Genomic DNA, 72089 nt, shown 5'->3' on the forward strand with positions numbered 1-72089 from the left:
TTCTGTGAGTCTTGGCTCTAAATTGTCTATGAAATGACGACCTTGTACTTACAAACTGTCCGTATGGAGTTGCATATTAAAAAATATTCCCAGGACCAGCTATACGCGAAATGATACGAGGGCCAACTTCTTATACATGTTTTCCCGGTGAATGACGTATGAATTTAGAACTGCGGCATTCAATAGTCCCCTAAATAACTTCTTAGACCACTTGTTATGGCCTTTTCTTTCCATCACTAACGAATTCAATGGTCAACAAACAGGATATGAGATCCACCCCACCCATGCATTTATTATAATCTAACACACAGACAGACTCTCGAGTCTTTTTTCCTGTCAACATTATTCCCCTTTCGTCATTGTGGAATACGGAGATCATGAATATTTTATATTATTTTATATTATATAGAAATGATTTTTTTCTTTCTATTTGGGAACAAAAACAGGCCCAGAATGTTTTCCACATATTTCGCCTCTCTGCAATTTCATCTCCTTCACGTATTTTGGGACATCCTTTCGGTTCAAACTCAACGTCTCAACACAGTCAGTCTTGTATTTGCTTTTCAGTAGTCATGCAAGAGCAGGAGAACTATAAAAATTGGCCATTCAAATACAGCATCCTTGATTGCGCAGTGTTTCAGCCGTGCTGCGTCAATTTCAGTGTGCTCGTTGATATAATTTTCTCCATTACTTGCCGAACTTATACTCTCGTCTGAATCACTTGCTCGTAATTCTTCAATATTTCGTCAATTGAAATTTGTAATCTTTTTACACTTGTTACAGCCATAGTACGGATACCTAAAAACAAAAATAACCACGCACCTGAAGTACACCCCGACGCGAATCACAACACACTGCCTGAAAGAACACCACACAGCATGGATGGAGCGAGTGGACTGAAACGCATGGTTTCTTAACTCTATCAAAAGAGTATCTCGAAGGGGCCCTTGTACACGCTGACTGTTTAGAAGGACTCCTATCTTCGTTGATTACTGTCCACGAAAGAAGAAATAAAGAAATGCAGAGCGAAGCACATGACCCCTTCGCTTAGTACGCTTAGGACTGATGAGGCGAACCAAACACACTTTGGGCTTGAGGTGATGACACATAAGGGAAAATTAGAGGGAGGACAGAGAGCCATAAGGATATCGTATCTCATGCTAAAGGAGCTGACCCTTCTTGACGTGTCACAAGCAGAGTAGGCAGTTTTATTGGAATGAAAAAATATCTTCAAAAATGGAGTAACTTCTTTTCATTTAAAATACAATATCTGAAGACAAATACAATATCTATTTTTTTAGATAAAGAAGATCAGGAAGCGTACTAGGTATGCATGACGGCGTTGAGGGGTTAATACTACCTCACTTGGCACCAGAAGTTACGCTCTTGTATTCAGAAATTGACTTTTCAGCAAAAATTCTTTTTTGTAGTTTGGTAATTTATCTAGAATTTATCATTGAATTGAATTTAAAATGTAATAGTTAAGAAAAACGTAATATTTACTTCATCTTAACAGGACATAGTTTTAGGAATAAAGCTATATAAAATACCAATTTAGAACATACATCTGTATATCGAGACTTTCGAGAGTCTCGTGGAAGTGGTGTCGTCTCGTCTCGTCCAGAAGTGGTCTCGTCTCGTTTTCGAGACGAGACGAGGAAGTCTCGAGTCTCGCGGCAACACTAAATATAAAACGGCAAAGAGCTAAAGAGCTGTCTTAACACAAAGGAATGAGTGTTTTAGGACAACATATTGAAATAAGTAGGGAGAGAAGAAAGATACTTGAATACAGAAGAGGGATAACAACGGCGACGTCCGTCTCAATAGAGAGAAGCTGGAGCAAGCGAAATCATCCACCTCCACCGAGAACACAATTATCTGCGATTCAGGAAGCACGACCGACATCAAACGCCGAAAATTCCTGGTAAGGCGGCACCAATTAAAAACATTGATCACTACCCTACTCGAGGAGAATGGAGACAAGGAAAAATTGCGAGTTAAATTTCGGGCTGACAATGGATCTCCACGGATTATAATCAAAGATCATTACAAAAATTGATCAGCATACAATGAAAGCTTCCTGGCACTTGGGGCTACAGTGGGAAGATGAAAAATAATAATGGACGGACTGAGTGGACAACGAAGATATATTCAGAAGAATAGGAGAATAAAGGGCACTATGAATCGTGGTCAGGGCCGGATTTACCCAAAGTTACGCTATAGGCACCTCCCCATTGAGCACCCCTCTTCACTTGAGCCCCCCTCCCCGATTTTTATGATATGGCATAGCCACTCGCATGAGGTAAGGTTCGGAAAAAAAGGAATAAACAGATATATGGCTGACAGCATAAGTTTATGCTTGAATTTTTACGCTGGGAAAACATTGACAATTCAATTTTAAAAAACAATTTAGAGTAAAACTATATGAAACGGTTTAAATTTTATGCAACTAAAACACTTCATGAATACCCTTTCCAAAAATAATGTTTAGCCTTAATTAATACGACAGAAAAGAAGATTAACTTCAAAATTAAACACATTACGTTCAGCTGTAACTGAATGAACTGCGGTAGCACGAAATTTAATTTAAATTAACTAATTTTAAAACGCATGATTAGCAGTGGTGCGAACGACATTTTCAATTGAGCAAAGACTATAAAATACAAATACGGTCAACTGCATATCTTCTAGAGAAATTAAAGTGCACATCAAAAACATGAATGAAGACGTAACGGGGCCTGCCTCAAGCACAGCGAGAACTACTTCAAAAGTTTCCTTCTTGTCTTCTTTTCGGCGAATTCATTAATTATGGCATCGCAGTTCAAGTTCTGCTATAATCCTAGCTTAGCACATTCAAAGCCCTAGCAAAGAGGGCATCTGCAGGCAGACGGAACCCACATAATAAGCCTACTGACATCGGTGCACTTCGAGTAGCCTCCAGTACAGATCATTGCCGGTTGCCTAACAGAAGGCGCCCCTTGGACTGCGACGCCCGTATGCCCGTGCCTGTTTTGTATTACAGTAAATCTGGCCCTGATCGTAGCGAGCATGAATAACCTAGCTTACACAGATGACAGCTCACCCAAATAAACTTATTGGCCATGTCATGAGGCACGGAAAGTACAATGGGAAGTGTGACGAAGGGAAAAATTGAAGGAACTCCTAAGGAAGGCCAAAATAAAAGTAGTCGAATAAGGTCAAAAAGAGTAAGGGGAATAAGAACCACTGATAAGTAAAAAGAACTATCATATGAAAATGAGAAAGAGAGGCTTGCAGTATTCCAATTCAAGGTAACATTGCATGTCTATACAGAGCATAATTTGCAGTCTGGCCAAAACCGCACGGCTAATTGTAAGATCACGACAATAGGGTAGTTTCCTTCATCAAAGAAAACGAAAGGCATTGATTGCGATTCATTACCACGATTAGTGTATTCATAATATACAAATTATTTGGTTTTAGAAATCCCAGTGTAGACGAATGTTAATGATGAATTTTAACCTCGTTTGAAAAAGGCCCGATTGGCGCCCTTGCGATGCCACTCCACGTGACGTCACAGGGACCTAGATTCTCTACGAATAGACAGGGGTTTGACATCGTCTGAGATTACCAATGCATGCATGAGGCACAGAGCTCAGGGAAACGTCTCTTAATAAGCACCTATTAAAATTGCCTATGGTCGGCAAGTTTCCTTCGTTTGATAGGGCATTAATAATTTTAAGCCAAGCGCTACCTGCTAGCAGGGTACTCTACGCTACCGCCATGCTCGGCAGCAAGCAGCCTGCATTGTAGCGGCGTTCATAGCCTCGCACCCAGGTGGCCTCACACAGTAGCAGCCAGACGTCACGCGGGCTTTTCCCAGCATTCATACTTAGCCGTCGCGTTTGCGCGCGCTTGAAAATTTTCACTTTTCATTTAATCCCGAAAAATAGATATCGTCATTAAAAAATCTAAAAGCGTGAAATTCGTACTCCAGGAGTAATAATCTCTCGATTTAGGCAATTAAAAAAAATAGGAAACCACCTTATTAACCATATGGCGCTTGATTCACATCTGGAGGAAATCATTTGACATACATCATATTATATGGTTGTCTAGCAATTTTCTTCAGGTTTTAGTACATTGTCGATGCTTGCAGAAAAGGAATTAAAATTTTTTCCTAGCATCTTCGAAATAGCATATACGCTGCTTAATATCCCTAAAATATTGACAAGAGATAAGATGCCGTAATAATCGATGATGAAATGTTGGAAATCAGCCATATTTTTTTCTGCCTCTTGCGTTAAATGAAGTTGTATACACTTTTACAAACACTCCCAGCTTCCAATGGTAAGCCATAAACTTTCCGTTTTTAATTTCGTTAGCTCTCACTTTGGGCAAACGACTCTCTGAGTTTTAATTTCAACACTAAAATGTTTCAATAGAATACGCAGGTGAAAAACAATTGCGAACGAGGCTAAAAGTGACTGAGGCAGGCGAGATGTACTGGAATGATATCCTTCTGAATTTGGGTGTTGAAAGAAGTCCTCAGGGTTGGATTTTCTCAAACTATCTCGTGTATCGCGAATCAAGAAGGGCAGTGCAATTGAGTTCTTCTTAACATTGATCAAATGCGTAGTATATTAATTATCACCAAATGCAATGCCATATAAGTTCATGCTGTCAAATAAATTCTATCTCCCAAAACTAAAAATGGAGCCTTATAACTTAAAATGGAGCGTTAATATTACTAAAGTAAGTGACCTACCCCTTTCTTTTGGGCTACGACTTTGTCGCGGTGGAAAGGCTTGCGCGTTCCTATGACCCCTAGAGCTGCACTGGCGGGATTAATTCTAAATTATTCCCGGTAGGGCCACCCATGCCAGATAGCTCGAAGGGTAGGAGCCTGAGAAAAGGTAGTCTACGTGATGGTGTCACGTGAAAAACACTGTTGGAATGGAAGTGGGAAACCCTACCAACTTTCTCTTCCCCGAAAACATGGAGTACAACCAAATGAGCCTCGGAATCTCATCGACCGGGACTCGTCCACAAAGGGCGGGTGTCGGCCACGGCAGCGAGGTCGGCAAGGTCCTGGGGGTCGTCAACATGCGAAATCCTTGCAGAGACTTATCATCATCACCAGCAGCAGCAGCAATGAAGAAGGAAGAAAAGAAGACCAAGAAGAGAAGAAGAAGTCGGCTATAAATGTAGGGACGTGGAATGTGAGGGCAATGATGAGAGGGGGGAAGTTAGAAAATATCAAAAGGGAAATGGATAAAGGGAGGGATATCTTAGGATTATGCGAGGTGAGGTGGAGGGACTATTGGAGTATTGGTTATAGGGTTATATATAGTGGGGGAGGGGGAAAGTCAGTGAGGGGTAGCTTTAACATTAAACGGAAAGATGGGTAAGCGTGTGGTAGGTATAGACCAGGCAAGCGATAGGAATCTTGTAGTAGAAATTTCAGCGGCGCGGCCAACCAACCTTGTGGTGGTTCAAGTTTACATGCCCATTAGCAACCATGGGGAGGAAGAAGTAGATGAGTGTATGAACAGCTCGAGGAAATAATTAGAGACACCCCTGGTAAGAAAAATCTGGTAGTGATGAGGGACTGGAACGCATCAGTCGGGGAAGGGAGGGATTGACACGAAATAGGAGAATTTGGACAAGGAATACGGAATGACAGGGGAGAGAAAGCAGCAGAATTTTGCAGGATAAACAAATTATTCATCAAAAACACGTGGTTCAATCATCATAAAGGGCGGAGGTACACATGGAAAAGTCCAGGGGATGTGAGGAGATATCAAATAGACTACATTATGGTAATGCAGAGGTTTAGGAATAGTGTGAAAAACTCGCGCAGCTTCCCTGCATCGGATGCGGATTCAGACCACAATCTAGTGTTCATGAATTGCAACGTAAGTTTCAAAAGACTCATGAAAGCTAGGAAGGCGAGGAAATTGAATTTAGAAGCGCTGAAGGGGAGTTTGAGGAGAGAATATCATGAACTAGGGGGCAATAGTATCCGGGAGATTGGAAGTACACTGACTGTAGAGGAAGGGTGGGAAAATATCAAAACGGGAATGATCGAAGCGGCGGAGAAGTCAATTGGCTACGTTGACAGCAGAAGGATAAAGAAGCCTTGGGTTACGGAGGCACCCCACTACAGTGGTAAAAGAAATGGAGGAGAGAAGGAAGTGAAAGAACGTGGTCACAGAGCACGGAAAAAGAAAGTATAGGGACCTTAATAATCGATTACGTCGTGAAACTAAGAGGGCAAGGGAGGCTTGGTGGAAAAGGATGTGTGAGGAAACGGAAAAGCTCCAGAAGGAAGGAGAGATAGGCACGTTGTACGCCAAAGTTAAGTCGCAATCGGGCGGCAAAAGAAGACAGGCAATGTCTAAAGTTAAGGCTAAAGATGGGAGGATGCTAAACGAGCGAGAAGAGATACAGAGTAGATGGAAGGAATACGTGGAGGATCTGTATGACGGAAGAAACAGGCCGGAGAGATTGACTTTAGAGGAGGGAAGTGCAGTGGAGGAGGATAATCTTGGGCCGGGGATATTAGATTCGGGAATAGAGAGAGCACTTCCTGATATGAAGGCTAGGAAAGCAGTAGGCGTGGACAATATCCCGTGTGAGCTACTTAAAATAATGAGGTCCCTCGTGGAGAGGAACCTAGAATATGACCAGGACGTATAAGCCTGTTTCGTGGATTTTGAAATTTAAGCGTTTGATAGGGTGAACTGGGCAAAGTCAATTGATATCCTCAAGAGAATAGGCGTACATTGAAGGGATAGGCGACTAATTCGTAATCTGTATATGGCCCAGACTGCGCAAGTGAGGGTGGCGGACGGAGAATCTGAGTGGGCAAGCATTGGCCGAGGTGTGAGGCAATAAGGCTGTCCTCTATCGCCGCTGCTTTTTAACGTATACTCTGAGGAGATGGTAAGAGAAGCGTGGGACGAGTTGGAAGGTGGAGTAAAAGTGGGAGGAATGATGTTGTAATCGGTAAGGTTCGCTGACGAACAGGCGCTGATTAGCCAGTCAACGAGGGGCTCTAGTGGAGGGGTTCCCAAACTTTTTTTGTACCACGCCCCCCCCCCCCCCCGCTACACATATCAGCTTTCCATTTTGCAATACCCTATTTCCACGGTGCCGTACATACCAACTCCTACTTGCACAAGTACTTGTACTCGTACAAGTATGTGCCTACTTGATACGGTGAGTAGGTAGATTTTTTGTTCACTGTTGAATGCGGTAACGCAGAATGGAAAGATTACAATTATGAAAACTTAGAAAGAATTTATTTCAAATATCTGAGGAAATTATTTTTGTAATTTGTTTATTTATTTCATTTGGGTGTCACGCCCCCCCTGGACTTTCTCCACGCCCCCCCAGGGGGGCGCGCCCCCCAGTTTGGGAACCCCTGCTCTAGTGGATGCGTTTGACGAGCGGTGCGAGGAGAATGGGATGAGGATTAATCACAAGAGGACTAAGGTAATGAGGTTTTGTAAAGCATCGCGAAAGAAGTATGTGAGACTTAAGATAAGAGTAGGTGGGGAAAAACTTGAGCAGGTTGAGCAATTCAACTATTTAGGCAGTACGTTAGAGGAAAACGGATACAGTAGTAAGGACATCAGGAAGCGAATTGCACTAGCGAAGGAGGCATTCATGAACAGGAAGGAGCTTGTGAGAGGATCGTTAAGTAATAGTTTAAAGAAAAGGTTAGTGAAGAGTTCGATTTGGAGTGTAGCTCTCTACGGTGCGGATACGTGCACACTGAGAAAAGAAGACGAGAGAAGATTGGAGGCATTCGAGATGTGGGTATGGAGAAGAATGGAGAGGGTGAAGTTGAGGGAAAGGAGGAGGAACGACGAAGTGATGGATATGGTTGGCGAGGAGAGGCAGCTTTTAGATGAGATACGGAGGAGACAGACGGTATGGATGGGAGGAGTGCTTAGCGGGGAGGGGATGTTGAAAATGACGTTAGAGGGTAGAATTTTAGGGAAACGATGAAGAAAAAATATGGCCTTCCACATAAATATTTAATGTACGACCTAGGTTTCGACGTGACTCGTCATCGTCTGGTAGAGTGTTTTTTGTGTGTCACGTCATCGAAGACAGAGAATAAATTTTATTATATGTCTTCTGTGTATCCATACCAGACGATGACGTGCCACGTCGAAACCGAGGTCGCACATTAAATATGTATGTGGAATTACAATTTTTTATTTACATTTCATTATGTCAAGTAGATTCCATAAAGTCACGCCTGAAACATCTAATTGATATGTCATGTTCGTGCAATATGATATTATCCTTGTGCCAATAAATAACTTAATTTATTAAAAAAAGGACTGCTGTCATAATCTGCAGAGGAATTCTGAATAGTACAGTGAGCTCTCCTCGAATCGAGGAACTTCCAACCCTTCACTCCGATACAGTCAGTACAGATATGTTAGTTGGTGTCGGGGTAGTGTCGTCGGCTCACATCCAGGGGTCAGGGTGCGGGACTTCGTCACGGCAGTATATTTTGTAGTCTTCATTTTGATCTTACGACGACAAGTATTTCATTGATATTAATTGTAGCAAGCATAGGCATTATTGACATTTTTTATCATGATAATGGCTTTTAGGTATTTAAGTTGTGTCATTTCGAACGCGGAGATGTGACGACTACTCTAGCAAGGGTTGGTGTGCGATAAAATGTTAATTTTTTGTATTGCTTATTCTGATCAACTACCAAATTGAAAAGGAAAACCACTTATTTCTAGAGCTCATTTCTTTTATTTGTGAGAGATCATTTAATTTAATTATTCATGTGCTCTCCGCTTCCCAAAATCTGCCGAAGCCGTTACAGCATAATAACAACAGGGCTACTTACAAATGTAATTTCTTCGAAAAAAAGCCACTGTTATTGCTCCCCGTTAATCTTTCGGAATGTTTTTGTGGAGGGTAGCAGGTCTAGTCTTCATATCTCCGCGTTAGAAAAGACACAGCTTAAATACCTAAAAGTCATCATCATGATTTAAAAAATTTCTCTAATGCTTGTGCTTGCTACAATTAATATTAATAAAATACTTGTCGCCGTAAGATCCAAATGAACACTACAAAATATATACCGTCGTGACGAGGTCCCGAACTCTGACTCTTGGATCAAAGCCGACGGCGCTACCATTACACCAACTAATATATCTGTATGCAATGAGCTATTTTGGAATTATATAAGCCTAGTAAAAAGTACTGCTTCAAAATTAATTAATTACAGCCAAACTAAGGCCCATTCAATGGAACCACTACCAGTTCAGAGATGTGTTTGTCATTCTTAATGGCACAAAAAATACGGCATCAAAAAAGGCGGAGTAAGGTACGTGGTCTCCCCATGTGAGATAGGCTTTGCGGCTATGCTTAGCGCCCATCCAACCTACTCCAAATGGTTTGATCCCACTCCAACCAATAGAGTGTTTGCATGGGTGAGGAATTAGCATGAAACCCTTTCCATTTAGTGCATACATGTTTGAAGTACTCATATATTTAATGAAAATTCCATGTGTTTTGTTATTAATTTATTATTTAAGTTTTAATAACCTTTGTTTTAGCATCGAAATTGTGGAGGGTAAAACGACCTGTAATTGGCTATTCGTTACGTGACGTCATCTCCCATATTATAGTTGCAAGCAGACGGGAGCATTGACGAATAACTTATATTTCACGTATTTTACGCGATATTTCTTCATTTTTCTGCAAGTAAATTTGCAAAATGGAACCTGGTTTCGTTAAGGCTTCTTCAAATAACCTCACAGATGTTGACTCCTTCGTGATCGGTGTATACCTAGGGCCTATCTTCGTTTTTGTAAGGTCTGTAACTTCATTTTCTCCCGAGTTGGGAGAAAATAGACTCGTGAAGCGTTTCATCCAACAATTAAGTCTCTAACTCGATTGCATATAGACGATGAAGTAAAGAGTGAAGTGAGTTGTGAATGTAACATCTTCGAGGAATTTATTTCTTCCATGCTGGTTCAACCAACCGTATGCATTTCGATCAAAGGTATCTGACTATTGCGAAGGGGATATGTTTCATATTTGGACTAGTTGTGCTTTAGGGATACATCGAACGCGTATTAATTTGCATTCGTTTGTTCGCTTCTAAGTTCTGTTTGATTTTATTACGTATTAAACCTATTGCCAATTCATTTTGAGATTTAATCAGTGTTTACATTTCACGCATATTCGTTGCGCTTTTGTTCGTTATTGTTTTGGTCATATTTTGGTTACGGTAGGAGTGATAGTGAAATTCTAAGTTTTTTGATGTTACAATAACTGGTTTAGTAGGTAATATGTTTCAGACTAATCATTTAATTGTCTTCGCAATGTTAACGTGAAACAACGTAAACTGATTCTAAGTTGTTAGTGATGTGTGGGAAGTGAGATGTGAAGAATCCTTACGAATTTCAAGGAGTGCAAATTCTTTTAGTGTGGTGTGCAGAGTGATTGGAAAACCGATAATTATGCTTTATTAGTGTTACATAATAGTGTTTTATATTTATTGTGAGCCAAGTTCTTCATTGAAACAGTTGATTCGGCATATACTGATTATAAGTATTAAAAAGACAGCTCGTGAAATGTGTGCGTGGTAGTGCTATGATGAGCAATAAATAAGTACAAGTAAGGGTAATTTTGCATAGTTTTTTATTCATTAACACCTCTAGTAAACTATTTTTCCCTATGTTTCCGCACTTTTATGCTGTCAATATTTGAAAATTTAAATGTAGGGAGGCAGGTTGTTGTGTTTCCTCAACTATAACATTTTAGGAGTAAACATATGTTACTAATTGCTCGCATGTAGGTATTTGCAATGCATCAAATTTGTACCATTTATACATTTACCGTAACGTTATTTTCTTTACGATTCTTTACTGCATTGTAAATTCTTTAAATTTTCCTTTTCCACTCCAACATTGTTTATATCTGCTTTTCGAGTATAAATGCTTAAAATACTGACGTTACCAATTATGTTTTTCCATAGTCATCAAGCATACATAATGAAAGTAAGCATCCGAAGTGAAAAAAAATATGCAATGTATATCATCAATGAATACACGGCCGTTTGTATACAAGAATAACTGCATCTCAAACATACATATGCTTCAGTATTACGCATTAGTCTCTCCTTTCTGAATGGAATAATAAACTCTTTTGTGTGTAATAATGGCATCGACTTAAGATCCCTCCGGGCTGCCAATAACCATTTCCGTCGTAGTTCAGGCTTATCGGGAACATCCACAAAAATCTTGTTCGGTGTAGAAACACGGGTGCTCCCACGTATCGGAACAAAACAATATTCATTCCGGAATTTTGTCCCACAAGCCATTAATCTATCTTCGCTCATGGCTACGAACTTAAAGAATTATTGTACGAAATATACCACTAATTTATAGTAGGACAGATGGTTTATTCCGTCAGATTCACCTCAGTGTTCGTAAACAACAATAAACAAGGTTTCCATCAATCGCAGATGATCGGAGGAACTGCAGTCAGTTGAGTATGGGGATTGACGTCACAAGCCGTCTGGCATGGCGGCGTAGTGTTTTAAGCGCAACATTGATTTTGGAATGTTTATTTGTTAATAACAAATTCGCCCATGGTCGTACGACTGTAGGAGTTGGAATTTTGCTTAATTAAACCAAACTGATATTTTTAACAGGCCTCACCAAAAACGTGCAAATACTCTATTGGGGCGGAACGGGAAATTCAATTGAATTACTTTCAGAACGCACCCTGTGCGTGATATAACTACTTGCGTAACGCAACCCTATTTATGCATGCGTAAGGTGAATTGATGTCTATCTGTCATTTACCCAACGTTGTCTTGTGGGAGACTGGACCATAAACGATGACTCTTTCTTGTGCAATGTTATAATGACTTTTGTAAGTGTTATGCCCATTTTCACATTGATATTGACTCACACAGTAAAGGAGATTAGAAAATAAAGCAGTTAAACAGTGGCCATCATAAGAAATGAAATTAGAACAATAGCCATTTTGCTATCTTGCATCTACGCATTCTCGCATGCTTTCTAGTAATTCAACGATTTGCACGATGTTATTTTGACTACGCCTTCGTATATTCGTCAGTTTGTGCAATTACTTGCGCCGTGTAAAATGGCAATTTAAGGGGGGAATGCTTTTTCATGTCCCTATATATTTTTCCAACTGCCGCCGCGTTAGATCAAAGCATTTAATCAGAATATTCCGCGAGTTAGCATAAACCCTAATGGAGAGTAAATTCGTTATTACTTCGGTTTCACTGTGTCTTATTTATCCGCCGAAATTATAAAATTAGCGATTTATAGCCCATGGCACATTTCCACGGTGAAATTATTCAGTTTATCTGATCGTTCCTGTAATAAATTGTCCACATCTTACTCTTTCTCGTCCCGATTATGCTTTCGAACCGCCGCCGACAGCGTAGTTAATTCCATATTTCCCCTAGTGGCAGCGTGACTGTGCCATCAGTTGTGTGCTTGTGGTTGTGTGGTTGTGTTTTATGAGGTTGAGGGGCAAAGATTACATACTCCAATATGTCGGGAGATTAGCAACCAGTACATCACAGTACATAAGGACCATGCATGTTAGATTTAAATGTCAACGTTTCCTTTTCTACTTCAGCTATTGACGTATTTTCTGCATGAGGTGATGAGACAGTTTTTAGTGCAATGTACGTACCAGCAGCATTAAAGGTAAAGTGTTCGGAATCCAGAAATGAGATTTTATATTATATAGTTCTGTTGTTCATGCAATAAAGTAGCATTGTCACTTGTGACTCTTTACAGCGACTTTGTTTGTGGTGACTGACAGCTTAATTCAGTTCTGCCGTTACTAGTTGACTAACAGTTGCTTTTGAATCTTAAGAAAGCAATAATTTCGAAATGGAAGAAAGGTATTACGATGTAGGACCCGTGCAAACAAGGGTTTTGTCATTTGGCGATGTGATGACGGAGGACGAGGTTGTTTTGGTCATTCCAGGTGAGAAGATAGTTATAATAATAATATTTTTTGTTCAACGATTTGTAGGTAGTGACTGCCCGATTTCTGAAGGGTAGTTCATTTTTCAGAATTATTTTATTGTCAGGCAATTGAAAGTTAAGTAATGATTCATGTACTGTTCTAAATACACACTGGTCTCCAGGGAACCCGGGGATTACCGATTTTTACGTGGACTTCATGGAGAAACTTCACTCGAAGTTGGGAATGCCTGTTTTGGTGGTATCTCATGCTGGACACGATATCATTCCTCGGCTGATGGATAAGCCACCCCAATTGAAGGGTCAGTTCTGAACCTTAGCCATTAATCTTGGATCTCCTTTTTGCCAGTGTTGATATTTTTGGATTTAATTAGTGCACTTGTCTCAAAATACATGCCAATAGCGAGAAATTGTATACCAGAAGAAGTTATTCATATGATTATTTAATGTACTTCTCAACTAACTATTTTATGGACGACTGAGAGGTTATTACCGTGTTTTATTACAGTATAAATGCCTAGTAATTTATTACCTTTTGATTTCGGTAAACGGTAATTGGCGTTCTGAACTGCTGAAAACCTCCCAGTCAACACAACAATTATGGCCACACTGTGGCCGAATTGTGATTTACCTGTGGCAACTATGGCTGTGGCTTGCCATATCATGGCCAGACTGTGGTTGCCATCCGGCAAGCCTTAGTTTGGCTTGCCAAACATGCGCAACTATGGCCAAACTGTGGATCATCTCAGGAAGGCCACAGATTGGCAAACCAAACATTTGTAAACATAAGTGTATTGCGGTTGCTATTGATACAGGTTTGTTGGTGAGTTATTAAAATGGAAGTTGGTTGATTCAATTGATTTAAAGAAAGTGCATTATCCACACTTAAGCCACATTATGGTGGGCCACACTATGGCTGGGGGTCAAAACCATTATGGGGTCATAATGGCAACCCACTACGGCCACAATTGTTGTGTTGACTGGGGCTGGCATTTTTGTTCTCATCCACCTTGAACCATCTTACATGTGTTGAAGAGAGTCCTATGCCAGAGTATTCCATAACATTTGGCATTGAAATTGAGAAGTCGTCCTTGTTATGGCCCATTGGATCCTACCTGACTTTGCCTTTGTGTGTGATGTTATAAGTATGTGGCTATCTTATTTTGATTTTAATGAGGCTTTTACCATTTTTCAACAGGAAACCATGAATTGTACGATGTTGCTGGTCAAGTGAAACACAAAAAAGATTTCATATGCAAGTATTTACACAATGAGGTGAAGATCAATTTAGTAGGGCACTCTATAGGGTGTAAAATGATTTTAGACCTTCTAAAGGATGAAGATATTAGCTACCGGCTAAGGAAAGGGATTCTGTTGTTTCCAACTATAGAACGAATGGCTGAATCACCAAATGGAAAATTGTTTACTGGGTTAGATAAGTATTTCAGCACTCTTTTACTCTGGCTAATGGTATTACTGAAATATGTGCCGCATTTCTTTAAAATGGCCTTAATTAAAGGGTACTCATGGCTGACAAAAATACCATTAAAATTTTCTGATACGATAGGTAGATTAGTACATCCAGTTGTTCTGGAAAAAGTTTATTATATGGCTCAGGATGAAATGAAAACTGTAAGAAGCTTAGACATAGATGGAATTATGGGGAACATCAGCAAGTTACATTTATACTATGGGACCACAGATCGATGGTGCCCTATGAGATATTTCCATGAAATTAGGTCTAAAATTCCTGAAATTAAAGCTCAGCTGTGTAAGCTGGGTTATAGACATGCATTTGTCCTCAATGACCCAACTGAAATGGCCTACATTGTAGGGGATTGGATAAAAAGTTAGTGGAATTTTGATTTTACATGGGAGTAGTCAGAGGGATCAATAATCATCAAGTCAAGAATCATTGTTTTCATAAATGTTTCGCTCTACTGTTTTATGAGCATAGGTTATGATTCCTGTCAAGTTCCAATGAGATAATAGACCAATAAGTATGATTTTTGTTATTATTTATTTGTTATTTTAATGGGAAATATTTTCCATTCTTGCTCTATGAGCTTTACTCATGTGTATTAGCAATTATCCTACATTTTACGGGGAACGATTTTGTGAAAGGCCTTCAAGGTTCATTCAGTGACACATTGCAGACTATCATGCCCTTTTTGACAAATAGTACTGTGATAAAGTTACATCTGTGATATATAATTTGTATTTCCTGTTTTAATAAATGCACTTCTTGACATTTGGTTGCATAATTATTAAATCTAGCATGAAAGTCAAGTATCAGGCTGACATAATCTCTCTTTCTTTCGTTTTGAATGTATGAAATTTTGGTGAATTTTTATAAAGAGTTTTCAGTTATGTTTATTTTAATGCTTTTGTTCCTTAGAGAAATAGACTTCGACCAACATAAATAAGATTAGGTGTCCGTCAATATGTTAATTTATGTGATTCTCACTGGTTTTTCTCACTGTGCTGGTGATAAATACCAAGGAAATTGTAACGCTTTTTACATGTTTCACTATTGGAACCAAGACTTTTGCAGTAACGGTTCTAGCTATCTCTATATGGGTTTTTAATTTCAAATTATTTGAATTGATCAGTATTGATGCTCTTCAAATATGTCACTGAATATTTGAATATCAATTTCAGTGCCATGAAGTTGAAAAAATTAATGAATGAGCCTTATCATGAATAGGATGCTTCAATTAAGAAAAATTATCAGTCGTACATGTTTTTTTTTGTCTGAGAAATAGAAACTGTATCATAAGAATATCAGTCAGTTGCACCAATAGGGCTCAGATGAAAAATGATCTTCAAGGTACCTTTTTCATAATTTGTCACCTTATTATCTAACCTCTTCTATGCCAGTACATATTGAGTACAACACTCCTTTGACAATTTATGGAGGCTGAAAACTTCTGACCACTTCCATTCAAATGATTCAATTGAACTTGTTTTTATTGCATTATCATTCAGTAATTAATAATATTTTTGTTCGTGCTATTGAATTTTCTCTGCTAACAGAAAGCTTTCTGTTCAATCCTATGCTTCCTTCTATTTTTTTCACATTTTTATAATAAAAATAATATTGTTTGTATGCAATGCTGGATACCCTTACTCAAAAGATGAAGATAAAGTTGTCTGTGTACAATCTGTAATGACGGTTTGTAATTAGAACAATTTATCAATTATCAATATCAATGAAATATTATCAATTGAAAAGTGGCAAATTTCAATTGAAAGGTTGTAAAGAAAACCACAACTTTCACCAGTTCCAACAAATGTTGAATAGTTATCAAAAAGCATAAGTTCTGCCGTGATTAGCGATAACCACAACGCCAACAAATATCTGACACGTCTTTATCTAAGATAGACTTCTTTAAATTACTGATGAATATAATTCTGGTTGGGCATTTGGCCAACATAAAATGTGTTTCATAACAGAAACATGCGATTCATGTTTATACAAGAACACGGGGATTTCAATTCACACAAACAAACCTGCATGATACACACTACTCTGACAATGCTTGTAGTTTCTTGTCACCAATGTAACACCCGTAAATAATTATGTTAAATAAATATGCTTACATTCTAAGTACAAATATTAGTATGCAATCGCTCGAAAACTAAAGACAAATGATGAATTACAAAATGAACACGCTAAAACACAACAATCACATCAAGGCTTTCACTATATCACTGAAGAGACACATGAATGGCCTTACTCAATGCTGTGGGGATTTAACATAGGTGAAATAACACTGATATTAATAAATGTTTTCTCCACTAGCTAAACCATACCACAATTAAGTCAACCACCTGCACATGACAGGATAACGGTATCAGCATTGTTGCCATCAGCTGTCTTCCCTCCGGCACTATGCCCTCTATCTTTTTATAGGGGAATGAAGGATATAGCTTACATAAAAGTCATGATATTTTTAATTTGTGTAATCACTTTTTTAGCCGTCATTGATGGTTTGTGATAATCATGATAATGAATTCAAGTGGAGACGTTGTGGGTTATTCAATTGAATATTGAGATTTTTAATTGAATAGTTGTGAATTTAATTTAATATTTTGGAATTCAATGGATTATTTGAAAATTCAATAGAATATTGGGATATTTAATTGAAATCAATTGAATCAGCTGATTTTTTCCTATAGGGTTATTATTGAGCTATTTTAAAAAAAATACAAATAGAGAGACTTACAGAACTTTTTGCACCTGCATTTGGTGGCTCAAATCATGTTTAAGTGAAAAAAATCTTCCATTTTCTGTAAATGCCATGCTAATTGCTTTCATCACCTTAAAGTTTCTGAAAAAGGAAAAATTTTATGTAGCCTTGTTTCAGCATTTACACATTTTGTAAAATGACTCTTACAAGTGTAAGAATAGATACATAATGTCTTCGTTTCGCTTTGGGTGGTTACACTAAAACTCATGATGGATCAGTAAGGGTGAAAGCACCAATGGAGTAAAAGGTATCCACTTTTTGAGTAGTCCACATCCCATATTACTTGAGAGAGGATAGCGGGGAAGAGAGCAGGAATATAATGCTGTTTAAGGCGAAAGGTGATTGCCCCGTTAAACGAGTTTTCTAATTGGAGTGATGAGTACAATACTGTCGATGTGAAACCTTTGCTAGTGTATAAAGGCCGTTTTACACGGTACACAGAATTACGCAGGTTAGAGCTGCATTAATTTCTAAAATGGTGTGGAATTGCGCAAATGCATGAACGAAATTAGAACGGGCTATTTTGCCGTCTCGCATCCACGCATGTGTTCTAGCAATTCACCGCTTTACACGACGCAATTTGGATTGCACCTTCACACGTACGTCAGACTGCGCTATTCCGTGTACCGTGTAAAACGGCCTTAACAGTCACTGCATTTTTTCGTGAAGAGTGTCACGAAGAATGGTGACGGTAAAGTGGACGGAGAGGAGGAGGAAGGACAAAGTGCTGGACATGGTGGGTGGGCAGAGGCAACTTTTAGGTGAGATATCGAGGAGACAGAAGGTATGAATGAAGGGAGTACTTAAAGGGGAGGGGATGTTGAAAACTGTGTTGGAGGGTAGAATGTTAGGTAAACGAGGGAGGGGAAGGAAGAGAGTGGGATTTTTAGATAGATTGAAAGGGAGTAGGCCTTACAGTGAATTGAAGAAGGCAGTGCTGTAAGGAAAGGGAGGATCCCAGATTATTTCTTTAGTACTCAATGGAAACCTACCTTAATCGGTAGGAAGCTATAATAAGTGGCCTAAACATGCTGCTTTGATGGTACTGGTTGTTAGATCGAGTGCCTGTCGCAGGAAACTTTGTTCATAACTTTTTTCAGCTCGTTTACTCGTTTTGTATTTCTTTGAAATTTTCAATATCTTCAAATCATTTTAAATTTGCTGCAACAGCATTGTACACTTTTTTTAAACACTGATGAAGTGTATATATGTTGGGAAAAAATCAAGGGTTGCTCTATCCTTTTGAAGAATGGCTAGTACATTTTGAAATTAGGGAAAATACCAACATTTTAGATACTGAAAGTAATTTAATAATAAGTCAAGCTATATACCTACACTATTTCATATTTCCTCTTCACCACTCCATCACAGATTATTATGTTATGCATGATGAATACTACATAAATAATGCTATATACTATTTTAATGTTCATACACAAAGGCTATACTGGATGTAGCCTGACTTTTACCCTTGTGGCAAGGCCAAAAAATGAAGCATACCTTAAAATTAAGGAAACTGCAACATTTTTATCCTTATGCTGCCATTGTTCTCTCTCAGCTTCATTTTTTCCAGTAACAATTTTCCCCAACTCCATTGGAAAGTTTTAGTCTTCTTGGAATTCCTACACCAGCATGGCTACAGCATGGGCTTACACTAGACATAGGCTCTCCCCCTCATTGAGAAAATTTCTCTAAAGGCTTCTTATCAAATGCCTCATTTAAACAGTTAAGACATCAATGAAGATGAAGTAACCGCCATGAAATATGCTCTGCCAATTCATGCATTAACAAATGAGCTGGGCAGCTTGCAATAGCCACCATTGCTTTCTGGAATTACTCAGCATTTCTCTATTGCTTCTGAAAAAAGTTATTCTGGGATCACAGGTAGCTTTTTCAGGACAGTGAAGTGAAAAACTTCACTGAAGCATTTGCGAAACTTTCATCCGAGACAATGAAGATCTGCAGAGTAGATCCCGAAAGCAATAGTGGTTCATCTAAATCATCCCACTGAAGGCTACCCAAGGAATATAAGGGGTGAATTGCAGAGGTGGTCCTTTTAAGTTTACAGATACAACTACTCACCCACCAAACAGTTAATTCGCCCTAATTAAGAATTGAATCACTTTTATTCACAAACAGCAAGCTCTAGATGAGATGGGGCTACATAGGGTAGGAAGCATCACCCTTATTTTCTTCAGGGTCCTGAAAATAGTTTAATGCAACTGATTTTCACCTTGAGTTTGAGATGAATTATCTCAAATTATTTTAAGTAATATAAGAAATAGTGGCGAGCATTATTATCTCACAATACCACATTATAATCTTACATATATCTGTTTTGTGTATGAATATGTATTTTCATGAAATAAAATTCATAACTCCCGAGTTATTTCATGGATAGAAGACTTCTAGTCAAGTACTTGATTCAAAGTTAGCTGTCTGTGAAGGTAAAATAACAGCCATGAGATATGCTCTCTCAATTCATGCACTAAAAATGAACTGTGCAGCTTAAAAGAGGCAAAGAATGTATTATGTGAATGGGAAAATCTTCTTGAGAATCACCCATTACTTGATCCAGCATGTCACATGATCCTTCATACTAACTATGAGAGAAGTGAAATTGGAGCTTCTCTAAGCTGCACACTATCTTTTATCTCCTGCTCATGAGGAAGTAATGTCATTTACTATTGCAGAAAAGAAAAAACAGATTGAAATGTGACTCTTGAAAGCTAACTTGGATTCATTACTGTTGGGTCCTAACATAGGGTGGTAGGACACCAATTACAGGTATTAAGTATCTCATTGTGCTTAGTGGTCATATTTCCCATGAATGTAGTTATCCTTTAGTTCAATAAAGGTTTGTGTGAAGCCGGCTATATTCCAGTTGAATTTTTATTGGAAGCCAAACAAATTGCAGAATGTACACACACGAAAATTTGGACCTGTAGCCTGCTGTTAACCCTTTTGCGCCGGACGTCAGGTGGAGCCGAAGGGCATTTTCATATGCAGAACATCAGACATTGGGTATAGCTGTCACGGATTGTTCAACTCAAATGACCGCACGTCGGCTCTGGCCGACGTGAGGGAAGGGAAGTGACCACTGAGGTAGCGATTGTCTGATGCATTCAGGCCCAGCCTTAGACCAAGCTTAGCGAGACCTTAGGGCCACTCCTCGGCAATTAAGCCCGACCCTCCCACTCATTTATGATCATCCTCACCACAGGAATCCCTTGTGAAGTGTCAATAGTTTTTTCAATGATATAATAATTTAGTATAATATAGTAATACTAAAATAAGAATGTATAAAACCATAGTACAACCTGTAGTTATATATGGATCAGAAACGTGGGCATTCACCAAAAAATCTCAGAGGAGCCTCAGTACTTTCGAAAATAAGATATTGAGAAGGATTTTTGGACAGATAAAAGAAGGAGATACATGGAGGATAAGGAAGAATAGAGAATTGAAAGAATTGTATAGGGAGCCAGATATTGTGGGCGTAGTAATAAGTAGGAGGTTGAGGTGGCTGGGCCACATTCAACACAGAAATGAGAGAGAAATGGTAAGACAAGTGTTAAGAGGCAAGCCAGAGGGTAGGAGACTGCTAGGAAGACCAAGGATGCGATGGATTGACGAGGTGACGAAGGACTTGAGAAGAATGGGAGCAGACATAGAGCTGACAGAAGTGTATGGAGGCGCATGGTTGGTGAGGCCAAAGACCACTTAGGTTTACAATGGCCACAGAAGTAAGAATAAGTAAGTATAATAATTTAGTATACTACAGTTTTTTCATACTTTGAAATGAATTCTTCGTTTTGTTCTGTGCATGAGAAATTTTTAAATGAAATTTTTGCATTTAAATAACGGACTTGTAGCCTTAGTACCTTATGTTCACTAACTTTGGCGTTATTAATGCTAGAAACCCTCATAGCACAAAATATCTTCTAGATATCTAGAGAATATCTTCAATGTCTTGGATATCTTAAATATCTACTAGATGTCTATAAATGTTTTCAATGTCTTGGATATTTTAAAAATATACCAATGTCTTGAATATGTCTATTCTATGGCTACTGCTTAGTAGAGTGGGCCGAAAAAAAGTCATTTTCGTCCGATCAAAGACATGTATGTCTTAAAAGTTTTGTACTAGCAGTAGAATAAATGGCATAAAATATTAGGTCCAATGGATAATATCTTTAGGCTGTGCAAACGCCCTTAAATTTCATATTTCTAGGAAAAAAATTGAAATTTTCAGTACTTTTAAAAATTAATTTAATAATGTCAACCAAAAACATGTATATCTTAATCGTTTCTTGTTAGCTCCAGGATCAATAATAAAAATATTAGGCCTCTGGCACAACAAATTCAGACAACGCAATTGTAAAAATAGCTTTTTTCGTTGAAATTACAAAAGTTTAAAAATTATTTCTATGGACCTATAGTTTTTGGAGATTGTTTAAAACGTTCAACAAAGCTTGAATGTTATAGTATGTTATAAATTAAAAGAATAGTATATAATAAATGCGTGTAATATGTGTATACATTCAATAAAATAGTACTTCAGGAAGATGCAAAGTCATAGAAGCTGCTGTAGCTCTGAACATCTGTGTCTACTGATAATTATGAAAAGTATGCAACTCTTCACTAGTTCCTGTACATTCATGTAGTATGCCTGTATAGAACTACCCAGGACTCACCATGTGGTTGCATTCTGAGTCCCACCCATGCCCTCCCAACCATGAGATCACTAAATGTCCGTGTCTGTACCTCAGTTCCTATAAACACGTTATGCCTTAAAATCTTTTTTAGATTCAAATTTTGGTCTGATTGTTCTGTCTAGTGGTTGGCTTCTTATTATTTCATCTCTTTTCTTTGATGACGTACCTGCTGTGATGACTTTGTTATTTCTTTGATGGCCTGTTCCACTGCTTGTGTGTGAATGGGTCAATTGAAAGCAATTCCTCCTGAGTGAAGGTGAACATCATTAATAAACTCCAACATTCTGTGAAGATCAGCCTCAGATAAGTGCACAGTAATTGGCGGTTCTGTTATAGTTACATCCCACCACACAATTAAATCGATGTAGTCTTTTGCTAAAAAGTTTATTTTCGGTATATCAAATGTCCTAACACAAGCTGTTTCACCATTGCTTGCCTGATTTCAAGCATTCATAATTCGCCTGATAGTGAGTTGGCGAATGTGCTTCCTGCTATCTGTTAACATTCCAACTAGGATATTTTCTGGGTGTGCAAAATAGCCATTATTTTGCAAGCATCTATAAATAACTTGTTTGTGCTCATCATACATGTAGCTTGTGAACTGTATAATTTTCCACAAGTTTTGCCTCCCGCTTGTAGCTTTGGGTTGCATTTTATTGTGAACCAACTTGGTGCATACACACCTTTACAATGTATTTAGCCCATTCCTCTTATGCCTTTTGAGGTGAATTTGAAGAAATGTAATGTCGTAAAATATGGTTAGCAGTTGTAACCCATCTAGCATGACTTAGTGTCTCCAAATCCAGGAGGGCACTTACCCGTTGAAACCACTCTACAAATATCAAACAAGTACTTTTGATCAGTACTAAGGTCTTTTCTTAAATCAGGAAATAGTACCGTACATGTCTGAATATAGTCCCCCTTTTTTCCAAAAATGCCTGTGGTAAAAGTAAAGGGGGGGACTATATTCAAACCATTTTTTTAACTTTTCCCGAAACTGAAGCCTCAAAATTAGGGGGGGGGGGGACTATATTCGGAGAAATACAGTACTTGATCTTGATCGGTTCAAACTTAATGGGAGGCAGTTCATGACAGTCAGATAGGGCTTTCCCAACTGGACCACTCTATCTTTTAGGACCTGTTATTTTGCTATCTAAAAATTCTAAAAGATGTCTTAAAGGAAGCTCATTTGTCTGTATAAGGCATATTACCCACTGAAGTGGCTTTCCAACTCTCTCTTCCAGGATTCGTATAACACCTTTGTGCCTGCCTGCATTTGTGGGGCTACCATCACAACATACACAAATAAGTTCACATACCCTGATGCTTTTTTCCGGCATATAATCTACGATGGCGTTTGCTATGTCCACTGCTTTTCCTGACAAGGGAATGACATGGCCTATTTATTTAGAGCCAGGTTCTTGAATAAGCAATATGTGGTCTTCTTGACGTTCTCGTTAGTGCTTTTTATCATATTCGCTTGTCTTAACATATAAGGTCTGGTCATTTCTTACATCAAAATATATAGCTTGTGTCACAGTATGACCATTAAAATAATTTTTAACAATTGATTTACAATTTTTCCCTATCTAGAGTGTAGAATGTTAGGGAAACGAGGGAGGGGAAGGAGAAGAATAGGATTTATAGGTAGATTGAAAGTGATTGGGCCTTACAGTGAATTGAAGAAGGTAGCGGTGGAAGGGGAGGCCCCCACATCACTTCTTTAGTACTCCATGGAAACCTACCTTAATCGGTAGAATACTGTAATAATAATCAAGAATAAAATTTTCTCAAATGTCTCTACTAGAGATGGGTCAAAAAGAACCGAACCTCCAAAAGTAACTTTTCACTGTAATGAACCAGTTATAAAATGAACAGTTCTCCAAAACTTCCAGTTCACTGTTCATGACTGCACTGCACACGTGCGGCATATTCGGCCCAACAGTTATAATCACGAAGAGGTATTTTGAACTGCAGCTTACTCCATCAAGTGCGTGGTAGCTACAACAATGGCAGGTAAGATGCAGACCATCCAAGGCAACTGAAGTGTACCATAGGCGACCAAGCCCCTCCCTGTCTCTATCATTCCCTTCCGTCCACGAAAAAGAACAGGATACCTGTGAACGGTTCAAACATGTTTTCAAAATATTAGGTTTGTTTTAGCCGTTCTTTTTCTCAGGGTATTCATTTTGTGGAAGCCGTTCTTTTCCCCACGGCGTTCATTTTGAGGAGGGTATTCTTTTCTCGGAGGGTGTTCTTTTTTTGGAGGTCGTTAGTTTCCTATGGCTGTTCATTTGGGATCTTGCATTCATAATGATTTCGTGTTCATTTGAACATTTGCATTCAATGAACAGGATGCGATGGTTCAGGTTCGCGGTCAACTTACGGGTCGGTTGTCTGTTCACAATTTGTGCTATGGTTCAAAGTTAATTTAAACGTCAGGTTAAAACTTTAGTTTGATTAGTTATTGCAAAAATCTAATTCAGCAAATGGAAAACTTAAACATAAACTGTTTACTTATATTGTATCCACTTTATATTTTGCTATTAAATTATTCTTAATGGAATTAACTTTTAACGGGGTTAATCTGTATTTAACCCTGCGTTGCTTTATAAGGTATGAACTGTTGACTTTGGGAAACAAAAATTTGGCTTCAACTTTCCTCAAATTACTGGTTTGTAGTGTAATTAGGCATTGGAGGGGAAGGACTTGGTACTTTTCCGGAGGAAGTCTTCATAGGCATATATACATCATATGCGAAGGAATGAAAACAATATGTTACCTAAGGCGATATTATTTGATGGCATTAGGTTTTTCACATTGTGAAATTTTGTATTATCTAAGGTATTTGTATTTGCGCATCTAAGGTATAAAATGTATCTACGCATTTGAATCAATTAACCACAAAACCTCTTTCTTTGCTTTCCATACTTAATATTTAAATATGTAACAGAATTCCTTGGGTGTAACATATAATACTATTTTTTTACATTCTACCAAAAGTACTAATTTAGCAATGAAACTGATTGCGCATGCTATTATTGACAGTTAATTGTATCGTTAGAGTGGATAGATACCCAGCACAGGCTGTAATGAGGAGAGAAAAATCGATATCTTACCGAGGAGTCTTACAGTAAGAGAGAGATTCACATGAAATATGAAATGAAAATGTTTATGAAGAACAGTTAGCTGTGTATGGAAGTCTAAATTGCTCATAAGAGCAGCATTAAAAAAAAAAATTTCTGGTGCTAAATACGAATAACATCAGACGCTGTGTTGATAAATATTAATTCTGGCTTATTCTACAAGTGGACAACAGATATTGTCCTCCACATGGAAAACCAAGTGAAGGCCTGGGACAGATTTTGCTTGAAATAACTATGACAAGCTGCACAAACCATGATACCACACTTAGCTTTCATTTACTCTTAACGTCCGATAAAAAGTACTTTCCACCCGAATGACAGTCACTGTTCGCCACGAATATATTTTGAACTGTTCTTTTTACTGAAAAGGAACAGTTTAACCCACCTTTAGTCTCTATGATATGCCATCAGGCATTGAGATAAGAGCCACACCCACTCAAATGCCACTTCATTTTAGTACCTTTGATAACATATTTACTTCTTACGGTGGCATACTTCGCGGATAGCAGGTGAATTAAGAGGTAAAAAAAGGGTGGCTCTATATATGTATCACAGAAATTAACCAGTGAAAATCATATAACGTTATGTTTACTTCTGTTGACCCCCATCTGCCAATGCTGACTAATTGCTTGACTGGTGATTTCCATGAAACTTGACATGACAACACAATGGGAGATCTTTGTTCTCTAAAGATTAATATCGTGATTTGCTCTCACACAAACAATCCTAGTCTCAGAATAAGCAAACAAGTATCCAATTCAAAATCATGTTATTCTTAATGTACCTCTACACCTATCACTATGTAAGAATTTGCGACAGGAAAACTTACAGGGATATATAATTTCAAGGCATCTAAGGTATAAAATGTATCTACGCATAGAAAATCAAGCTAAACCACCAATATGATATGGCTTATCCCAGGGAACGAAAGCCATTTATGAACTGTCAAAGTCAATCTCACAAGTTCGTCACTTGAACACAAACACAAGAAGAGGGAATTGTCAGTGGAAGCTTTGAGATTCCTTGACCAAGAACATGATCTAATATAATACCCCAACCATTTTAACTCAGCAGTGCTGCAAAGGGCACATAGTATTACGTGGCTGTAATCTATGCCATCCCACTACTCTAGGTCACCCAAGTCTTCAGGGTACTCAAGAAAAAACAAACCAAATGGGAACAAAATTTCACTATATAACGAACATTCTCAATCATATAAGTGAAAAGGAAATGATAGAGGAAAAAAGTGAGAAAAACAAAGAATAAATTGCATAATTTTGCCATTTTATTCACCAATGTCATACTGCAATTTGAATTCTAAAAAAATCAAAGCCTTAGCATCAAAATTGCACAAACAAATTCATATAGGTATTAATTTGGCTATCTGCAGAGGCATTCAAATATAAAATTAATTTAAGGACAGTTTTTCGGTACATTATCAGGTAAATGTAACAGCACTAGGTTGACAAGAGACAACCTATGCATGTTTAAGGCTTTCAGAATGATGAATTAGGTTGTATGCAGAAATCATTTCAGAAAACACCTCAAATTCATTAACTTCTTCAAGGTGCTGACTGTAATGTGCGCAGATTAGGACCACAAGGCTCCTGCAACATCCAATTCCAATGCAACTATTTACCTACACATCAAACTGAATCAATTAAGTATCAAATTCCTATCGCCTAAAATATTAACTGGTTGTCACAATACTTGCGGACAAGGTACTCAACTGTACCCTCCATTCCATTCACTAGGGTTAGCTCCACCCATGGTGACATTTATTAATTGAGGATAGGCTTCTTGAATTCATTGTATCCTCATTTAGAATAGATACCCCAAGGAGATTTTTTCTCACATAAAATTTAACCTTCTTTGTATCAACAATTGAAATTGTGTCACCCACAATGACACCATCACGCAAGCAATTTAACTGTCATTTCGTTTGAGTCAAAATCAATTTCTTTCCTCACTGTGACATTTAACAACATGAAATTCATCTCACACCTTGTTATAGCTATCACCAGAATAGTTGCAACCTAGGCGATTCTCGATAATTTTTACTTTCATTTCATAATATATGCACTCTGAACATTCACCCATGGCGGTCTTTGCTAAGTTTAAGTTCATACATTTCCCTTAATAAAAGTTCTCCATTTCATTATATTATCACTGACAGCAATTTTTACGGCTATTTATTTTGACTGTTCCATTTCTTTTTATCCACAATATTAATTTTTTCTCGCAGTAATATTTAACAATAAGTAATTAGGATTCCAATTCGTATCTACAATGACACCCCAAGTGACATCCCTAACGACATTATATCTCAAAGAGTCTCTCTCTCAGATATTACTTTTCTCATAACATGCTGCTTTCAATATATCTATAAGGTCAAAAACATTTAAAAAAATTGTGACTGACAAAGTCATAGTATCGTTTAGGAATAACAATTCCACTAAACACATTTAGAAATCAAAATATGATGACAATCACCATGCATATAGACTTAATGGTCCCATCAATTGGAGAAAAATTTCTCAATTCTATGATTAAAAATATACAGTTAATCTGATTCATGACAATACTAAAATGAGATCCGACAGGTAACCACATTAAAGACCTGTATTATTACTTAATTCATAGATTCATTGATACTAGGTCAGAACAATCTTTTTTCATAAGAGAAAAGCCCATGAACACCACCCTCAACTTGAGCAGACTGAGTTCTTCTTTCAAATTTGAGGTCTCCTGCATACATCATAGACCTGAAAAGTAACCAGTTAAGTATATGAAGATAATTACCTTAATAAAGTCATTATAACGAAATTAAATAACATCAGTTAAATTGATTTACCTTAGGATTGACAAGCTATTTGCACCTATGTCTTGGCAACCATGGCATATTCCACATTGAAGATATGGCAGGAATCTTAACACAGATCCTTTGTCTACAATAGAACCACTTACTCCCTGCGCCACCTTTAATTTGTCAAATTCACTAAAAAGGAACAGTTTCATAATTTAAAATGCCATCCATAAAAGATATACACAACATGCACAAAATTTTAAGTCATTGATGACTTCCAGTAAGTATCTTCACTCTTAATCAAATTTATAAAAAAAAAATAATCACATCAGATAACTGCAATATTTTCTCCTTTAAAAAAAAAAAAAAATAAAAAAAAATAAAGTCTTTCCAGCACAAGCAAAGGAAGTTCAATCAAACATTATTCAGCCTGTAAATAAGTTGGTCAATCTTGATGCTAATTTATCCATTGTGAACATTTATTTTACCGTATTGAAGACAAGTCTAAAAAAGACAAATTCACAGGAAATTTAACTCAAAGGAAGATTGCTTCAATACGGTACTGAGGGAAAAAATAAATTAGTATAAAATAAGACCAAAATTGTTAAGTACTAGGGAGAGACAAAAATAATAGTCACCTATGAAAGTACCGGTCCATTGCAGAGCCCTGGGCATCTTTCCTATCCATTGCTTCCAAACTTCCCATTCCACGATATTTTTTTAATCTGACACCATCAGAAAAATAATATTCACCGGGAGCCTCAGACGTCCCAGCTAGTAAGGAGCCCATCATCACTGAAATGTTAGGCACTCCTTATTTACATATCCTATTACAAGAGAGCAACTTCAACTTCAGTTAATAACATTTCTCATCTTATACATAATAATAATAATAATATTCACACAACCTGTGGAAGCTCCAAGGGCAAGACCTTTGATAATATGGCCAACAGACTGGATCCCACCATCTGCTATCACAGGAACTCCAAATCTTCTGGCATACTCTGCCACTTTGTAAACTGCAGTCCCTTGTGGGCGGCCAACAGCCATTACTTCCTGAGTGATGCAGATAGAGCCACTACCCATTCCAACTCTTAGACCATCAACTCCTGCATCTATCAAATTCTTCGCTTGGGCAGCTGTCACAACTATCAAAGAATTCAATTGTACCATATGACATTGCTCTAACAGAACATGGCCACATTAAGATATTTGTGCAGACGAAATGAATTACCATTTCCACCAACAACTTGGAGGTCCGGATACACAGACTTTATGTGTTTGATCATGTCGATTTGGTACACAGAATTTCCTTGCGACGAATCCTAAAAAATATTAATTTTCCATCACGATTCCACCATAAATGGTTGAATGCAAACAATCTCGCATGAGATTATTTATTACTCACCAAGACTACCACATCAACCCCAGCTTGGGCCAAATGTTTAAGGCGTATTTTATCTTCTGATCGAGTGCCTATGGCTGCTCCCACGAGAAGCTGCTTATTATCATCTTTTGAGGCATTGGGATAGTTTCGTGATTTTTTTAAATCAGTACGTGCTATGAGGGCCACTAGCTCTCCTTTATCATTAACTATAGGCAACTTTCCCTTTTTAGATTTTTCCAAGACAGAATTTGCTTCCTCCAATGTCACATCAGATGTGGCTGTAACCAAATCTTCTAGGCGAGTCATTACCTATAAAAACAAATCCCAGCATTTTAAAAGCAGTGAAACAAACTATGGTTTTAGACAACAGACTGAAGATTTTAGAGAAATTTTCAGCAATAATTAACTATGATTTCAAAGAAGGGCAGACAACTGAAATACAACGAAAGAAACCCTATGTAAGGAAGAGATCCAAATTAAAAGATATAGAAGAAAAAATGCGCTAACAGTAAATTATCCACATAAACAGAGAATTTAAAGACCAACAGCAATGAAGCATGTCAACTACCCAAGGTGGACATTGACTCAGAACCTGATTGTTTCTCTGAATGTTATCTCATAAAAACTTTTCCAGTTTGCAATCTCTTAAACTTAAAACTGAAGTAGCAAAAAAATTAATTTATAGATCAATTTTCCACTGGAATGAACCTGAGTGGTAAAATTGAAGCCAAAGCCATGGAAAATTTTAGAGGACAGCAAAAGCTACATAGTTATTTGGAATCTTCACTGAAAATTCTCAGCATCATGTAGGTCGATCAGACACAGATCCTATTTCCAAATGAAGAGTGAGCAATGATACGAGGGAAAGATATAATGTCAACGCAGGTGAGAGACTATGAATTACTTCCACCAATATCCACCTATTGCTGTTGCAGGATACTACAGAATAAGACTAGTGAATTTCCCCAAAAGTTTTCAGAGCACTTGAAGAAATACTGTCCCCTATGTTTGTACACATTAATATGCTTGGATTTCGAGACATATTAGAGGCAAAACATGAAACCACGGTAAGTACCAATATTCTTTTAGCTAAATGATGTGCAACAAAGCAGCTCACCTGGCATAGTAATTTAACTGAGAAGGATTACTTATGCTTGATGCATTATCAAAGTAGGAATCATTTTTTACAGCGAAAAAGATATGGTCCAGTGAATCATGGAGATTTGGGAAAGGGTAACTTCAGTACATCTTTATGAATAGTCTTATAAGGGATCTGGCAATATTCAATTTCCTAGAGTTAAACTACAGTGAACATTCATCATTGAGACATGCTTAACACATTCAATGCGGACCAGATTTTCATGAAAGTCATCAGAATTGGCCGATATAAGAAGAAAGAAAAATAAGGATAGGCTTTCATGCCATAACTTATGCTCAAATACTGCTATTTACAGACGGCGCACACTGGTCGAAAGAGGGAAGCTTGCTTAAGACCATGCACATGATCAGAAGACTCAGAATTGGATATGGATATTAGTCACATACGGAGGCAGAGAAAGGCCGACTGGCAGAGCATGTCAATTGACGTGCTCCGCGCTGAATGTGTTAACAAGTATATAAGGTAATTTCTTGGGTTGCGATGAGATGTTACCAACCCATTTATTTTATGTCCAAAATTATCCCTAACTCTATAACATTGTAAGGTCATAGTTCAATGTCCTGTACTCTCATTACAAAATCTTTGCTGCATCCAAATGAGAATTACAAATACAGAAATAAATTTTTGGTTAAAATTCTTCCTCTCAAGAGAAAAATGCACCATAAAAAGTGACAATTGATGGGGTTACAATCACTCTGTACTCGCTACACTAATATTAGTATGGCTCAACGCCATTGCTCTCACTGCATCAAAGTGTCACTCATCTCCACAATTAAATACTAAGGCATGAATCCGACAAAATTGTAAGCTACAACTATGGATTATTTACTGCAGAATGATTAACTCAGCCACTTGCCTGTTCCAACTTTAGTGAATCATGCTGACTTTCTTCAATGAAGTCAATATCACGAGAAGTAACTATTCCAACCAATTTTCCACCTAGTTTCCCATTTTCAGTTACAGGAATACCGCAAAAACCATTGGCCTTCTTAACTTTGAACACATCTGATACCTGAAAACAAAATAAATTCCATGAATTCATGAATAACTAATACTGAAACATCATCACTGAAGTGAATCACACTGCCAGCACAGATTACTATGTGGTTGCACAGACAGTGAATGGATAGCATTAAGGATTGTGATATGCAACCAAGAGGCTAATATTATTTCATCACGGTTGCATACCAGTGAAATCACAACATTCGCTATGCGTAAAGGAAAGCCTCACTGGGCTGATATTCACATAAATATCCAGTGCCATGATACCGACAATTGAACTGATACTCAGGCGAAATAGGGAAAATTATGCGAGTGAATCACACCCAAGTCATCCACAGTTATCATAGGTCACTACCGCAGGACCCCAATATAAATGCCTGCATTGCCGCGAAAACATAGCTACACAACCAAACTTACAATTCAAACTTGGAATCGTAAAGACAGGACATGATAACATGGAATGTCATAGGTCAACAGCTGAAACCAATCTAAGCAAAAACAAAGTTAAACCCGAAAGGTACTGCGAAGAACATAAAATTAATGCAGCTTAGCTTCTTGACATTCACTCACATGGTGGTTCGGGCTTAACACAACTGGATCTCTGATGAACCCCTGCTTGTACTTCTTCACTTTGTGAACTTCATTGGCCTGGTACTCAGGAGAACAGTTGTGGTGAATTATTCCTATGCCACCACACAGCTAGAACATATGAAAATGATTATGATACAAACTATTCATTTGTATGACCACCAATTCATAACATCAACATCAATCAATAATTACAGCCATTGCAATTGCCATATCAGACTCTGTGACTGTATCCATTGGAGACGAGACTAGAGGAGCTTTTAGGGATATCTTTTTAGTAAGCGCCGATGTCAGGTCCTGAAATGTATAACATTTTTCACTAAAATAACGAATGTTTAGATTACCCCAGGTTTCCAATGATATGGGTACTTACAACTTCCTCAGAAGTGAAGTCAATAAAACCGGGAAGAATGATGAAGTCGCTGCAAAAGAAGCCAATAACCGGTAAGTATCAAGCATTCGGAATATATACATATTTGACAACAAATAGTAAATACATTCGATCATTGATAAACCGTTCTTAATTCGATGTCCGAATTTTGCTTTACGTTCCTTCATAACTTTATTAAATTGATACTATAACCATCCGAATAATGAAATTACAAGCACAGTGGAAGTGCATCTACGGATCAGGTTATATAACCTAGGAACTAAGTAGGTGCATTCCTGAACGAAATTTAAATTATTTGGGCTTCAAGTGCTGTCACCCATTGACCAAATGTTGAACACTTGCAAAATACGAGCAACAAAAACAGTCAGCTGTTGCTACTACCCCGACGGTCTGCGGTGAGAACCATCGGCACGTGTTTCTAAATACTTACTTGTAAGTAAGTCCGTCTCCTTTTCCAAACAACTGCGCACCAGTAAGACCATCTTCCGGCACGTAACTATTTCCCCCACATATTAAATAGTCAGCCATGCTGTATGCAAGCGATTAATTTCAATAAGTTAAAATGAAACCGTAGAGCCAACACAAATGTGACAAGTAATGCACAAAAAACCGGCTCCTCGTCTTACTTCAAACGGTACGAAGAATATTCTTAATAATCACCACGTGGGGAAAACACACCTGACCGATGACCTGCGCCTCTCTGTTAAGTTAATCATACAGAATGCAAACCCTGAATGATAGTCATTGACGCGCGGTCGGCGGCTTTAGCCGAGCGCTTCGCGTTTGCCAAGTGGCATTTGTACAGTAAACTTTAGGATTTAATTTCTTATTTCAAGCCATAATAAAGCTAATGAATTTATTTTAAATCCTATTTTCAGTTAATTATCTTTAAATCCTTGCCTTAAACGAAATACAGTTCGCATACTTGGCAACATTGTAATTTGCGCGTAAAACAAACGCCCTAATAACCTAAATTTGATTTGCTTCGTGTTTTAAAGTTGCTATCATTGGCTTTAAATGTCAGTGAAAGTACTAAATGGGCGAATAAATAGCGTATTAATTTAATTCACTAACTAAAGACAAATTATTGTCATTGGTAGCAGCATATTTAGTTACTTTTGTGATTTATATGGTTGTGAGCGATGAGACGTACATTTTCCGGTCCGGTATGTTGTAGGAATTTAATTTAGGAATTTAATTAATATGATATTTGAGATAGGCATGAAAATAAATTTATTTCGCGTGTATATTTATTAAAATGTTTACTTAAAAAACAGGATATCATGGGACTTAATTGGAATTATTTTGTCGCCGATGTCCTGGATCAGTATAAAAATATACTAATTCATTTTTACCTTCATAATTTCCTGTTGATTCCTGCACTTTAGTTTCTCAGATTATCTCAGGCCAGGATAACAGTAAATGCAACAGAGCCACCGGCAGTTGTATCAAGAAAGGCGTTTTGTCCCAGACCAACTCTTTTATGGGGACTCTGAGGGGCTCCCGAAACCATTATCAATGTTTTAATGGTAAGGACGGGGTGGGGGAAAGATCCTTTGAAAGCAAAAAATATCCAAGGTCTCCGAATGTTTTTGCGGCTCTTAACTTGAACCCACGAAGCCTTCATACGCGCTTGGAGGTGAATGCTTACAACGGCGTGGGTGATTTTGATTGCCATCACTTCTGCTTGGAGATGCTTGCTCTTCTGCGATGCTAGTCTTGATGCTGATCTAAATATATTTGAAATTGCGATATTATTACCCCGACCTTCTGTGAGAGAAGTGCTTTTGGGACTGATAAGGCGTGGAGGGGAGTTGGAGAAAGGTGAGGAACATGGGCCTGTCTGCAGTGACTGCCAATCCCATCTCCAAGGGTCACAAGATTAGCCTTGAAAACTTATACAATCGAGTGCAAAAAGGGGGCATCGAAGAGCAAGAAATGTTTTTAGTTTGAAATGAATGTAATGACTACTCAGGGTTCGAAGCAGTTAGGAAATTCGAGGGAGATATCCGAGAAAATGAGGTCATGGCCAGGGGAAACTGCTGTGGCGCAGCAAAAAGAGAAAAAATTGGTAGTTGAATGGACAGGGCGTTGCTGCGTCGAGATGGGCCTTTTGCTGCCTTTCTGGGTAGGGTGGCATGGGATAGCGTGAACTTGGCGATTTTTGAACTTATTTCTACTACTTGGCTCAATTGCACAATATACCTTGCTGCATTTTTCCATAAAATTCCTGTGTGCAACAACTTTGCTATTGGAATAAAGCCAGGGAAAGAAAAAATGGCGAGAAATCAGGGGAAAATCAGGGAAATGGAAAGTTGGTATGAACACCGCTACAAGATCAGACTAAAAATTATTTTTCTCAAAAGGCTAAACATTATATTTTTCACGTATTTCACGAAAAAATGCTACTCTCGACATTCCCATTCAATTCATTTATATGGCAAGTTGATTTGCTGAAAAATTACGGGAAATATTAATTTACGTCATATTTGATATTCGTTGGACACTTGATTCATAATCATTCATTTAAAGTACTCAAATTTCGGGGGCGCTCAAAAGAACTCTTACAGCCCGCGCGAAAAACACGCCTGTGGTGAGAAAATATGGTTGTGATAACTGCTTTCATGAAAAGTAGTCACCGTTTGATGAGTTTGACATCGAGTTAAGGAGTCTGAAATCTCCAAGTACCGTGGAGCCTATTAGGCGCCGGATTCAGCATCAAAACTGGGCGAGGAGTCATGGCCTCGGACTGGGAGTATGGACCACCCCCCGAGAGTGAGGGGCATCTTTACATTAGGGAGTTCTACACTCTACGATAAATAGGTACAACTCCAACATCTCTCACGTTTGGGACTTGTAGCCATGCTAATGCATATAATCTCCCATCAATCCTCTACAAGGATACAAAAACTATTAAACGAAAGAAATTTTAAAATTTTTTAATAAAATTTGGGGGAGGGGTCATTACCCCTTTGATCCCCCCAAATCTGCCCCTGCCTATTGTACTAAATGTAAAATTTATTGTGTTGCGAGAGCAATTGATTCGTTCATTTAGATCCGAAATTGTAATTCATAAAAAGTATTCGATAGATGGAAGAGAAACACAAGCTACGACGAAAAATAAATCACCCATTCAATCATCCTATTGTAAGTTCGAAGTAGAAGAACGTGAAAGTTGCCGTTCACTTGTCATGAGGTGGTGGCGTCATTTGAGTTCTCATCTCATCTCCTCGTTCTGGGAGGACCTTTCATTGAGAGAAGTAATCGCTCAGTAGACTACAAACAACAACAAAAATCACTGCGCGAGGCCGAGGCGTAGCTGAAAAGCGGTGGCCAGCTCTGCTCGTGATGTCATCAACTTATCTATGTGAGGGTTATCCCCGAGATGGTTAAAGACGTAATGTACGGCCACACGCTTTTACCTAAAACGGAAGGAGATGTAATATTACGTCTGCTGCCGTTTAAAATTAAAGTTTTTCTAAGTAAAAGAGATAAATTAATTTTACATCATCCCAGCGATCCTAAAAGATGAAGAGCTAAAATTAAGATAACATGAAAATCTACCAAATAAAATAAATAGAATATAACTGGCTGGTTTCCAAAATTATGGAAAAATGGCCCATCAGGAACAAAGGCACCCCTTTACAACAGGACACCCTTACTCACAATGCCTAAAAAAATTCAATTTTCGTGATTTAGGTTTAGGTCGTCGTCGAAATTATCTTTAGGACCATATATTTCCTCCATGATCTTTTTCCGGGGAAAAACCTCAATTTTTAACGGAGTCCTGTAAGACAGTGACGGCGTGGTGGAAATTATGTTGGTTAAAAAAAACCAACAAATATCCGTGCATATTTTCTTTTATTTTCATTAGCCTCACCGCAATCGACAGATGATTTTGTATCAATTCCATAGAAACCTACATTATTCTGTATGTGTACCAGCGTTTGCATGATCTGCTAAATATTATAATTCCTCCCCCAGTTCATTATGTTCCAGGCGTAGAATCGGGTAAATATCGTGGCCCTCTCCCCCTTCGGAATTATTCCTTAGAAAGGAATATTCGAGCGGTGATTAAGGTGTGAAATAAAAATTCCGAGAATTGAACCACGGACCTTAGGCTCTCCGGGCTACTGCGTAGACCACTACACTAACCAGATTTCTGAATTCCCATGACAATTGGGTGGTTTCCTATTGTTTTTTTATTGCCTAAATCGAAATTATATTACTCCTGGAGTACGCATTTCACGCTTTTAGATTTTCGAATGACGATATCTATTTTTCGCGATTAAACGAAAAGTGAAAATTTTTAAGCGCGCGAAAACGCGACGGCTAAGTAGGAATGATGGGAAAAGTCCGTGTGACGTATTTGTTCGCGCTGACGCCCTGTGAGGTGACCTTGAGGCGAGGCTTGAGCGCTGATACGACGCAGGATGCTAGCAGGTAGCAGAGTACCCTGCTAGCAGGTAGCACTTGGCTTAAATAAGGATTATTAATAACCTATCAAACGAAGGAAACTCTCCGACCTCAGGCAGTTTTAATAGGTGATTATTAAGACATGTTTCCCTGAGCACTGTGCCTCATGCATTCATTGGTAATCTCAGACGATGTAAAACTCCTATCTACTCGTATAGAAACTAGGTCCCTGTGACGTCACGTGGAGTGGCATCGCATGGGCGCCAATCTGGCCTTTTTCAAATGAGGTTAAAATTGGCCATTGCTATTCGTCTAAACCGGTATTTCTAAAACCAAATAATTTGTATATAATGAATACACTAATGGTGGGTAACGAATCGCAATCAATGCCTTTCGTTTTCTTTGATGAAGGAAACTACCCTATTGTACCGATGCTTATGGTACAAGGCCCTCGCGGTCCATCAAGAATGGCAATGTATTTGCATATACACTAGGGCGGATCGGAAAAATCGATTTTTTTCAAATCCATCTGGCCCAATGAAAAAAAGTTGTGGGACCGATCAAAAATAAGGCCTGAAAAATTTGAGACCTCTAGGTGAACCCCTGACCCTCGCTCAAATGCAATTTAGGGGGGGGGAGGGTCAAGATTCGAAAAATGTAATATTTTATGGTCATTTCCTATAGATTTTGCCGAGTTACTGCCCTATAGAACAAAAATTTCATGCATTTTGACGTATCTGCCACCGTTTAGCCACAATATGCCTAATTTGAGTCCGCGTCCGCGAAGAAAATATTCCAACGCCCACGCAGCGTCGCGGATACAAGAGCCGCAGGCCGATCCCCTCCCCTCCCCGCTCGCTTCTACCCCTCCCACGCTTCCAATACAGCAAAATTCATTCCGCGTATGCTGCTAGGAGGTCGTTTATCTTTGATAATATAAATAGGAAGATGGTAGAAGGTAATAAAGGAAGCTTAGTGAGACGACTTGTCCCTTATTAGGCGCCTCGTCGGGGTTAAACAAATCGATGTTACCAACTTTTAGAGAAGTGATGGAATAGTTTTAGATCCGAGAACGCAGGAAAGGAGCCTACGGTCCATGAAAAGGCCTCTCGAGTGGCTATAAAGGTGTGCGAACTATGGTGACGCTTCCCTTCCATTATGTGTGTGACTAAATGGATTTAGCGATGCAACAGGAAGTACTAAAACTTACGGAAAATGGGATTAGGCCAAAAGTAGGGTTTTAGCTGAAGTACAAAACTCAAGCACTTTTGACAGAACATTTGAAATTATGCGATATTTTTGCGAGTAAGTGCAATAAGGAGTATAATGTTCTCCCCAATGAAGAAGTATGTTGAGAGACCAGCGGACGAAACTATAGGAGTGGCTATAAAGGTGTGCTAACTTCGGATATGCGCTCCAATTTCGGCTTTGTCCGACAGATGTGATTAAATGGATTTTGGGCCAAAGCCGCTCTCGTCCCCTCCCCTCAAGCCTCTCCCACGCGCCAAATGCACCAAAATTCACACCAAGTGCGTCTTACTTCGTTAGTCTAAATATTTAATGTTTCAGTATCGTCTGTGGAGGAACAATCACGAAAGAATTTTTCAATTACCTGCTTTCCAATCTGTATTTCTTATGTCAGTGTCATTCCTCGTCTTTCGCTGTTGTCAACAAAGTTTTGGTGAATTTCTTCACGAATCTCTCGTCCGTATGTATAATAAAAAGAAATATTTAACTTCAAATTTGAACGTTCAGCAATAGATTTTTGAAAATCCACAGCACTAAGGTCAGATGTAGCCGGAGGTACTGTGGTCTCTCTCCAATATGTGATCAGCGAGTAGTCATTAAAGTTGATATTAAAATCCAGCACTTAAAAAAAATCTCGGATCGGCCGCCAAACGCATACTTGCAACAATGCAAAGTCGGTCCTTAGATTGCCCTCCCAATGTTTATGTCGCAAATCTAGGTCAACTTAGTGCAATTAGCAAATAGACCTCTGTAAGGGATGAAATATGATTTGATGCTTTCCCGGCGAATGATGTGGGTAAACTCTTCTCGAGATTCAACGAAATTTATCCCTGATGATGAGCCCCGAGTCGGAGCTTGAAACGTTTGCCATTATGGAAAAATTAACCCGGTGGGAATCCCGAGAAGAGTTTACTCACATAGCAAGGGATGTTGGAATTATGCTTGTAGCATAGGGATGATGCCTCCTTTTTGGGCGGTATTCACCATCGCATTCAAATCCTTTTTATTTTTGAGTATCTAATTTTCACTCGGAAAGGAATCGAGAATCGCAGATTTTATAACTTTTGCTAATCCTCCGACGGGGGAGGCAAACCCAAAAGTGGGACCCTGTTTCTTCAACTAACATCACACATTCCCCTTAAAACTTGGATTGATAAGTGATCTTGCCTTTTTTCATCAGACTAAAGTATAGTCTTTCACTCCATAAAAATGTATTCCTTTGATGACACCCTTTGATACCCCTCTTTTCGTATTCACAATAATTAGCATCTTTTTCTGTCTACGTAAGTAATTCTTGCAAACTACCTTGGATGTTTCTTACGAAGTTATGATTTTTGCATCAACTAAAGTTGCGGGGACGATCATTGCTGTTTCTTGGTTCTTGCATATACCTCTATGACATTTGGCAGACGCATTTTCCACGCAGAAGTTCCCGTTTGAGTTTAGTCCTGAATTTTTATTTGATGAGGAACGCAGAGATAAAAATCGGATGATTTCTCTTAAGTTTAATTTTCTTCCGATGAATTGATGATGAAAATTTTTGATACTATTTTCCCATACAAGAATTGACGATGTCGACTCAACGCTCTCCGACGATTCTCTTTTTTTTCCTCAGTTGTCGAGTTTCTTTAGGACTCAATCCAGCAGGCATCATCTTTAGTTTCGTCCGCTGGTCTCTCAACATACTTCTTCATTGGGGAGAACATTATGCTCCTTATTGCACTTACTCGCAAAAATATCGCATAATTTCAAATGTTCTGTCAAAAGTGCTTGAGTTTTGTACTTCAGCTAAAACCCTACTTTTGGCCTAATCCCATTTTCCGTAAGTTTTAGTACTTCCTGTTGCATCGCTAAATCCATTTAGTCACACACATAATGGAAGGGAAGCGTCACCATAGTTCGCACACCTTTATAGCCACTCGAGAGGCCTTTTCATGGACCGTAGGCTCCTTTCCTGCGTTCTCGGATCTAAAACTATTCCATCACTTCTCTAAAAGTTGGTAACATCGATTTGTTTAACCCCGACGAGGCGCCTAATAATGGACAAGTCGTCTCACTAAACTTCCTTTATTACCTTCTACCATCTTCCTATTTATATTATCAAAGATAAACGACCTCCTAGCAGCATACGCGGAATGAACTTTGCTGTATTGGAAGCGTGGGAGGGGTAGAAGCGAGCGGGGAGGGGAGGGGATCGGCCTGCGGCTCTTGTATCCGCGACGCTGCGTGGGCGTTGGAATATTTTCTTCGCGGACGCGGACTCAAATTAGGCATATTGTGGCTAAACGGTGGCAGATACGTCAAAATGCATGAAATTTTTGTTCTATAGGGCAGTAACTCGGCAAAATCTATAGGAAATGACCATAAAATATTACATTTTTCGAATCTTGACCCTCCCCCCCTAAATTGCATTTGAGCGAGGGTCAGGGGTTCACCTAGAGGTCTCAAATTTTTCAGGCCTTATTTTTGATCGGTCCCACAACTTTTTTTCATTGGGCCAGATGGATTTGAAAAAAATCGATTTTTCCGATCCGCCCTAATAGACACTCCTGTTATTTCTTTTCAAGGATACACAAAATATTAAACGAATAAAAATTAAAAATATTTGATAAAATTTGGGGAAGTCGTGTTCCCTAAATCCGCCCCTGCCTAGTGTCGCCATGGAAATGCTTGAGCAATGAGGTTGTTCATTTAAACCCGATATTGAAATTATAATAAAAATCATTAGTGCAATGAAACATAAGTTTCGACGAAAAATAAATCTTCTCCATTCTTTTATTCTTTTGTAGGTTCGAAGTCAGAAAACATGAAAGAAAACTTGCGCATGACAGTATGTGTAGTATTTCGAAGTGCCCCGATAAAATTGTCATAGGAATTGAAGAACCTGGCTAGCGTAGTGGTCTGCGCAGTGGCTGAGAAAACCAAAGGTCCGTAGTTCGATCTCCGGTCCAGGGGAATTTCTTCTCAAGGCAATTTATGCATATTTCACCGTCGCTCACGCGAAGGGCTTCAAAATATTACCAATCCAATATCGGATTTACGGTTGGCTCTGGCAATTAACTTCAGAGAGGTGTTAATCCGACTCTTGGCTACTCCCGTGCAAAGTTAAATCAAAAGTATTCTCAGATGGTTGACTAAGTCAACTGAAAACATTTCTTGAAGTAGAATCTGAGTTTTTCCCGGCGTATGCTCTGCAGGAATATTTCTCGGGTTTCCCACCGGGTGTCGTATCGGGTTGTAGTTCCCAACGTTTCCCTTATGCCCCAAAATTTGCGAATGCATGAACAAAATTAGAACAGGTTCGAGTCAGGGTCGCATTTAGGAGGAGGGGTCTCTGGGGCCTTGACCTCCCCAAATTTTATGGAACATTTTATATTTTTAATTAGTTTAATAGGTTTTGTGTCCTTGTAAAGGAGTAAAGGGAGTGTATATGCAAAGGCATGACTACAAGTTCCAAATGTGAGAGAATTTTGAGTTGTATTTATAATAGAGCGTATCGTATTAAAAAAATACTCGGGAGAACGCCCCTCTCTAACGGGGGTATTCCATGCTCCTCAGATCCAGGTCATGGCCCCCTCATCAAATTTGAAGCTGAGTCTGCCCCTGGGTCTATTTTATGCTCATGCATTCATTCATTGGCGTCGTTAAACAGTGAATGTTAGCGTCCATTCTCACGTTCATATATTTGAACATTAACTTGTGTTGTTAATGTATCGTGCAACCAGGCCTTAACATCTAGTGATAAACTACATGATTAATGAGCTGCTTCCTGGAGAAAATATGCATATCTACACGAGGTCAGTTATGCAAATAAGATAGCGCATAAATAAAAGAACATGGCGGAAAAACTCAACTGAATGAGAAACAGATTACATCGAATTGCGCATGAAAGAATAAACCTTATTCGACTGTATTCCCTGATTTTCATTGTCCCTAATATGGCATGCAATCCTATCCTTTCTGCAACTTTTTCTTTTAGCTTCTTTACGTGATCCCTTATGTCGCAGTATAAACTTATAAACTTCGCGAATATGACCGCATTGTGTATATCTTAATATACATACGTATCTTTTTCCTGTTAAATGGTGGATGAGAAGTTTTCTTTTAAGATTGCCGTTATGTATCAAGTGAGCAGAATATTTTTTCTCTTATTTCATTACACGATTAGTGTAAGCAGAAGACTATTTCTGCATGCTTTTATGTTCAGCATTCCGTATGCAATTGAGTGAATGAAGGAAGAGAGAAATGATATAAAGGGAATCAAAATCTGTTTTTAGGAGCCAGGATAGCGCCATCAACTCCTCACATCAGGTGACCACAGATTGAAGGAGTATCTATGAAATGGTGATAACATGTCGTCATTGTAACCGTCACTCATAGTTTGCTATCGGCGCTCATGGAGGGTCACGTGTTGCGGATTCCTCTGACGAAGAAGAAAGTGAAGCCCCTCAAATGTTTGCAGTTTGCAGAAAACATGAGGGGGAAATGATGCACTGTATCCCCTCGTACGAATTAAGAGCATGAAATTGGCTTTTGCCCGGCTAGTTTCAAGGCTAATCTCACGAGGCGGTAATGCAGCGAGAGCTATTTTCCCGTTCTCTCATTGGGGATTATACCATCCTTATCTCGCACCGTCAAAAAATGGGAAAATAAGTGCCGAAAACGTTGTACATCTCTCCAAAAAGACTAGATTTTCTGCTTCTATGAAAAAAATCAATGATTCAGAGCAACTTTGAACCACGATCATGGGTTAAAAATCTTGAGTTTGGCTCGGCGCTGCTCTCCACTGAATCCTCGAATTAGCTTATGATATCATATCTACGAAAGACGTCTAATTTATAGGTTAATCCTTTTCCACCACTTTTATACTCGTTTATCATTCACATTAAATATGTATTCACTCTCGTTTATCTTTTTAATAATATAATCAGGAGAAGGAAATTCCGATTGTGTTCACTACTCATTCTCTTGAATGCATGCCCAAATAAAGTTAGATTCAAACGGCAGCGCAGAGTTTTTTTCTCAATGGCAAGCACGCTCAATGAACTCTCAATAAAAAGAGAGAACGCTCAATACAAAGAGGATTCTCTAATAAAGATATTGGGACACTCAGATGCTTACATTTCCCCGATAAATTGCCAAGTCCTTAAATTCTACGCATCAGTTGTTTTTTGGGAATACCGATGCCGCAAATACCAGCGCAGTAATTAACTTCAGGGTGAAGCTGAAGAGAATCTGAGGGAGTTGCTAGTTGGAACTCTACGGTAGTAATTTGCTTGCGGAGGTAATACTTTGAATTGGGAACAATTTCTTTATTCTGAAGGTTGCATTATCATCTCAGGATATCACATCGTCATAACTATGGCATGGGAATGAGAGGAAATATTGGGTAGAAAGAGTGGCTGGAGGATAGGTATTGATCTAAGAGAAGAATAATGTTCGGTGAAGGAAAATTGAAAAGGAGAATGAATAAGTAAATTGCTTGAGATAATGAGAGATCCAAAAGAGGGCATGTAGCCAGAGGATAATTGGGGATTCATGGGATATCCGCGGCCGAACTTCAAGTGGAACGCAAGAGAAATACTTAATGATTTTGGGGAGACGGAGAGCAAGCTGGACTGGGTGATACTTACGGTGACGAAAAAAATATTAATGAATATTTTAGATCCTTTCAATAGATAAGGTTCGATTGATTCATAGCTGACCCCTCTAACGACTTTTTCTTAGGGTTTGAAGATGGAAGAGGTCCCAAAATTGCTTGAGACAGAAAGTGTGCTGGTAACAAAGGTAAGCGTCAAGGGTTACTCGCGAGTTTGATTAAAAATTATATCGGGAAAAATGAAAACTTCGAAATGCTTAACCGCTATACCCAAGAAATCATTGCTGTTACTGCAAATCTTATTCTCTTTCATATGAGAAGCCAAACTAATTGAGCACAAGGATCGATAAAGAAACTTCTCTGGGAACCGATAAAGCTCATCTGAAAGAAATACCTCAGGAATGCACACTCTTATTTGTGCTAATTGCCTAAATCGCAAATACTGGATAGCAATCCGAAATTTATAGCTGTTAGCTATTCTTGGTCGACTTACTCCGCTGTCTACCACACTCTAGATGCATCCCACTTTCTGATGTCCTTTATACGCTACAGATTCTTCCCCGTTTTGTTTTCTGTATTTTTTGTGCTGCATTTTTGCCGGCTCAATTTTATTTTTGTTGTTTCATTTAAACATATCGTAAGCTGTTTCATTTTATGCATATAATTAACAGGTCTTTCTTTTCGTGATATTTTCATTGAATTCGTGTTCAATTCACGAGTCGCTTATGTGCATACATAGAAATTAGAGTAAGGAATGTGACGATGGGTTCAACACGTACTGTTATTTTACTTAACTCCATAGAATGAGAGTTTGATATGAAGATTTAATAAACTGAAATATAACTTAACAAGCAGGCCTTAGTGGCCACTGCCAGGAACCGCTGGCTAAGCAATTGAATTTCGTGCTAGGATCCGCACCATTCCCGCTCATCAGCTATCCTGATTGATGTTCCTGCATAATTATACAATACTTCATGCTGAAAATGGTAAATATTTGGAGGTTAATACCGAATTCGAATGAACTCAAAAGATAACCTATTCTTACGGCAAAGAGATGAGTGGAATCAATTCAGATTTGATGTAATTTGCTCGTGACGCTAATAAATTAACCGTGAAACTTTCCTAACTCGCTATTAATGCATCAATTTTCAATTTGAAGTTTCCTCAACACACAATGGAATTACAATGGAAATGGAGTAAGATTCTTCCAGGGAAATCCACATTGTTAGGCACGCCACTCAATGATCGAATTACATGTAAAGCTTGCAGTGGCGGACAGATGGGGGGGCGCAGGGGGCGCGCGCACTCCCTTTGCGGGTCCACCCGTATTGCCAAACATAGCAGAACCACAATTTTAACTTTTTTATATCATAAGATAGTATTGTCTTGAATATGTATCTACCGATCTGATCGTTGGATTATTCTTCCTCATAGAATAATCCTCCAATATCGTAAGAACATTAATGGCTTGCCGGGTTTCGCTTATAGAAGGCCCCTCTTCGCTTCTATAGCGTTGAGGTGTTTTTTCCCGTCCCGTTCCTTCCGCTCCTATCCTATCCCAGAGGCGTCGGCGGGCTCCTATCGCGGCGGCGCCTCTATCCTTTTCCCTTCCTCTCCGGCCCCTCCCCGGGTGATCGGGCGTATAAGCCAATGGCTTGGTTTCCGGCCCCGGTGTGTTGTATCCTCGAAGGGCTCCCCTGAGCCCTCATCCGTTGTCTTGAATATGTGTATAATCACTTTAATAAAAAATTTCTGAAGCTCTGCATGTGACTTGATTATTTTTTATTACGATAAAAGTAAAGGTAACTCAAGATATCTTTTGCACCCCCCTTGAGCTTTCTCTGTATCCGCTACCGACAGCTTGTGCTAGCACGAGGATTGGAAAAAAGTAACCTTGTCTTTGTACGTGTCTTGTGGGGCCTAAAGTAAGTGCAAAGCGTAGAATGAAATCTCTTAGGTAAGTGGAAGGGGACATAACGAGAATAGTAACATAAATAGAGAAATAGCTGCCACGATTTATCGATAACCTTTTAAAAGAATTCGTGGAGTTTTACTTTTCAAACTGGCAATACTACCAGAAAGCCCGTTTTTAATGGGAAGAATCCATATCATGGGAAGAAAGGAGACTAAACTTAGGGATTAATGGTTAATTACGTAATACACGGAGAACATAAATATTGAAAACAGCTCAGGACATTTTTAAAGCCATCTATTAATTTAATATCATCCGTTCGTACGTGACTTAGATCCGAATTTCGTATCTCCTCACATGAATTGAACTTAGCAACATCTGTCGAAGATATTATTTAATATTTATGTTTCTTTTGAATACGTTATGAGTGTGGCTTTAATTTAATACTAATGTTTTTTTTAAAAGGGGGACTGGTAGACCCGCTGCCTGAAGTGTATGCTACCTCCCAAAAATGGAAACATGTTTTTGGAATGAAAACGAAAGCAAGGTATTATTTTCTTTGTTTTCTTCACTTGACTCTCCCTTTTTGTTCCTGCCTTGGAAATAATTCTTTTTCCTGATAAAAAAACAGGATGGAGACAGAGAATTTCCATAAAATTCACTAAACCTCATTTCAATAGCTCAAAAATTGAGAGAGAAAAGAACAATATGGTTACATAATGACTGTCTGATACTGCTGGCGCCCACAAAAGGTGAGCTCGGACTCGCGGCGTTTTAGGAGCTCGTTTTGGAGGCTCCGCCCCCTAAAAGCTCGAGAGGAGATTTGCCATTCAAAGACGGTGTTTTAGAGTTCTGAAAATTGATTTTAAATTTGATTTTTTGTTTGCATAATTATAAATGAAGTCCCAAGGGCTAAGTTTATGTGCTTGATACTTAAAAAGTCAGCAATGTTCGTTAAAAGTTTATGAAATTATTCTTGGAAGTTGGAAGGAATTCGCAATCATAAGTATATATACTTGGTTCATAAATAAATTGCTTTCTTATAGTTTTCCCATATTTTAGAGAAATGGGTATTTCAAAATATAATGAAGCGAAGGTGAAGGTTTTCATTAGGTCTGCTAATAATTGCATCAAAGAAGTTCATTGAATATTTTTGCTGAGCAATATATTTCTTACTTGATCTTCAAGAAAATGTCCCGCTGTTATGGTTTGTCCGGCAGGTTTTGCTGAAATTTATCTTTACGGTGATAATATATGCAGCAATTAGCCCAAGTTGGTTAATTGTATATTTTACGTGGCGGAGAAAATTATTTTTAGCTAATTTATTCGTCATCATCATCAACAGACATCAATCATAAAATTGGTGTGACGCAGCTCACCAACCACTTCTCGTATCAGCTAATCTTTTCAAAGCTACATTGTTCTTTTTCTTTCCATCCTCCATCACCTCGTCTGTGTCTTACAATATGCCACCATTATTCCCAGCCACCTCCCCTGCAACGAGAAATTTCATCAGACCATCGGGTCTCATCTTGTGGCCGATTAAATCGTGCCAAAGTTTTCATCAAATTTCTCTCCTTTTTCGGAACTTCCACATTCCTCACTCTACTTATCCATTTGAACTCCATTGCTCTTGTATGATACCATAGGCGGATCCAGGGGGTGGGGGGCACGGGGGCACGTGCCCCCCCCAGACCCTTAAAAATATGCTCGATTTTTAATACGGTCCCATTGTCATTTCGTTCGTTTTGTATAACAAGGTATCCTTGTGCCCCCCCTGAACAAAATCCTGGATGCGGCCTTGCTTGTGCCCCTCCCAGAAAGAAATCCTGGATCCGCCCCTGTATGATACCACATTTCGAAAGCCTCCAACCTTGATTTCGCTACTGCTGTCATCGTTCATGTCTCACCATGGGCGTACCCAACGAGGGGCAGCAGGTGGCAGCTGCCCCACCTAGAAGCAAAAGTAAATATATCTTAAAAAGAACTTATTTTTTACACCCAAGAAAAGTGACGTTAATACATATAAAAATTTAATAACAATAAAAATATTTTTTTGAGCAAATATAAAAAAAACTAATAAACTAATGTTATTTATCTTTTGGATTCCTTAACCTTTTCTGTGTTACAACTTGAACGACCACGGCTTGCCCCCCCTCTAGATTTGGTCCTGAGAATGCCTTAGTGTCTCACCACCATAAACAAGGATGCTCTTAATCTAAGTCCTAATATTTTTCTTCCCGACTTCAAGGCTTACATTTTCAGGTGCCAGGAAACTAATCTTTTTGAGGGCTGCCCTCTTTGCTTGGGCTTTTCTACTTACTATTTCCTTCTTTCTTCGTCCATTGTTGGTCACTTTTCTACCCAAGTAGCAGAATTCCTTCTTTTCTTCAAGTTTATAGTTCCATAGTTTCAGGTCAGTCTTCAGCCCTTCTCATCTCCTGCATACGTTTGTTTCATTGACATCGATTTTCAGCTTATGTAAAGTCATTATGGTTTCCATAGTTAATAGAATTTTCATCAGGTCACCTCTGTCACCGGTCATGCTATGTTGGGCTGCTATGTTATCGGCTAATCCCAGCATGATAATTGTTTCAGTGTGGATTTTCGTGTTCGTGTGCTTTCTCTGGTATTTCGTTGTTAGCTTTCTCAAGTAACGCATTGAAAATTACGGGGGACACAGTGCACCATAATTTATTGGTAGGATTCAATATAAAATATTCCCACGTATAACCATGATGTTTCAATGCTTGGATGAAAATGATTCTTAAGCAGATTTCAGTCCCCACAGTTGTTCGTCACTTGGCAATGGCATCACCTCAGAAAAATGTCTGTGTTGTTCAAAGAATATATTCATATTTTACTCCCATAGCAACTGGCTATTTTGTGCCGCCGCCAGAGAAAATCCTACAGAGTTTGTCGGCTTTAGCTTTTTTATTCCATAACTCCACCACTTGGATTAGATGTCTCCGCTCTGATGGATTTTCCTCACAGAACGATCAGCTCTGGCGGAAGGTGATCAATATTTAATGTTGCGTCAGGTAGAGGATATTGACTACCCTACTTAGTGGGTTCTTGGAAGCTGTCCCGTTGGAAATTTGATGGAATATCTTAGGAGATGGTTTCTGCATTTTGGCATGTATGGTAAGAATATGTTTGGTTTTATCCAAATCCACTTTTTTGAGTAAGACTTTCAAATTTTAGCTAAATATTTGGAATTAGAGGTTAAGTACTAGGGTGGTGCGAAAAAACTCAAGTTCCAAATTTCGTGTCGTAATAGTGCGGAAAAGTTGCGATACGTTAGTACAAGAAAAACAAAAAAAGAATTATTAAAATCGGACGTCATCTTCCGATCCCGCAAAGCACCTGAAAAAATGACAAAAATTAAAAAAATTGTTTTTTTTTCGTTGTAAAAAAATTGTATTAAATTAATACCTTTTAACGCTGTAGCATAAAATGATTACAAATTGCATAGGTTATTATTTATATATGCATATTTATGGCTTTTAACTGTTATTACCAAATCACACTAGATCATTAAAAATGTATAAATATTGCAATTTCGCCTATTTTTCAGAGTTTTGTAATAATTACTTCAGGATAATTTTTGAGAAGTTTTAATAAGCTCTTTGATCAAAAATGACAATAAAACTGAACACTAGAATTGATAGGCAAAATTGCACTTTAACAATGCCGCATGTTAACCCTATTGAAACCGAAAGTGAAGATGTTGAGGTTTTAAATGACGCAACGCAAAGTTCAACAATCAAGGAGAAATTTGTTGACTAGGAAGATTACATGCCTAGTGCATTCAAAAAAATATAAATCACCATGGCAAATGAGGGTAAAATTCCAAAGAACAGCTTTTCATTGTGATCAATACGGGGTGTCTCACCGTACAGCTATTGCTATAGCATCAAGTGTACTTGTAGACATTGGTGTTATAACTGAAGAATATACTTCTAAGTTCATTGACCGATGTAGAATTAAAAGGGAAAAGAAAAATATTATAAGCGATTTACAGCAAATCCATCTTGATTTAGGTGAGCTACTCGGTTATACTTTGACGGAAGGGTAGACAATACCATAGTAATAGAAATGATTGAATCGAAGGAGTACCGTCGGACAGTTATAGCGGAACACCATTCTCTAATAAAAGAACCGGCTTTTGTGTATTTGAGTTATGTTTCTCCAAGCTCCGGGTCTGCTAAAGATGTAGTGGTCTCTATACTATCATATCTCTCTGATCAAGGAGTATCATTAGAGTTCTTAGAGTTAGTTTGCTGTGATGGCACGAACATCAACATTAGATAGAAAGGTTGCACTATTAGAAAGCTCGTAAAACACCAATGACACCCGCTGCAGTGGGCAGTTGGGTTACTTCATTTCATTGAATTACTTATGTCATATTTTTCAGTATTTAGATGGTGAAACAAGTGGCCAAAAATCATTTAGTGGGCCATTTGGACTAATATGAATGGTTATGGAAAGCTTCCAAACTGCATTTCCAAACAATTGAATGTGAAATTCTACAAGTTGATAGATAAATTTTGAGCAAGGACCAAAGATACCTTATTGACATTAGTCAAGCAATCACAAGTAGCGACTTTCCAAATGACTTAACAAACCGGGATACTGGACCATTTTCACATGCTAGATGGCTCGTGTGAACAGAGCAAAGGAAACCAACCTCTCGATACATACCTGGATATTAAAAGAAAGTAGTTTTCCCTGTTATTGAACGGAACTCTAACTTTGATCACGAAGAGAATGCATTGATGGCGATGATTTTTTATTACAGAAGGCACATTAGAGAGCTAGGGCTAAAAAGAGTATTTAAAGCCAGACAGACTTAACCAAAAGGCAACCCTATCGTAAACTTCATTACTCCTACCATGAACTTCGAAATAACTGACCATATAGAATTGATTGACTGGAATGTAGTCAAACTATCTACTCCACCTCTTCTTATGAGAATAATTACTGATGAAGAAATAGCTTCCTTCATTTAATCTGGCGATAAACATGATTGTGATATTATAACCTCCCATATCACACGCAAGCAATGGAGCCGTGTGTGAAATTGGTAACGGAGGCATCCCTTAAGCTTTGTGGCTATCGATCCAGAGATGGATTTATTAGGGCTAATTCAAATCAAGGTCCATTAGGCCAGACCTTACCACTAAATCGCAGTTCAAAGTAGTTTTCAAAAGTTAAAATTTAAAAGAAGGACAAAAAATTTAAATATTGTAGAAGCAGTAACCCTCATTGGTTGGATGGATGGAGGGTGTGGGTAGAACTCAAAGTGCAGCCACCTCTCCGCGGTGAGTTCTGGGTTGTTTAAATATTATTAAATCATATATAAACAAAGGAAGAGCTGCATAATCAAACATGTATTTTAGACTAAAACATTACCTTAAGTTTTTAATTAATATACAACTCTGAAAAACCGGCTAAATTGCAAAATTTATACATTTTTAATGATCTTGTGCGACCGGTAATAACAGTTAAAAGCCATAAATATGCATATATAAATAATACCCTATGCTATTTGATATCATTTTTTGCTACAGCGTTAAAAGATATTAATTTAATTTAATTTTTTTACAACGAAAAAAAAACAATTTTTTTAATTTTTGTCATTTTTTCAGGTGCTTTGCGGGATCGGAAGATGACGTCCGATTTTAATAATTCTTTTTTTGTTTTTCTTGTACTAACGTATCGCAACTTTTCCGCACTATTACGACACGAAATTTGGAACTTGAGTTTTTTCGCACCACCCTATTAAGTACAGCTCTCCACGTATCTGTAAGATCTTTCAATTGGGTTATCATCGGGAAAATCGCTTGACTTTTTTTTTGGAAATTTAGCGCTATCTCGATTATGAAAGGGATTTTTCCTAAAGTGCTTGCAGTGAAAGATAAGGAAGGTAACATTGTAAGAGATGCGGAAACAGTTTTAAAATATGTAAACAATATTTTAAAGAGCTTTTGAACTCTGAGATTGTTAAAGTGAAAATGATTGAGAAGACGCCGAAAGCAAGAAGAATCAGGGAGCTGTAGAACCGGCACCAACCATAGAGTAAATTAGAAATGTGGACAAGGGGCTTAAAAATGGAAAGGCTGCTGGTGAAAATGGAATTCCAATAGAATTAATAAAATACGGTGGTAGGCCAATGATTTAGCTCTTTCATAAAACATTAGTAAAGGTCTGAAACCTGGAAATTATGCCCAAAGAATGGAGGTAAGCAGTGGAAGTTCCCATTAGAAAAAGGGGGTAGATTAGAATGCTCAAGCTATTGAGGAATATTTATATTTAACTGTTCATATGAAATTCTGTCTGCAGCGATATGGGATAGATTGAGATTGCATGGAGAAGAAGTAATTGGTGAGAACCAAGCAGGATTTATAAGTGGAAAATCGACTACTGACCAAATATTTTTTACGAAAAAACTGGCCTCAAAACAATGGGAATATGTATGATAAATATTTTTGAATATCATTTATTGATTTTAAGAAGGCTCAAGATTACTATTATTATGATAGTTTACCATTATTATGTAGATCTACCATTATTATGGTAGTTTCATTGGATCTAACATATGCGATGTACTTAGATAGAACAATTTTCCGAAAAAGATAAAAAAGACTTACAAAAACGTGTGTTAAAGGTTTGAAAGGTAAGGTCAAAATTGAAAAATAATGCACAACACTCTTTCAATATTACCATAGGAGTAAAGTACTGACGTGGACTGTCCCCTTTTCTTCAACTTGACTCTAGAAATAGCTTTGAAAGCAACTGAAGATATACTAAAAGAGGCAAATATCTAGTAGTATTCTTAAGAAGTAAGTATTCTTAGAAGAAGCGCTAAAAGTATGATTACAGGTAAATGGAGATAAAACTGAATTTATAGAAATTGGAAGAGTAGCAGAGCCCAATAATTCGACGCTTAACGTTGTGGGATACAGCGTAGAAACAATTCAAGAATTTAAGTATTTGGGAGTTAACATTAACAGCCAAAATAAAATACAAGAAGAAAAATACAAAAATTGGAATATACACAGTCATAATACGGCCTGTTATCTTGTATAGGGTGGAGGTATGGGCCCTAACAAAACAGACCCAGAAGAAGTTAATAAAATTTGATGATAAAAATTGAGAAGGACACATGGACTTACATTTGAAGAAGGGGTATGGAGAATACTGAATTAACAAAGAGCTCGGGAACCTGTACATAAGACCAGATATTGTTGCTGTGGTAAGAAGTCGGGGATTTAGGTGGCTTGTGTATGTGAGAGGGGAGGAGGATGCAATGATAAGCAGAGTGAAGCAGAAGGAAGGCGCCCACGGGGAAGAGCAAGACTAAGACGGAATTTCCAAGTGGTTGAAGACATGAGAGGAGAGATTTGGGGGAGAGGTTGACACGGCGGAGGGCAAAGGAGTCGGGAGAGAACTTGTTGGCGACGCCAAAAATCGGATTGGATATGAGTGGCCTCAGGAAAAGAAATCTTTGCTATTTATTGCGAATGATCCCTGGATATAAAAGGAGCGCATTTTGTTTACTACATTAATATTTAATGTAAGGCTCCCGATATGTAGGTAAATAACAACTTCCAGAAATGCTGGAATCGTAATTTTAGGCGTAAGATGAGTGACCCATTAATGAGTGATTTATTTTTGCAATTTTGTGAAATAAATCGTAGGGAGATTCGTTGAAATCAAAACCTCTCTCGGAAAACAAAGCTTAGATAATGTTTGGCTTCGGGCAGAAAAGCATCGCGAGAGGAGGATAGGCGAGAATACGAGCGTGAGAACCAGGTAGTAAAGTTATGACGGCCAAGTGGATAGGGTGCTGGATATCGGAGGACCTCGCGTTCGGATGAGGCACTGGCTTTTGGACAGTCCTATCTGAAATTATAGCGGTTCTCTTATCTGATTTTTGCAAGAAATCCCAGGTGGCCCGGTGAAGGAAACTGTCTGCCATACCCAGAATGTGAGAATTTTGTAAGACAATAGGATGTTTTTCCATTAATTTTTTATTGCCTAAATCGAAATATCTGGAGTACGCATTTCACCCTTTTAGATTTTTAAATGACGATGTCTATTTTTCGCGATTAAATGAAAAGTGAAAATTTTCAAGCGCGTGAAAACGCGACGGCTAAGTATGAATGCTGGGAAAAGCCCATGTGACGTATTTATTCCCGCTGCCGCTGTGAGAGGCCACCTGGGTGCGAGGCTATGAGGGCCGCTACGATGTAGGCTGCTAGGAGTTAGCAGAGTACCCTGCTAGCAGGTGGCGCTTGGCTTAAATAAGGATTATTAATACCCTATCAAACGAAGGAAACTTTTCGACCATAGGCAATTTAAATAGGTGATTATTAAGAGATGTTTCCCTGAGCTCTGTGCCTCATGCATGCATTGTTAATATCAGACGATGTAAAACTCCTGACTACTCATGTTGCATATAGGTAGGTCCCTGTGACGTCACGTGGAGCGGAATCGCATGGGCGCCAAGCTGGTCTTTTTCAAATGAGGTTAAAATTGACCGTTGTCATTCGTCTAAACTGGGATTTCTAAAACCAAATGATTTGTATATTATGCATACATTAATGGTGGGTAACGAATTGCAATCAATGCCTTTCGTTTTCTTTGATGAAAGAAACTACCCTTTTGGCTATCTTCGAGCTGAGATATTGCTCGGGCGTTGAGATGGCTTTATTGTGGTGAGAATGGGTGTACCGAAAACATAAGCATGAAAGGATACATTTTGAAAGATGCATGATTTCGGGAACTCTTTCATTGCGGCTCAATGAAGTACCACCTTTTTCTTTAAGTATCGTCTCATTAATTTAGCCTGAAAATAACGCAATCATTGCGTTTAAACTGTTGGCATTTAAAAATGGTCAAATCAATCAAAATCCGCCTTATTAGTTGGCAAAGTCTAATTAATGCAATATTCGTTTCACCAAACAGGTACTTCTCATTTCTCTGAAAAGGGATCCCACCAAATCTCACTGCACATTTTTAATCCTTAAAGGGTCTCTATCTTCGACAGTTGAACAGGAGAGCAATGTTTTAGCACTTTTATGCTCGAAGAATTAGGAGGGGGATGGAAGAGGGAAGAAAAAATAGTGGAGGGGTAGTAAGTAATGTAAATGAGTGAGCATGGGATCATCGTCACTGGTCAATAATCCTAGGATTGGTTTGACGCAGCTTTCCACTCAATTCTCCTAATGCAGCTAATCTTTTCACACGTACGCATCTCCTCCCTTTCACATCCTTCTTTACCTCTTCCATATATTTTGTTCGAGGTCTTCCTTTTCCGTTCTTGCATTCCACTTGTCCCCCAATGACTGTCTTCATCATGCCCCAAGATATGGCCTACGAGGTTGTTTCGTCTTCTAATCAAGGTTTTCATGAAGCCTCTCATCGTCCTCATTACTGACTCAGTCGATCCATTTGATCCTCATTCTTTTGTAACACCACAGTTCGAAGGCCTCGACCCTTGATTGCTGTCATTGCCCACGCCTCACTTCCGTAGAGAATTATACCTACTCCAAATGTAAGTTCTGATAAATTGATTTCTTATCTCTACGTTTATATTTCCCGCTGTATTCATATCTTTCTTTTGGTGGAATGCTCTCTTCGCCTTGGCTATTCTGCTGATAATTTCTTCCTTGATTATTCCATCGCTAGTTATCCTTGGAATTATCCCTAGCAATTGGATAATCATGGAATATTGAGAAATGTATCGGACGGTAGGGTTCAAGCGAGGGACAGATGCACCAATGTTACAATAAAGGTTTCTCTAGTGTGCCTTTGTATGTTTTATCACCCACGGCGTATTTTAGTGGGTTTACAAAAGCCGCCACTCGCGTCGCTAACGGGCATAGCGGTCGGAATTTCATGGAGAAATAGGTTGTATTTAGTGCTTCTAAGCGAAATTTATGGTCGTGATGGTGTAATCTATCAAATAGATAATTTTCCCGATCTCTCCTTCGCGATTGTAAATATTACATGGTAAATGGATCACTCAAATGGATCACTCTGCACCCATCACCTCACTGCAGATATTTTCGAAAAGCGATGAAAATTGAAATGAAATTTGAAAGAAGGAATGAAGCGTCAAAGTGACGGACTGAGGCCACTTCTTTGTAGTCCCCTGACAAGATTATTGGTCGATTATCTACGTCTAAATAATACCCTACGAGCCACCTGTAGGGTATTTGGCAGGGCATGATCAATCACTACAATCACAGGCTTGTTTGAGTGCTTCATATGCATGTGACAACGTTGTATGACGAGAGGGTGTGAGGTGGATTTGGGGGACAGCGATTGGTTGCAAACCATATTGGCGCCTCCTCCCCCTCCTTTTAAAGTGTCATCGGACAACTCTCACCGGCTGGATTGTAGCATGCAGCATGCAAGAGTATTCCCACATGCACAACAGGCGGTCATAAAAATCTTACGCATGCTCACAAATTATACATCCAAAATCATGCAAAGGGAAAACTTGTCAACTGCTCAAGAAGGCCATCTGCCTTCGATTATCAACAGGATTGGGGAGTAATGACCAAGTTAAGCACACTGAAGCAGGGTTATATTCTTTTCCTTTTTCCTGAATAACTCCCATATTTAATTGGTGTCCAGATCATGTCCTAGACTTGTGAAGTGGATTGCCTTCACCTTGAAGTCGAAAACATGCACCATTAGGTGTTTGACTTGGTGGAAATAGAGACATCGTTAAATATGATTTAATGCTTTCCCGGCGAATAATGTGGGTAAACTTTTCTCGGGATTCCCACCGGGTTAATGTTTTTATATCGGCCAACGTTTCAAGTACCGTTTCGGCACTCATGTTCAGGGCTGAATATTGATTTATTTTGAATAAATTAAATAATTTTAAATAAATCAATATTCAGCCCTGAAGATGAGTGCCGAGACGGTACTTGAAACGTTGGCCGATACAAAAACATTAACCCGGTGGGAATCCCGAGAAAAGTTTACCCACAGAGACATCGTTGTTCAGGCACTTTCTTTGTTCGTTAAATCTGATTTAAAAATGTCTGGCTGATTGTCCAATAAAAACCGCACCGCTTGCCTTATTATGTTATACCTTATAAAGTTCTATATTCTTCATTTTATTTCAAGGATCTTTGTTTTTTAAGCATGAGTCACTTAAGTTTGATACCCCTCGTGAAATATTTCCTCCCCTGGCGATAATTATCCTATGATATCCTATTTCTTCCATATCCATGCATTTGATCTCTCAAATATTTGGCATATCTATTCTCTTTTCAGCATTAAGTAAAAATAATTATACCCTCTCACTTCTAACCACCGTAATGACAAAGCTTCATTATAATATTATGCGTTATTTGTTCATCGCTGATTTCATCACCTACTTGTTGGCCTTCTTATAGGTGGTGTACCTTCACTCAGTAACTGTTCTTGGGATCGTCTTGCATGGTTGGTCCTACGGGGAGCTGATAATATCGTTAACACCTGTTCAGCCCGAGGAGTTTTGGTTCACGCAAGCATGCTCACTGCGCCAAATTGTAGTTCAAAGGAAGGGAGATGAGGATAAGCCGTACGGAATTTGAATTTTCAGGCATTGGTTTAGCTATATTTAATAATAAATTGGTTGAATCATTTTTGGAGTAGGGGGAGAAATGCTCACAGTTGTACAGTATTTCGCAAGAAGGAGAGAGTGGCGGCTAGGAAGAGAAATAATCTTTACCATCATCAGAAATCAATGCCAAGATTGGTTTGACGCAGCTCTCCAATCAGGTAATTTTTAACACAAATGGTTATTTTTATTTTCATCCTTCATCTCCTCCTCGATGTATCTCATCTAAGGCCGTTCTTCCCTGCCCCCTGTCCATCAATGATTATGTCCATAGGTGGTCGTGTCTCATCATGTGGCTGATAAAGTTGTCTTCTACCCAATGTTCGCAATTGACTTCTCTCCTATCCTACTTTTCTCGGAACGTCCACATTACTCACACGATCTATCCATTCTCTTCACGATCTTCACCAGTCTTCTGTAACACCACATTATGAAAGCCTATATTCCCATTCCTATGTTGTCATCATCCATATCCTTATACTACCATAAAAAAGCATGTCTATCCCAATTTATTGCTTCCTTACTTTAACAGTTCAATTGCTAACTTCTAAGAGATCTCTATTTCGAGTAATGCCCTCATCGCTTGACTATTATACTGGCTATTTCCTTTTTGCATAAATGGAACTTTAGTAGAACTAATCCTACAATCGAGGGACTCTGTTAAATGTGTGTTGAAGTTGAGGAATAGCAGCGTGAACGCAATGGCTATTGGCTGAATAAAAACGGTTGGCATGAAATTAGTTTAGAAGGAAACACCCAAAATTAAAAATTGGTTTTCGTTATTTAAAACCAAAAAGATATGAATGAAAAACACATAGGCCAATTTTCAGAGCTAAAATTCGATTGTCAACCGATATTAGTAGCTTTAAATGTCCGCTACGAAATTCGGCCACGCCCACGACGCGAAACGTATTTCTATTGGCTGACGCCGCGTGACGTGTGAACCTCATGAATGTCGCGTGAGTAATGCTTGAAGAAGCCGTAGACGCATTGGGTTTATGGAAATGGTGGCCAAAAGTTTATCGTCGTGTCGAAGCAAAATGTTAATTTTGCTATAGCTGATTTCCGAAATGTATTGGGATTATCAACAGAGACTCTGAATTTTTTTTTTGCCTCAAAACGAATCATTTCATTGAAATGAAAGTTTTAAAAGATGAAATGTTTACAGTTTTGAATGAGACAGTAATCACGGCAATTATCGAGGATAATTTAATTTGTGAACTTGTGAGTTTGTGAATCGTAAAATCCTTCACCTACTACTGCTTTTTTAGCTTCCAGATGAAAATTATAAAATAAAACAACAAATCATCACAATCAATATCTTCCCCCTACTATAGTGGTTTTCTTACCATCTGAGAGGAGGGAATTCGGGGCTCTCTACGTTTCATTCCAAGATTGGCATTCCAATTTCGTTGACACCACATTTTTAAAGTAGGGGCTTCGCTTTGGTCAACCTATATTCCATTGCTCCAGGTAATTCTTCAAGTCAGTTTCGTACTATAAAAAATAAACAAGTGTCATCAAAATGAAAGAGTAAATCAGATGCGGAATACTTACATTAAAATATCCGCAAGTTCACTTATATTTACGTCACAGTTACACGTACAGTCACTTTCAAAAGTTTTAGGACAAAGTTTGTGGTATCACTTCTGCTTCTATAGGAAAGTTTGTATTCTTTACTCCTTTCGTAGTTTTTTTGCTGCGCTCCACAAACATTCCGCTTGTAAGTGAATGTACAGGTATGCACTCAAGGGGATAAATTATTTTATAACAGCAAATTTACCATTCCGCTTCTATTAATATAGGATATAATGATTATTTCGTGTGCATTTAATGCATACTTGCACAGGTTCTCAGTCTCTGTGTGTACAATATGCAGTGACCGCGGTGGCCTAGTGGCCACAGCTTCGAGCTGTGGTAATTGAAGATGATAATTCGGGACTGTCTCTCATAATTTTTTTTCAGCTCGTTCTCCGTTTTTTTTCACAAATTTACAGCTTTTTTATAATCGTAATTTAACTGCCATTGCTATATATGCTTTTATTAATGGTAATGTGTCTTTTTTGAATTAGGAAAAAAATTGGTGGATAAAATCCTGGCTTTGTCGCTAACACACAGTTTTTGGTCTGGCGAAAGGAGTCACACAATACGTTATATTATTTGACACTTATTCTGTTTCGATGTATGATAGTTCAAACTAGGTATTTGCTAGTTTTCATTCAGTACGCATTTGAATCTGGTTTCCGGTTTTGTTGTAAGACTTGCAAAGTTATCCGTGTTTATTATTTACTATCTGTGCTTCTATTTATAAACCTAGCGACCCCGGGAGTCAAATGTGCTTATTTCTGCTTATTGTGATTAACACGATATCGTAGTATTTTCTGGAGTACAAATTTGAGATTATCAAGTATTACTTTGTACAATTTGACACATCACCAGGTTAGCGTTGAAGAACCTTTCCGCTGCAGTGGTTGGCTGTTAATGCGCAAGATAGAAACAAAGAGTGAAAACCAGGGCAAATATGCAGTAAATGCACACGAAATAATCATTAAATCCAACATTAATTGAAGCAGAAAGGTATATTTGCAATTAAAAGGATACATTTCCCGTTGAGTGCCTGTATATTTAAGCACATACGAAATTATTAAAGTGTACCGGGACTAGCCACGGTGATAACTTTTTACGGAGTCACCGGCAATTTTTCCTCTGTGGATTTTTCGCACATACGAAATATTTGGGATGTTTGGCCAAAGGCAACAAAAGGAGTAATGGAAACTAAATCCTTTTGATCCCTTTGAGAAGCAGAAAAGACTTACATTAAAATAGCACTCCTTATGCAAGCAATCCAGATATCATGAGGTTCCCACGTCATCAACATGGCGTCGCTCGGAAAATGCGTTTTTGGCGCGGAATTCAAGTTGAAATTTCAAACTGCTCTAAGGGCGAAATTATTCATCGCGCAATGGTAAAATGCAGCATAATGATAGGGTAAACTCTTGCGCAGTTAAAACATTAATTTTTTACTAATGTCAAGGCTGGCCGCGTATTAAATTCATCATTATAGATTAATTATGTTTTGATTGCCAAAAGTGCCCATTGATTTTTATAAGTTTGATAATACAGTAATATAATCCTTGCGAAACTTTTATTTTGGCAAGCTCATATTACAGTATTTACAGTATGCATTCTATGATGCACTTTCTTTATTTTATCGGACAGTCTTAAATAATTTTTAATTTTATTCATAATAATGACGAAGTCCTTATTATTTGTTATAAATGAATGCGATTCACGCTCAAATGTGCGTAGCATGCTAAGAATGCATCCTTAAAGGTGGCTCTCCAAGTCTTATGCGGACGTCCTCAGCCATACCAATCCGAGAAATACTACACCTCTTGGGCGGTGAGTCACCAGCATTCTCGTGGGCTGGCCCTCCAGATCGTTTAACAGCTGGATGAAACCATGATCGGCGTGGCTTGTGGTTGGATGCCATTTAGAGTGTGAATCAATGAGAAGGGCGGTGTGGTTTTGCTCGAAGCTGGTGGAACCTGAAACATATTTTTGAAGGAGCTTTCCAATGGAAAGAAGACAATTCGCAAGGCGTTGAGCACTCATTTTATTAAAAGATATTTGCGATTATAAATGATTTTTCGTACTTTAATATTCGCTTCTAAGTTGAATGCTACTTTTTCTTTTTTGTGTTCGTTGATAAACCCCATTTATGCTATTTCCGTCAACGGAGCGCTTGAAAATTACCTCTTGATTCAGGTTTCTCTTTATATTTTTATTCGGAGAAGTCTTCATATTTTGAACTTAATCCCAACCGCAAAAAAGAAAAGGGCTAAAAAGTTTTGAAATACAATCACTCCTCGACTTACGAGCAGTTACTTTCCCGTTACTTGGTCGTAGATCGGAATGGTTTTAAGTCGAAAATGATCCAAAATATATCCTCAAACGTTACTGTACCGACTGAAGTGGATTCACTGGGTGAATGTCCCGTAATTTTTATGTGCGACTTCTCTTAAGGATACTCTAAACTTTAAAGAAAAATTATTGCGAAAAACATTTACAGAAATATTCCAAAAAGCAGCGGTTGAGAATTATTCTGAGATAGTCTTAACACATGTCCGCATTATTCGTGCCATTTTCGTGGCGATTTCAAAACGTAAGTTTAGCTATATTTCAAAAACTATTTTTAAAAATACATAGTTTTAGTCGTAAATTCGGACGGTTGTAAGTGGCGTAACTGTGAATGCTTGGAAGTTTTGTCTGAATGAATAGAGGTCCGGGCTCTTTCGAAGGCTTTTTCGGTCACAGGTCGATATGCAGCGGGAGAGGGAAGTGGGCGTATGGCAGGCTTAGGATTCCAACGAAACCAGGGCCAGTAGGTATGAACAGTTAAGTGACAAGGTTCTGATTTGGGATGTGAAAGCACGTCCCATAATTTTTTTACTATACAGGTGTCCATGCCCACTCACAAATGATGGCAAAATTTGTGAAATGCGCTTCAATTTCCGAAGTAAGAATCCTATCGCTTATCCCATCTACACCCGAAAGAAATAGAAAAAAAAATTTATCCAATAGAATCAAATTCCAGCTTGAAGTTATTCTTTCAGTAAACATGGCTGGAGCTAGTTCTATTCTTCCAGGAAGCCCCCATCCTTTTTTCTTCATCCCAAGCCTTCATTTTGTTCCCCATCTGAAAGAGTCGAGAGAGATAAGGAAAGCAGTTCTCAATGTTTGGACCAAGCACTCCAAAAAAGTGCTTTCTATACCTGGTGCGGCGTTTAAGATGTACGGCTCCAATTAGCAAGTTTGCCGATAAACGTTCATTACATACTTCCTATGTCCGTTTTCCAATGGTCTCAACGTGTGGAAGAACTAACGGAAAATAAGAGTATCTTTTTAAAGGTGATGAATGGAAGCCAACACCACAACACAGGCAACAACAGGAACACCAACTGGAAGCAACTAATAATTCGTCCGGCTAAAAAGTTTTAGACGTTTATAGTACTGAAGAAGTATTTCACAAGAAATCATCGAAATGAAATTCAGGACTTCATGTGTAGTTTCGTAGCTCCTGAGTTTAATTCTATCCTTATTACAGTAATTACTTCTATCTCTTAATTCTGTGATCTGCTGAGGAGGGGTCTTCCATCGATAAAAAGGATTGAGTTCAAAATTATCGTTCCTTCGCTTGTTACTTCTTTTAACATTTCACTGCATTCAATTACCTTTATCCATTCTGTTGATAAAACTTGGGCATGGTACTCAGTTTATTCTAAGGTAAGGGGGAATTTATGCAGTCATTACGGTAGATAGTTCATGTAAGAGTTGATTTTGAGGAAAAAGACACTTCAAAATAACCTTTTCCGCTGTTTTACATAATCTATTCGTGCCACATCGGTCCCGAAAATGAAGATATCACGTTATTGCTGCAATTATTGGCCCCTATTCGTTGAATGTACGGGGAAAAAATATTTCTGAACCAATCCGTTCGGAAAAATATCCCTCTTATTATATCGTCTCTATCTGTCCTGGAACCACAGTGTGCCTGAAGCTCACATCGCTCATCATCGCTCTGGTTCTTAGAGAAGCCGATAACCCTGGTGAAAATACTGATTATAGCGTTTGAGGAAAATCGAGGTGAATAATGTCCTTCACGTAGACCCGGAATCACAGTTCCTTTAAAGTGCTCAGTTGATGGAAGGGAGAGATACGAGAAAAAAAACAATCCTCCCCTCTCAGCTAATCTATTTTAATTTTAACATAAGGAAACGATAAAGTTGCCGCCCGTTTCTCGTGAGTTTGTGACGTTTTTGAGTTTTCGCTCGATTACTCGGGCAGGAAGAATCTGTATTCTGATTGGGAAGGAGGATTCTGTATTTGATGATTGGTTTGAATTCTTAGATCTACCGATTACCAGGGTGAAAATAGTGAAATAGTATGAGGAAAATCAAGGTGAATGTGGTCCTTCACTCACAGTCCATTCATCTTGACAATAGGGTGGTTTCCTATTATTTTTTATTGCCTAAATCGAAATATTATTACTTCTGGAGTACGCATTTCAAGCTTTTAGATTTTTAAATGACGACATCCATTTTTCGCGATTAAATGAAAAGTGAAAATTTTCAAGCGCGTTAAAACGCGACGGCTAAGTATGAATGCTGGGAAAAGCCCGTGTGACGTCATTCTGGTTCCAGCTGCCGCTGTGAGAGGCCACCTGGGTGTGAGGCTATGAGAGCCGCTACGATGCAGCCTGTTAGGAGTTAGCAGAGTACCCTGCTAGCAGGTAGCGCTTGGCTTAAATAAGGATTATCAATACCCTATCAAACGAGGGAAACTTTCCGACCATAGGCAATTTAAATAGGTGATTATTAAGAGATGTTTCCCTGAGCTCTGTGCCTCACGCATGCATTGTTAATATCAGACGATGTAAAACTCCTGACTACTCATATAGCATCGAGGTAGGTCCCTGTGACGTCATGTGGAGCGGAATCGCATTGGCGCCTATCTGGCCTTTTTCAAATGAGGTTAAAATTGACCGTTGTCATTCGTCTAAACTGGGATTTCTAAAATCAAATAATTTGTATATTATGAATACACTAGTGATGGGTAAGGAATCGAAAGCATTGCATTTCGTTTTCTTTGATGAAGGAAACTACCCTATTGTCTTCAGGTTTGAAATTTTAAGAACATCCAATTACCGAGGTGAAAATTTTGAAATACTCTGAAGAAAACCAAGATGAATGTGGTCCTTCATTAAGACCCCATTCATTTTGACAATTGTCTTATGGTTTGAACTGTTAAGGACATCCCATTACCCGAGTGAAAATATTGAAATAAATAGTGCGAAGAAAACCAAGATGAATGTTGTCCTTCAATCAGACCCCATTCATCTTGACAGGTGTTTCTTAGGTTTTTTACTTTTAAGAACATCCGATTACCCGGGTGAAAATAGGGAAACAGTCTGAGGAAAACCAGACAAAGATAAATGTGGTCCTTCATTTAGACTCCATTTATCTTGGCAGGTGTCTCCAGGTTTTTAACTTTTAAGAACATTCGATTATCCTGTCGAAAATACTGAAATAGTCTGAGGAAAACCGAGGTTAATGTGGTCTTTCACTCAGACCCAATTCACCTTTACATTTGTCTTCAGGTTTAACTTTTAAGAATATCCGATTACCCGGACAAAAAGAGTGAAATAGTCTGAAGAAAAACCATGATGAATGTGGTCTTTCATTCACACTCCATTCATCTTGACAGGTGTCTTCAGGTTTTTAACTTTTACGAACATGCGATTACCGGGTAATAATAGTGAAATATTTCGAGGAAAACAAAGATGAATGTGGTCCGGCATTCAGTCCCTATTCATCTTCACAATCGTCTTCAGGTTTGAACTTTTAAGAACATCCAATTATCCGGGTGAAAATAGTGAAAAAGTCTGAGGAAATCTACGTTAAAAGTTTATAGGCGTCTTCAGGTTTGAAGTATAAACATGAAGACACCAGCAGTAATATCGGCGAAACTTTCGTCACGAATATAAATTGACGCGGAGGACAATCTAGACGCGCACACTGCACCACTCAGCGGAAGCTAACAAGAGGGAATAACCATGAACCGCTTACTGTCTATGCCAGAAAGCGAGGAATATCTGAGAAGGGGACACTTCGCTAGGCATGAGCTCGTGACGGTAATAAATTATCTGCGAAAGGGATAAAGTGGTAAATTTTTTGCCGGAAAGAGTTAGAGATGAAGGCAGCGGATCTAGAAACGCAAAATTGCGGCTTCTCTTCATTTTTCAAACTGTTTCTCAATTGGCAATGGATTAAAATTGGTGAAGAAGTCCATTACCGAGAGGTACTCAAACATTTATGCCTCTCATGGCGCGAGGGTTGGTATTTCGGGCAACGCTGCTCAGACAATTTTTAGTCTTCCCGTTGGTGACCTAAATCCTAGCTTCAGAGCGTCAGGGCCCGGCGTCAACTTCATGTGCACGCGATCTTGCAAGAGTCACGTGAATCCTCCCAGTCCAGCACTCCATCTCCCTCCTCGAGAAGTGCCTGGCCCAGATGACTCGCGGAGTCTCTAGCAATGGAGCATGAATCCTGGAAACGCGCGTTGTGGACCGCTTTTGTCCTAGACGTGACGCATCTCCCCTTCTCTCAGAATGTCTCAGCCCTGGAATTCATCATGGGGCGCACTAACATTTTACGCTCTGAAAACTATGAGGCTGAGAACCAGTACGAGTTGAATCGTTGGAAAATATATTTACTTACAACTCCTACGCTGTATTCAGAAAGGAGTGAGAAGAAAATATAGCAAAAGAACGAGAATCGAGGAAGCCCAGAGCGAAGTGGCTTCTAGCTTGAAATTCTGGAAATTGTATACTGTGATAGTTGAATGGACTCTATCTGGCATTAATACATGAATAATTGCGTAAAGAGCCCTGTTTTATAGTAGCCGTGAGACTAGGTCGCTGCTTATGTGATTTCTAAATGATATGGCATTTTGAGCATCTAAGGTTGATTTCTTTAAAATTCGATCTACTGGAGTACTTTTTCATTGTTCATGGCTATTTTAATTCCTTAGAATATTTAAAGGGAAGGGTGAGATTCTAATTTACTGCGTTCCATTGTATCAGTGGCGGACGTAAAGGAGAGCGGTCCCCCCCGTAATTCCTAGTAACAAAACCTGGTAAACTAGTAGAGTTGATGATCATAAACACACTCAATACGGATGCCTTGAATACAATAATCCCGCTATCTCTCTCCGCGTCTTGTTATTGACCCCGCTATTGTGTCCAGCGTTTCAGTGTGTCTTTTGCAATGATCGGAAACGCGTCGTTTGCTCAGAGCAGAATTTTTGCCGCCACACTGCATATGATATTATTACAAAAAATTAATTCCGCGTGGCGGTGGGTTTTGATAATTTTTTCAGAATTGAGTGTGTTAAGGTGGCTCTCCAATTGCAAGTTTTTATTTCACCAGCTCAAACTGAAAGATAAGTGGAGAATATCTAAAATCCTCTCATCTCTAAGCTGTCACATTCACGCGGAGAGGCATTGCATGCCACCAAGGCGCAGCGGCGCGCCGTGGAGAGTAGTGAACAGGCTGTCCCCAAAACAACAACGACCTTAATCCGTCGCTGCATAGTATCCCACTCTCACTTCATCTAACTTGTTGACAGTGTATTGGCTCAGGACGAAGAGACATGGAATCTAGTCACGCGAACAATGCATGACTATATTTTCCTTTGCGACACTGGACTAAAATGGATTATGGAATGTATTGAAATAAACACTTGCAATTTTCCACGATTATAAACTTATTGATGGAGGCTATTCGGCTCTTCACCCTCAATTTGAGATATAGTTTCACTTGTACATACTGCCATCTATAATATACCTACATCATATCTCAAAGTGAGTGTGAAGTGCCGAATCATACCATGTATACTGGAGTGCCGAGCCTACATCAATAAGGTTACAATCGTGAAAAATTGCAAGCGTTTATTTCAATATGGAAAAACTCCATTCCATCACGCTTGGTTCCTCTAATTTGATTTTGGAATTAATTGGATTGGATATTAAGTTTAGCTATTTTCTCAGTTATTATTTCTGAGGATATTATAACGTTACACGGATTTCATACACTAACCCGAAGAAGGTCTTGCCGCAATCTATGAGGGTCAGTAATATCACAAAATATGTCTCCTCACTAAGACTGCCCATGGAAGGTATTATCCTTCAAAACGTTTGAGAACACGATTGGAGGTGCCAAATGCTGTATGATTCCTTCGATGAGAGGTTTCATTTTGGATGGGAAATAGAAAGTATAAATTGAATCTTGGAAATACATGGGGATACTCATGGAATGATATCTTAAACTGCAATGAAAGGGAAAAAGAATACTAAAATCAGTTGTCGGTGAGTTTACTTGATGAATACGAGTCATTGTCATGAAAAGAATACCACTGACGCTAAATTGAGAGCCTTAATTCCTGAGATAGAATATTAGTAAGCATATGCCTAAAATTTGGATGCTCATACTATCAAGTGGGAACTTCGGTAAATAACAAAGTAGTGTGAAATTGAAACTGTAAACCGGCCCATAAAAATTACCTTAAGTATTAATTATCTTGAACACCTGACATTACTTCAAGAGTTTCAAAAGAGCCCATTCAATGATTCACAACAAAGATAATAGACAATGGTAGAAAAAACCATGAATATTAAAGGCGATTTTAACGTAGGTTTTATTAGAGTATAATGTGATAACTCAGAGAGAACAATATTATCTCCATTAAATGTGCTTCTTTCCCTATCGTAAGCAAAAATTATTGCTTTTGGTTGTGAAAAGGAATTTTCTTCTACACATGCCAGCCGTTAGAGCTCACCTCCATCTCTCTAAAAGCCCCTATACACGGTGAATGATCATGCTGAATGATCATGTAAGCATTTTATTACTAAATATGACATGATACTGTATTTAGGGCGACTATGGCTGTAAGTAGCACTTTAAAGGAAATTTAGACTTTTTTGAATGTGAAAATAAATTATGTCGCTCATGAATATTGTGCCGAATACCGAATCACCATTTTCTACATTTCAAAGTGAGATATGTGGAGCAAGCTGAATTCATTAATAAATCCTCGGGTAGTTGTTACACAGCACTAAACGGACTTTTTTTTTGTATATGAAAAGATTTTTTCAGAAATTATTATAATATATTGAGTAGGTAAGAAATAAAAAATTTGAAAGGCGAGTTTTAACGAACTGGTAGTAAACGTTATTAGGATGCATCTCCGTGTCAATGATGCGTGGAGGCATATCATTAAACCTTTGAACAATCATAACGAGCATCCGCGATATTTTTGACTAAGGATTGATGGTAAACAGATTTGGGGAGAAAACATGAAATTGCAATGTTAGGCATTGACCAGCCACTGGGCTTATTAGGTATATGTAATCTTAGGTTAGTCTGTGTAGGTCATGTCCGCACTGAGCCAATGTTCGAATTGGAGAGAGTGAACTGCATTAACATACGGCCTGGAAGGGAATGTGGTGAAGGGAGAGATAAAAATAATCTTCTTCTGGATTCAGATGGTACTCGAATCGAGTTCTTCAGCTGAAAGAGTCAGTATCCCACCAGTATATATGATGTTAGGATCGCTGTAAATCAATCAATCACTCGAATTATTTAGGTTAAGCTGTGCTAGGGTTGAGCCCTTGGCCAAAGAACATATTTTTATTTCAGAGTGAAGGACGAAAAGAAGCATAGCTTTATAAGGATCGCGAAAAAATCATTACATTCATTTTAGGATTGCATGGATCTAAAGCGTGAAATTAAGCATTGGATGGAGGAATTTGGTTCCTCAAGAACTCAAAGGATGGGATTTTGAACCTTGAAAGAGAAAACGCCATGTTAAGAGATTTATGAAAAAAGTAAACCAGCAGCATTTCTAAGGAATCCCTATTGCGCTGGTGAAGTGAAGTGGGTCGGGGCTTTATCGATGGACATTCTGGATCTTGGATATTGCGTCGACTTCTCCATTACCATTCGTCGTGTGGCTCCGAAGGACAAGAAAATTTTACATCCTATTTGAATCAATTTATTCAATAGGGTAGTTTCCTTCATCAAAGAAAACGAAATGCAATGATTTCGATTCCTTACTCACCATTAGTGTATTCATAATATACAAATTATTTGGTTTTAGAAATCCCAGTTTAAACGATTGGCAACGGTCAATTTTAACCTCATTTGAAAAAGGCCAGATAGGCGCCAATGCGATTCCGCTCCACATGACGTCACAGGGACCTACCTCGATGCTATATGAGTAGTCAGGAGTTTTACATCGTCTGATATTAACAATGCATGCGTGAGGCACAGAGCTCAGGGAAACATCTCTTAATAATCACCTATTAAAATAGCGCATAGTCGGAAAGTTTCCTTCGTTTGATAAGGTATTAATAATCCTTATTTAATCCAAACGCTACCTGCTAGCAGGGTACTCTACTAACTCCTAGCAGCCTACATCGTAGCGGCCCTCATAGCCTCGCACCCAGGAGACCTCTCACAGCGGCAGCTGGAACCAGAATGACGTCACCCGGGCTTTTCCCAGCAGTGTTACTTAGCCGTCGCGTTTCTACGCGCTTGAAAATTTTCACTTTTCATTTAATTGCGGAAAATAGATATCGTCATTTAAAAGTCTAAAAGCGTGAAATACGTACTCCAGGAGTAATAATCTTTCGATATAGGCAATCAAAAAAAATAATAGGAAACCATCCTATTTTCCTCGGATGCATTCTCGTTAAAATTCTCGTACTTATTACACTTCCTTTTACACAGCTCTATTTATTTTGAGTAGGTTTATGTAAGATATTAATTACTTTCTGGGCATTTTCATTTCACTTGGGCGGATTTTTGATGTTTTAATTGATGTAAAATGGGCAAATGAGGGAATAGTCTCTTGCGGGATCTCTCAAGCCATAGCTTTGCCGTAAGGGCTTCCATTTGAATGCAAATTTTTAATAAGAAAGGTGAAAGAATGATTAATTTATCACGGTTGCAATGACTGAGTATTGGGACTAGCTATTACATGTAAAAGCGGTTTAAATTGTACATCCATCCTGTCTGATCATTGTGAAAAAAGATCTTATGCTTTCGCGGTTAATGGCTCTAGTGTAGGCTGCTCGTTTGCTCCACCGGGTAATGCCATGCATGGCTGCCTGGGTTAGGTTCAGAATAGGTTCATTATGCTGTTTCATCAAGCAAGTTCAGAGGCAATAGGGTGGTTTCCTATTATTTTTTTATTGCCTAAGTCGAAAGATTATTACTCCTGGAGTATAAATATCACGCTTTTAGATTTTGAAATGACGATATCTATTTTTCGCGATTAAATGAAAAGTGAAATCTTACAAGCGCGCGAAAATGCGATGATAATGATGAATGCCGGGAAAACTCCGTGTGACGTCGTTCTGGTTCCCGCTGCCTGAGGTGACCTTGGGGCGAAGCTCTGAGCACTGATACGACGCAGGATGCAGGGTACCATGCTAGCTGGTAGCGCTTGGCTTAAATAAGGATTATTAATACCTTATCAAACGAAGAAAACTTTTCGACCTTAGCCAGTTTTAATAGGTGATTATTAAGACATGTTTCCCTGAGCTCTGTGCCCCATGCATGCATTGGTAATCTCAGACGATGTAAAACTCCTATCTACTCGTATAGAATCTAGGTCCCTGTGACGTCACGTGGAGTGGCATCGCATGGGCGTCAATCTGGCCTTTTTCAAATGGGGATAAAATTGACCATTGCCATTCGTCTAAACTGGGATTCCTAAAACCAAATAATTTGTATATTATGAATACACTAATGGTGGGTAACGAACCGCAATCAATACCATTCGTTTTCTTTGATGAAGGAAACTACCCTATTGCGTCCTCGCCGGGCCACGCCGGAGAATCACTTTGTTTTTTTCTTTTGCCAGTCCTAGCCAAAAAGCTGTCACCAGTTCGTTGCATTTAAAGCCATATCAGTTTAAATTTTCACACAGAGATACGTTACGCTACGTATCACTTGGCAATTTGGTTCTCAGTCCCCAGCTAAAAGCTGTCTCCTGAGGATTTCGTAGAAAAATGATTTCAGATTTCAGCGGTGAGTTTGCTTTCAGCAATGGTAAGAGAGCGGCATGAATTCCAGTCGCTTTTTGCACGGTTTGGTGATTATATTTCGACCACGTCAGTTTTCTGTCCATTTCCACACCAAGATATCGCGCGGAGTCATTTCTCGGTATTCTTTTGTTTCCGTAGTAAATACGGGGTCCGAATCCGGCCTTGAATTTCCTTGAAAATACGATGTCAGAGCATTTCTCAGCATTGACGGAAAGCTTCCAATAATCAAGCCATTCTTCGTACGAATCTTAATGCGCTTGTGGCCAGTCAGCTGTTTTTCCGGGATCGGAACCCTGGGCGAGAATAGTCGTATCGTCGGCATACATGAATAGGTTGGTGTTGGGTGAGGTGGGGGTGTCGTTTACGAAAAGGTTAAATAACGTAGAAGAGAGAATTGCGCCCTGAGGGACGCTGGAGGAAATGGGGTAAAAGGTTGATGCATAGGCATTGATCTGGACGTAAAAGAAACGATCGGATGTGAAGGATTGAATATTCACACAAAGACATTTGAAAGCTACTGTTTATATGAAAGGGTTCCTCATCATCGACGGTCAAAAACCTCGAGAATGGTATGACGTACTTCTCAAATCAATTCTTCAATCAGCTAACATCTTCATATTAATGTGCGTCTTCTCAGGAGTTTTGAAATGGCCTAGAGCCGAAACTGAACTTAATTATTGTACTTTATTAATATCTTTAGTGAATTAAAATGTACCAAGATTGATTGTGAAATTTTGAAATAAAGGAAAATTAAAGCCTGCATTAGCATTATGCCACGAGTTGCATTGACTTTCGAGCTCAATAAGTCTCCAACAATTTTTTTAAGTTTTTACTTCATTACTGGATTTATATTGCCTATATTCTGCTCGATTGCTTGCGCTAGATACATAAATTTACAGCGTCGTCTCGTGGGAATTTCGTATCCAGCAATGGTCATATTATTACTCACTTGGCTTTCTGAAAATATTACTCTAAGGCTTGGAGAGTTGCAATTTATTTTCGTTTCTAAGCTCCTCCAATTAATCTTATGTTTTTAAAGGTCTTCTTACTTTTATCACTAAACCTATTGATATAGTAAATACACTTAGTCTTAGGCTTGAAATATCTCCTACCTGTCCTCGAGGCCCGCGGTGCGTTCAAGAAAGAAGGGAAGAGA

General features: G+C 38.6%; 2 protein-coding genes across 3 annotated transcripts; one reads left to right on the forward strand and one right to left on the reverse strand.

The window, feature by feature from the left end:
- Window positions 1–12574: 12574 nt before the first annotated feature.
- On the forward strand, window positions 12575–15258 carry LOC124171361 (lipid droplet-associated hydrolase). Its single transcript, XM_046550527.1, has 4 exons — window positions 12575–12722; window positions 12816–13008; window positions 13172–13309; window positions 14206–15258. Exons 2-4 carry the CDS (start codon window positions 12912–12914, stop codon window positions 14859–14861), a joined length of 891 nt encoding a protein of 296 aa, XP_046406483.1. The 5' UTR covers window positions 12575–12722; window positions 12816–12911; the 3' UTR covers window positions 14862–15258.
- Window positions 15259–26387: 11129 nt separating this feature from the next.
- LOC124170681 (inosine-5'-monophosphate dehydrogenase 1b) lies at window positions 26388–33202 on the reverse strand. Of its 2 annotated transcripts, none has more exons than XM_046549580.1 (12): window positions 33136–33202; window positions 32888–32986; window positions 32440–32488; window positions 32262–32363; window positions 32049–32177; window positions 31333–31488; window positions 29339–29626; window positions 29165–29255; window positions 28839–29078; window positions 28569–28725; window positions 27979–28122; window positions 26388–27889 (listed from the first exon to the last, which is right to left on the reverse strand). In XM_046549580.1, the coding sequence occupies exons 1-12, from the start codon at window positions 33171–33173 to the stop codon at window positions 27784–27786; spliced, it is 1599 nt and encodes a 532-aa protein (XP_046405536.1). In that variant the 5' UTR covers window positions 33174–33202; the 3' UTR covers window positions 26388–27783. The 2 variants fall into 2 exon arrangements, with proteins under 2 accessions (XP_046405536.1, XP_046405537.1); XM_046549581.1 differs by having other exon boundaries at window positions 33084–33194.
- Window positions 33203–72089: the final 38887 nt, after the last annotated feature.

Source organism: Ischnura elegans, chromosome X (genome assembly GCF_921293095.1).
Source record: "Ischnura elegans chromosome X, ioIscEleg1.1, whole genome shotgun sequence".
NCBI lineage: Eukaryota > Metazoa > Arthropoda > Insecta > Odonata > Coenagrionidae > Ischnura > Ischnura elegans.

Excerpts from the sequence above, each read along its gene's own strand:
- LOC124171361 (XM_046550527.1), top strand. The coding sequence starts at position 12,912 with ATGGAAGAAAGGTATTACGATGTAGGACCCGTGCAAACAAGGGTTTTG. Across the intron at positions 13,009-13,171 it reads GGTTGTTTTGGTCATTCCAG|GGAACCCGGGGATTACCGAT; the intron begins GTGAGAAGATAG and ends ACTGGTCTCCAG. Across the intron at positions 13,310-14,205 it reads TAAGCCACCCCAATTGAAGG|GAAACCATGAATTGTACGAT; the intron begins GTCAGTTCTGAA and ends ATTTTTCAACAG.
- LOC124170681 (XM_046549580.1), bottom strand. The coding sequence starts at position 33,173 with ATGATTAACTTAACAGAGAGGCGCAGGTCATCGGTCAG. Across the intron at positions 32,178-32,261 it reads ATATGGCAATTGCAATGGCT|CTGTGTGGTGGCATAGGAAT; the intron begins GTAATTATTGAT and ends CATATGTTCTAG. Across the intron at positions 27,890-27,978 it reads AATAGCTTGTCAATCCTAAG|GTCTATGATGTATGCAGGAG; the intron begins GTAAATCAATTT and ends GTTACTTTTCAG.